This window comes from Xenopus tropicalis, chromosome 4 (assembly GCF_000004195.4).
Source record: "Xenopus tropicalis strain Nigerian chromosome 4, UCB_Xtro_10.0, whole genome shotgun sequence".
NCBI lineage: Eukaryota > Metazoa > Chordata > Amphibia > Anura > Pipidae > Xenopus > Xenopus tropicalis.
Window position 1 is genome coordinate 18,813,511 of NC_030680.2, and position 72,089 is coordinate 18,885,599.

Sequence of the window (72,089 nt, forward strand, 5' to 3'; positions counted from 1 at the left end):
GAACTGTGACCATGAAAGCTGCTGCTTTGTCTCTGCACCTCTGAGACTTTATCTCTGACTCCCTGTATTTCTCTCTTTATCTGCAGCAACTTGGAGAATAAGCATCAAAGAAGCCCCTGAGCAAGGTCGATAGAGAGACACAGATAAACCAACCGGGGGGCATAGAAATCATCATTCATTCTTCTACAGATGCCATGGGATGGATGTGCCAGAGAGTAAACTGTTATACACGTCACATATAACTTCATACATGTATCTAACTTGTTATATGTGTGAGATATAACCTTATAATACACAAGGGCCATGAATATTCTCTACATTTTATCTGGTCACCCTGGAGGAATTTAATATATTATGGGGCCATTTACAACTAGGAAGAAATGGATGCAATCTGCCATTTTTGTACCCTTTTCGTGCTTCTTCTCTCTACTTGACTTGCTGTTTTGGAGCACTGGGACCTGCGGCTGCCCCATGAATACAGTGCTGCCTTAATTCAACTGTGCCTTATTCATTAGAGGCAGGAGAGGGGTGCAGTGTGGGACTGGCCCATAGAGATACCAGGGAAACTCCCGGTGGGCCCAGGTGTCAGTGGGCCCTCCTTCTTCTAACTCAGTGCTGTCCAACTTCTACGGTGCCGAGGGCCGGAATTTCTCTAGCATACATGGTGGAGGGCCGCTAATGGAAGCCAGTTTTGACCACTCCCCTTTTTGAAACCACACCCACTTCAAAACCACACCTATTTTATCACAATGGTGGTAGCACAGCAAAATCCCAAATGCTTGGTCCTTACTGTGGGGATATCAACCATCATTCATATGTGAAAGAATTATGTCATATTAAGATATACCCTTAAATTCCATATGCCTCCTCCTCCCCTGTGGATAGCAGAGCAACCCCCAGTATATAATTACACACCTTAGGGACCATTTAATGGCTATTTCCAACTGCTAACAAACTCCCACAACAAACCCATGCCAGGTTCACCTCCCACAAGCAGCATAGGGCAGGCAGAGTATGGCACACACAGGCAGCACTCTGCCTGTCCTATGCTGTCTGTGTGTGCCATACTCTGCCTGTCCTACCCTGCCTGTGTGTGCCATACTCTGCCTTCCCTAAGCTGCCTCTGTGTGCCATACTCTGCCTGCCTACCCTGCCTGTGTGTGCCATACTCTGCCTGTCCTATGCTGTCTGTGTGTGCCATACTCTGCCTGTCCTACCCTGCCTGTGTGTGCCATACTCTGCCTTCCCTAAGCTGCCTCTGTGTGCCATACTCTGCCTGCCTACCCTGCCTGTGTGTGCCATACTCTGCCTGCCCTACCCTTCCTGTGTGTGCCATTCCCTCCCTGACCTATGCTGCCTGTGTGTGCCATACTCTACCTGCCCTATGCTGGCTGTATGTGCCATACTCTGCCTGTCCTACCCTTCCTGTGTGTGCCATTCCCTCTCTGACCTATGCTGCCTGTGTGTGCCATACTCTACCTGCCCTATGCTGGCTGTATGTGCCATACTCTGCCTGTCCTACCCTTCCTGTGTGTGCCATTCCCTCCCTGACCTATGCTGCCTGTGTGTGCCATACTCTACCTGCCCTATGTTGGCTGTATGTGCCATATTCTGCCTACAGTACCTATGTCTGAGGTGTGAAGAAGTGAACAATGGGAGTGATTACAGTCTGAGCCTGAGGTGTGAACACTGCAGGGGGTGAAAAATGCAGGTATTAAAAGGTGTGAAAAACACAGGGGATTACATATTTAAACAATACAGGGGGATTACAGCCTGAATCTGAGGTGAGAACCATGCAGGGGGCCAGTTAATCTCAGTACTGATACCATTTAATGCTTACACAAAGGTAAGCCATCAAAGCAGCCAGACATGTGGGGGGCCACACAGAGGGGGGTCGCGGGCCGCCAGTTGGACAGCACTGTTCTAACTATTTGGCTTAATTCATGGTCATTCCCTATTTCTTTAAGGGAAGAAATTGACTAAATATAAAGTAGAATAGATTATAGTACGTAAAGAAAGAAACTTGGAAAATATAGAGGTTGAGTGAGAAGTGGTTGAAAAATAGTTTGAAGGGTGTGGGCCCATGGTCTAAGGTTTTCTGGTGGGCCCTGGCATCCCAGTCCGACACTGGAGGGGTGGGATATTAGTTAGGCAGGCAAGTTAGGGAACAGTGACAGACGCGGTGCCCTGTACTTACTATTTGCCCACTGACATTGCACGCTACACATTGTGCCTGGTTGGGCACAGCCAAACTATAGCCACCCTAGGGGCCCCTTGCCCCACCAGGGACCTCGCTGCCCTACCACCACCTGCCCCCCCACCGTAGCCTGCACAGCTCATACTTGCCTTGGCACAATCGGTGGAAGGAGGTCAGTGCTGATGGTTCCCAGCAGGGATCAGGTTGGTGAGACTCACTAAGGCCGGGGCCCTAGTCCCCTAGGATTCCCCGTGTCTAGGGGTCTGCTGTATGGCAATTATACCACTGGCAGAGCTCTCTACATATATGTATATATGACCCCTATTTACTTTAGTTTGTGCACAAATAAACATCTCTACCCTTCTATGGTTTATAGAGTAATGTTGGAATACAATTGGCTCATTGGGTTGGGTATATAAGGCTGGCTCATATCTAATATGTGGGATGCTTAGGGGGCACAAATGAGAAGCCTTCAGCAATGTTTATTTCCCCTTTAACAACTCAACTCAGATCTGCTACATGGTATAAATCAGGCTTACAAACTGACCAGGCCACAAAGAGCACGATATATGCCGCCCTGGCAATCAGATGCCCATCATACAAGAACTTGGCCATTTACTCGCCGTGTTTATTAAGTCAGTTCCATTTTTCACGCAGTTACAGGTTGGAATTTGCAGCACTGGGAAGTCCAATAACATTCACTGTAGGAAGGAGTGTGTGCTGAGCTTGGGACTGCTCGGGGCCACAGGGAGGTCAGTGCTGCAATTCATTACTCCGCTGAGCCCCTCTCAGGCCTGACACATAGCTGCTCCCCTGCCTGTTTGTACAGTTGCTGGTAGGGATAGAGAGAAAGCAGCACTTACACTGGCAGCCAATCAAATCCCCCCAACATGGGCCAACTCTGCCCGTCTCGCCAGCTGATAACAAGATGCCAGGGCTTGCAGTTAAGTGGCATCAAGAGCCGCACTCATATAGGTTGTCTCCTTTGGTACCAGAGATAATATATGAACCCTAACGCCATGCACCCCCTTGTAATGGTACCTTCCTTATCATCACAAAATTGTATATAATCACATTTCATTCTTTCTTTTCAGAGTTAATGCACTGTAATTTTATACTGCACTAAAGGTTCCGACTCCAGACATATTATATAGATTCATGGTTTTGGTTTGCTCAGTCTCAGCTGAGCTTTCTTATCTCTTTCATTCACATATGAGGCTGCTATTGGTAATCATGTTAGCAGGGCTTTCACCCTATTGGCCCATTGGTCAACTGGACACCCTGGGTGCTGCCCACTGCCAAAGAGTAGAATGGGCCCCCAATGAAAATAAATACTCATGGTCCCTGATGCCCCAAGTATATCCCAATATGTCAAAACCCTGCCCATGATCCACCAAACCGTGCCCACTCTCCCATAAACCTTGCCCCCTCCTGACCTGCAAATCACACTTTTACTTCTCTTAGATCCACCTTCTGCCAATGGGATCCTGACTAAAATGGCCCCTGTACCCCCCTAATGGCTGCCCTGCTCCAAATTGGTACAGGAATTTCCAGCCCAAAAGTCGAATAAAATCTAAATAATCCTGCTTTGTGATTTATGAGACCCCTATTTTAGTGCTGTGTATACATGTTAGAATCCTGGCCAAAAAGCAAGAGAGGACTGCTGTTATATTGCCAGAAGGGAAGCAGACAGTCATATAAGTACCAGCAGTTGTAGGGTTCCTAACAAAACAAGCGATCATGTGGAATGTTGGCCTTAGGTTTTCTGGATAAGGGGTCTCTCTTGCGTTTAGATCTGTACCTATAATAATTAGAAATCTCAGTACATTTCTAAAGAGAAAGAGAGAGAGAAACTGAAGCAGAAATGAGACCAATAAATCAGCATAGTGGATTGTGAGTGGGTGGGGGAGGCACCATAATAACCACGGCCTATAAAGGAATAAGAAGTATCTCCCACACTGACAGAATAAAACTGCAGCAACCTAGAAACCCACTCTGGCACAAACAGAGGCTCTGCTCCCAAGAGCTTGCAGTCTAGAAGGCAAGAAACAAATAATATTTACTATAGATACACTTAAAAGGGGAAGTTAACCTGTAAATTGAATTTTAGTATGCTATAGATACACCTAACTGCCAAGGGCCCCTTCTGTGTCAGACTTACATAACATTCAGCCTAACCAAATACTCTAAAAATGGGGTATAAAAGCCCCAAGATACAATTTCTAAGCAACTTTCAAATATACATCAATGATACATTCCCATTGTAGTTATTGTTATCTCTAAATACTTGCAAGCAGTGTGTAACAGGAGTCAGTTCTCCTCCAGGTCTGTTACCCAGTCGGCTTCTGACGTTACAGGCAGGTATCGATTGGGCAGGTTTGATTTTACCACTGGATTAGGGACCGCATTGGGTCGTTCATACAGTCATCTGTCCAATGGCCCCTGTCACTGTAATTAGATTGTTTGGCCCTAGGGGGCATATTGTAGATCAAGGTCATACAGCTTCCTAACTGATACAGGGCTTTGTATAGTGGTTGTTGGGCCTGTGGGGCTCAAATGATTATGTAATAAAAGTATATAATCAATTGATAGGTGTGGTATTGGCTAATATCCCACCGCTACTATAGGCACAATCTCTCCCTACTATACCTGCTATCCCACAGCCCCAGTCCCTTCCCAGAGGCTATTATCCCCCCACTGCTACTATAGGCACCATCTCTCCCTACTATACCTGCTATCCCACAGCCCCTGTCCCTTCCCAGAGGCTATTATCCCCCCACTGTTACCATAGGCACCATCTCTCCCTACTATACCTGCTATCCCACAGCCCCAGTCCCTTCCCAGAAGCTATTATCCCCCCACTGTTACCATAGGCACCATCTCTCCCTACTATACCTGCTATCCCAGCAGCCCCCAGTCCCTTCCCAGAAGCTATTATCCCCCACTGCTACTATAGGCTCCATCTCTCCCTACTATACCTGCTATCCCACAGCCCCAGTCCCTTCCAGAGGCTATTATCCCCCCACTGTTACCATAGGCACCATCTCTCCCTACTATACCTGCTATCCCACAGCCCCAGTCCCTTCCCAGAGGCTATTATCCTCCCACTGCTACTATAGGCACCATCTCTCCCTACTATACCTGCTATCCCACAGCCCCAGTCCCTTCCAGAGGCTATTATCCCACTGCTATTATAGGCACCATCTCTCCCTACTATACCTGCTATCCACAGCCCCAGTCCCTTCCCAGAGGCTATTATCCCACTGCTACTATAGACACCATCTCTCACTACTATACCTGCTATCCCACAGCCCCAGTCCCTTCCCAGAGGCTATTATCCCCCCACTGTTACCATAGGCACCATCTCTCCCTACTATACCTGCTATCCCACAGCCCCAGTCCCTTCCCAGAGGCTATTATCCCCCACTGCTACTATAGGCACCATCTCTCCCTACTATACCCTGCTATCCCACAGCCCCAGCCCCTTCCCAGAGGCTATTATCCTCCCACTGCTACTATAGACACCATCTCTCACTACTATACCTGCTATCCACAGCCCCAGTCCCTTCCCAGAGGCTATTATCCCCCACTGCTACTATAGGCACATCTTCCCTACTATACCTGCTATCCCACAGCCCCAGTCCCTTCCCAGAGCTATTATCCCCCACTGCTACTATAGGCACATCTCTCCCTACTATACCTGCTATCCCACAGCCACAGTCCCTTCCCAGAGGCCTATTATCCCACTGCTACTATAGGCACCATCTCTCCCTACTATACCTGCTATCCCACAGCCCCAGTCCCTTCCCAGAGGCTATTATCCTACCTGCTATCCCACAGCCACAGTCCTTCCCAGAGGCTATTTCTACCTGCTATCCCACAGCCCCAGTCCTTCCCAGAGGCTATTATCCCCCCACTGCTACTATAGGCACCATCTCTCCCTACTATAACCTGCTATCCCCAACAGCCCCAGTCCCTTCCAGAGGCTATTATCCCCCCACTGCTACTATAGGCACCATCTCTCCCTACTATACCTGCTATCCCACAGCCCCAGTCCCTTCCCAGAGGCTATTATCCCCCCACTGCTACTATAGGCACCATCTCTCCCTACTATACCTGCTATCCCACAGCCACAGTCCCTTCCCAGAGGCTATTATCCCCCCACTGCTACTATAGGCACCATCTCTCCCTACTATACCTGCTATCCCACAGTCACAGTCCCTTCCCAGAGGCTATTATCATTGCTGCCACATGCAGGGGCATTTTGGCCCCTAGTGCCCCAAGGGGATGCCGCCCCCTCACTTCCCATCACTAGAAGAGCCAAAATACTGATTTTAAAATTGGAATTTTGGCTCTTGTTAGTAGGAGTGACTTTTTGCAGCCTCTGGTAAGTATAGCGGTGCTGTGGCCTAAAGCCTTATGGCAGCAGCGCCCATGGCCCCCGTCCCCATACTCCCCATTCCCCTATGTATAGTACCTAGGCAGCCTCACTGATTGAAACCCCCTTAACACAGCACAGAAGACGCAATGCTCTGTTCCCTATGCAGCCAGTAATCCTATAAATCTTACCTTTCCAACAAACATACAGATACTTTCTATTTGTTCTGATTATAAAAGAAGTCATGGGAAGTGTCGGTCCCAATATACCCTTCCTTATAGCAGCCTTTCCTACACAATAGGCTCTCTGGCGCACAACCCCATTGCACACACATCTATAAAAGTTTAACCCCTGAAGTAACAATCCGCTGTGATGTCAGTTAACATGACAATATAATAGGAAATATGTGCATTTAGCCTGACAAGGCTTCACCCCCTACCTACTGATCTCCCCAATGCTTTGGGCTCCTGGAATAATCTCTTCCTCCATAACAACCATTCTGACCTTGAATTGTGAGATGCAGTTCCAGAACCAAGTGCACAATGGAACCAGATCATTCTAATTCCCCTGAGATCCCCTCCTGGGGCTGAATGGAAGGAAATGGATGGGAAGGTGTTGGCGGCTGCACAAAGGCTCCCTGTGATCTCCCTGCTGCCACTAAATCAGAGCTTGGCCCTCAGACTGCCCCTGCAGGGTTAATTGCCCGGCAAATAGACTCGCCACAAGCTTTATTAGTAGCATTCATTTGCCTCTCAGCACAAGTCGCCATTTCACATGTATGGGTATGGGAAGCCATTGGGGGGTACTGGTGGCCCCACAATACCAGGGCCCTTAGGGTGGGCACTTTCCCAGCCCCTTAGCACAAGAATAGTCTCTAAAATGACATTTAGTGTCTCCATCTCCAACTCCCCCAACACAACTCATAGGATCCCCGTATTGGAACAATAGCTGGAATCTGCTTTATGTATTCAACCCCCCATTTTCTTGTTTACTGGGGTCCTGAAATTGAGATTTGCTCTATACAGCATACAGGGCCCCACATGTGCACTGTCCAGCCTGGGAAATATGCGGTTCTATACAAGTTGTAGATATTGTCAGTACACAAACACACACAAATTGGTTTTCGTTCTTTTTACACAGCAATTTGTCATATAAATGATGTCGATTCTGAAAACATCGGCGGAATACTTTATTCTATTTCTTTCCCCCTTCTATAAATGGCGATGTATATAACTAAATAAGTGTCGCAATTTTCGCTCGATTTTAGCGGCTCCTAAAGTCCCAGAGAACATTAATTTAACAATGTGGATATAAAACAATTCGGCTTAATTTATTTGAACTGCAAGTGGTGCAAATTCGCTTTTCTCCAGACCTTAATTATGAGCACGAATTATTATTCCTTAAATACCGCTAACATTATATTCTTTTACGGCAAGCAGAATGTTCTTCCAGTTTGTTTCTGAAATATCGATAATTACACAAATATCCAACGAATTCTGATATCACCTCGGCAATCAAGGTAATATGTTGCTTAAATATGAAGCTACATTCTAGTTTCGCTTTTAGTCCTACAATTACACTAATATCAGTGAAAAACAGTGGCTAGTTAATTAAAAGAATTATGACTTGATTACTTTATTTCCTATAAGCCGCCTCAAACTCTTTAGAAGATATATAAATAAAGATATCGACTGTATATTTCATTTATGCAGCAAACTGTAAAATAAAAAAAAACGAATTAAAAAACGATCGATGTTTCAAATACGCATAATATTTTTTTTATTATTTCATCTGAAACTATTCGTCCAAGGAATCAGCTGTGAGCCCACAAACATTTACCTGTAATTTATAATACAATAAACAAAGGAATTTAAGTAACGTTCGAAAAAATCGAATATGTTTATGATAATATATATGTATGTATATAATTAATTTTTGCGCACACACATATATATGTATATATATATATATACATACATGTATATTTTATCAGTGAGATAATGCCAAGGCAGCAATTTTAGCCGAGAGACAAGCTGACCAGCTATGTTACTGATACAAATGACAACGGTATGGCCCAAATTAAATGAAGAATTTGCTATTCCAGGTTTAGGGCTAATTATGGGCAGACAAATCGCAGTTAAACAAATAATCCCAAATCCTAGGGAAAGCCAACATACCAACATCTTCATGAGCGTGTGAAAATATTTAAGAAGGACAACAAGTCAGAGTGAAGTGATAGGAGAAAGGTGAGAGTTCATTATCGTTAATTGGACGTCTCCCTGGCTGCCAATCGCTGCTTATCTCTGGCCCATCGCTATCTGCTCTGCCGATCTTCATTTGACTTGTTTGTATATTTGTAAATGAGGCAAATGACCGAGGTTCGATGTGTGTCCCAGTAATGTCATTTATTCATTTTAATAATTCCCCATTGGCATCAACGGCTAGTGGTACCAGTTTACTATCTATCTATATATCTATCTATCTATCTATCATCTATCTATCTATCTATCTATCTATCATCATCTCTCTCTCTCTCTCTCTCTCTCTATCTATCTATCTATCTATCTATCATCTATCTATCTATCTATCTATCTATCTATCTATCATCTATCTATCATCTATCTATCTATCTATCTATCATCTATCTCTCTCTCTCTCTTTCTCTCTATCTATCTCTATCTCTCTATCTATCTATATATCTATCTATCTATCTATCTATCTATCTATATTTATCTATCATCTATCATCATCTTTCTACAAATGAAAAAATCGCAGCGTTTTTGTAACACATACATTTATGATAAGTATATTATAATAATCCATGTACCCCCCACTGTAAATGTAAGGATTTTCATAGAGCTCAATAGTGACTTCTGATATCCTTATGTTTTACAATTGGGGGCACATCATTCTCTATAAATACACACACATCTATCATCTCCTTGTCTGTCAGTCTTTCTCTGCACTTGCCTAATACCTATCCAATTATTTGTTATCCATCTAGTAAAATCCCCCATTTCTTACAGCAAATATACTTACTTCTCCAGACTCCCCTGAATTGTTGGTGCATCCCATAGCCAACCAATTCTCATTTTGTGCCCCCCTTCCCCCTAGAGACTTTGAGACTTGCCGGGTCCCAGGCAGAGCTGTCAGGCTCAGGGTAGGGACTGGGGTATGAATGGAGCATCCGAGCAGCACAGGCCCCGCCCCCTGGGAAGCCCAATGGGAATGCAGGGATTGGAGACACAAGAGGAGGCAGCTCCCACTCTCAGCAGTTATTTCCCCAGGACCTGACTGAGCTGAGGTTGGACAGAACCAAACCAGGGGGTGCTGCTGGGTGCTGCTGGGTGCTGCTGGGTGCTGAGTTAGGGCCACACTCGCCTGGGGAGTTCTGGAAGTTCGGGACATACTAACAAAGAGTAATTCGTGCCCAGCCTAGAGAGCCTGTAGGTGGGACCCCAGGAGCAGCCCGCTGAGCTTTCCGATGGGGTCTGATGTCCGGGATATGAACGCTCTCCTGCCTCCGGTCTCTACCCTGTCCGGGAACAGCAGCTGCAGCATGCCGGTCAGTAGCAGCGGGCAGTGGGCTCCGGTACTGGACTTCCCCCCCGGGGCCCCTTACAGCTCCCTGCCCCCACACTCCTTCATCAAACAGGAGCCCACCTGGAACCCAGACCCCCATGAAGATCAGTGTCTCAGCGCCTTTACTGTCCATTTCTCCGGCCAGTTCACTGGCACAGCTGGGGCCTGTAGGTATGGGGCCTTTGGGGCCCCCACGCCAAGCCAGGCAACAACGGGTCAAGCAAGGATGTTCCCCAACTCCCCCTACCTGTCCAACTGCCTGGATAACCAGCAGGGCATGAGGAATCAAGGTAAGTCGCACAATTAGCGCTTAGCGTTAACCTGGCAATGATAGAGAATACCGAACCCATCAGCGCTAGAGCCTGCAATATACTCAGTAATATAACCAGGGAATTAGTGCAAGTGTAGCCAGGATATCTATGCATAGGCATATTTGTATATCTATCTATCATATATCTATCTATCTATCTATCTATCATCTATCTATCTATCTATCTATCTATCTATCATCTATCTATCTATCTATCTATCTATCATCTATCTAACATCTATCTATCTATCTATCATCTATCTATCTATCTATCTATCTATCTATCTATCTATCTATCTATCTATCTATCATCTATCTATCTATCATCTATCTATCATCTATCTATCATCTATCTATCTATCTATCATCTATCTATCTATCTATCTATCTATCTATCATCTATCTATCTATCTATCTATCATCTATCTATCTATCATCTATCTATCTATCATCTATCTATCATCTATCTATCTATCTATCTATCTATCTATCTATCATCTATCTAACACAGCCACCCACCTGTTCCTGCTGTTAGTAAGTCTTTGGGGGAATGATCTTTTTTTGGCAATTCACACTGTCAGTTGGAGATCATGTGTCTGTCTATCTGTCTGTCTGCCTGTCTATCCATCTTTCCCCCCCCCCTCTCTCTCTCTTCATATCTATCTATCTATCTATCTATCTATCTATCTATCTATCATCTATCTATCTATCTATCATCTATCAGATCTATCTATCTATCTATATATCTATCTATCTATCTATCTTCTATGTATTTATCTATGTATCTATCTATCATCTATCTATCTATCTATCTATCTATCATCATCTATCTAATTTATCTATCTGTCTGTCTGTCTATCTTTCTATGTCTCACTATATATATATACTCATCAATAAATCAGTCAATCTCTGTTATGTTGATATATACTACCCATAATGTTTGTGTGTGTATGAGGGTGAATCAGTTAGTGTGAGTGAGTGAGTGAGTGAGTGAGTGTAAGTGTAAGTGAATGTATATAAAGTTGTGTACATAACTCAGTACAGTCTCTAATTAAATATATCACAAAAGGCAGAGAGTCTATAGACAGAGGATCGGTCCCCGGGGGGGAATAGACAGAGACAGGTGATGGTACTGGGGACAGGTAGGTAGGTAGGTAGGTAGGAAGGTGCATTGGCTTACAGATGGGTATATATACAATGACACACATCATTATGAACATCATTACAAAGTCCTTAATATATATAAAAAAAAAAACAATCAGCCAGATTCTCCTTCAGTGAGACCGATCTGATCTGAACTGAAATAAAGTGATAAATAGAGTTTGCCCCATAGGGAGGCAGAGGGAATAGAATGGGCTGGGGAAGGTGATTCTGCCTGGGGGGCTCTAATGTTTAACAGGGTGAGTGTAATGAGGGATAATTAGCAAGTAATTAGCAAACTACTGACTCCCTGTGGGACCCGGGGTGCAGGCAGCCGCCTATTCTCTTATACTGGGGATTCTACATCTCTTACATTTACCCACAGACTCCTCTATCCAGCGTGTCTGCCACTGATACTTTTATATACAAACATAAAACTCCCATAAATAAAAACTGCATAATAATAAAAAATAAAAATATACAAAAAAAATCAAAAGCCGCGTACTTTATATTCCCGCGTCATTTTATATACAGAATGTGAGTATTATTGGAATAGCTGTTACCAAACATACAATTATCTTTCCTTCCAATGGAACCTGCATTGGGTGCATTTACTTTTAGTGTGACCAAACGGTATATATATATATATATTTATTTATTAAACATTACAATTACGTTACACATTCCTAGTTATTTGGTTGGGAAGGAGTTTTCTTTCTATTTCCCCTGTCTGTGGCCCGATCCCTAGTGAATTACACACACATATATATATATTTATTCAAGGGGATATTAAATGTTTTCAAGTCTCTGTACTAAAAACAATATTAGAAATATTTTCATAAATAGCAGATAGATAGATGATTGTTTGATAGATAAATAGATAGATAGATGATAGATAGATATAAATAGATAGATAGATAGATAGATATATATATATAGATAGATAGATGATATATATATATATATATATATATATAGATAGATAGATAGATAGATAGATAGATAGATATATGTAGAAATAGATATCTATAAATATATGAATGACAATGTAGGAACCAGTACTGTAATATTCTTCTATGTAACTGCTTTAAAATAATCTTTAGGAAACAAAGTGGTATTTCTTATTAAATTCTAACTGAGAGACCCGTATGCAATATGTATGGATATACTGTAATATATTGAATTTAAACTCATTCGAAAAATCCTTTCGATCTGGAAATGAAAAATATTCGGAAAAAAAATCAGGCATGTTAGGTTCTTATTAGTTTTAGGTTAATCAATAATGTGCACCCTGGTTGGATTCCACACATACCTCCCATGACAGAGAGAATTAGGAATCTGCTATTTGGGGGGGGGGGGGGGGGGGTTGATCACAAAGAAATCTGAATTGTGCGACTTTGGCAGAGCCACCAAGGCTGAACCCCTAGGAAGGGCTATTGTGGGAAAGATGTCACCTTGATCCAACTCTGCCTGTTGTGCCAGATCTGCAGTAGGAGGACTAGGAAAAGTGTGTCCAGATCTAGTGAGTCACAGATAAACAACCCCCTGCTCCTCTCGCATTCTCTCTCTCTCCGACACATGTGCAACATTCACGTTTTTCAGCACTTTTTAATCAGCCCTTTTGGGTGATAAGGTTCTAATTAAAGAGAAGTTGGTATCACAGAGATTGCTTTGGAGCAAAAGGCTCTTATCAAATTCCTGAAGCTCTGGGTCATGCAGGGGAATTCTTTTTTTTTCTTCTTTTTGGACAAAACATTATATCTTGCATTTGTCAAGGTCGCAGAAAAGAGAGAAAAAAAAATTACAGTCAGTATCCGGGACAGAATGTATCCAGCAAACTGCTGCTCTTTGTACTGAGAGAAGGGGGGGGGGGGGGGGGGGCTGGTAGGAAAGGCTTGCTCCCCAAATAGGGAAATAGAAATGTACATTTAATGCACTGACTTATTGTATTGACCTATAATAAATATTTAAAATGATTACATATTATATGCATGTATACACACCAATTAGTACTCTTCAGTTTTTGGGTTTTTGAGCGCTTTCTTTGGTTTTAGATGTAGGGACTTATAGATGTAGGAAATACAGATGAATAGATAGATAGATGATAGATAGATAGATAGATAGATAGATAGATAGATAGATAGATAGATAGATAGACAGGTGGCTAGAAGCATACATAATTGTTAATTATTAATTAGGATTTAATGGTTGCGACATTTTGTATTCCTAAATAACATTTACTGTTTTATTGAAATCGTAATTAAAATGGCACAGGCAATACATGACAAAAAAAAAAAAAATCACCAAAAGATCCTCTACTCTGTTTATCAGTTTATCATTGAGACGCAGAACGAACAATAATGAACTTATTCCAAAATATTTCTTTGTTTGAAAGTATATTAATGTTAAATATATATATATATATATATATACACACACATATATACATATATATATATATATATATATATATATATATATATATATATATATATATATATATATATATATATATATATCTTTGCACAGGCACCCAGGTATTATTACCTTTAGTGGTGTGCAGCTTCTATGCATTTATATATATATATATACATATATATATATATACATATATATATATACATATAAATGTGTGTGTGTATAGTAGTTTGTGTTGTCATTTAGTTTATTATTCCATAATACCATCTAAACGTAGGGAAAACAAGTCCATACATCTTTCGTTTAAAACGAATAATGTGTGATAGAAAAATACACAAAAAACGAAACTATCTTTAAATATAGAGTAAGTATTATTATATTACATATATATCTGTCGCTTTAGAAAACGAATGCAACAATAGATACATTTTTTTCTTATATAGTAGTAACATTTTCTTCCTTCTGTCCTGTTTGCCGCTTTCGTTATTATAACGGAACTATATGGTCACAATGCATGTAGATATATTTCAGGAATACTGTGTAATAATAATATATATATGTATAATATTGGTATAAGACATTTCATGGTATCACTGTTGAACCAGTGTCTAGTCACTTTTTTTTGGTCTGGATCCTGTGATATTTTTCCTGCTTCAGAAATGGTCTGTGAAAAGGTTATCACAAAACGAAAATACTGGTGGAATTCTAGGAACAAAATCGTAACTAAAGACACAATACAGCAATAACAAATAAAAGAACATAATATAATCATCTGATGATGGGAATCGTATCATTTGCTTTATGCCAATTTGTGGGGCCGGAGAGGAGTCACAAAGAAAATATCAGCTTATAATTACTTTTTGCCTCTCGGAGCTGCTTTGTTTGGTTGGCTCCCAGTAATTAATGAAAGTGCTTCTCCCAGGGTTTGATTAATGGGTACAGTGTCAGTGCTGGGTCAGGGCAAGGGCTGACTCAGTTTGTTTGCTAAAAATATTGCCAGTTTATTTTGTTGGCAAGTCATTTTCCATTCAGTAAAGTGCAGCTGATTTAACCCCAACGATGCCGGGGGTGAGAGACTGAGAGTACGAAATAAGTAACAGTCAGTAAATATATTAATATAATTGTCGCTATATCAGTATTAACGGGTTGGAATAGGTTTGTGGAAATATTCCATCATCATCATCATCATTTATTTAGATAGCGCCAACAATTTATGTAGCGCTTTACATTAATTATAAAGAACAAGAATCTTATAATAATGTAACCAACAAGGGATACAGAGTAAAATTAGGGCTCCTAAGAGCTTACAATCTAACGGTATTTCCCGAAATGTCATAAATTAAGGTTACTGGGTGACTTCCAAATTCGGGGATTTATTTAGTCTCTCTGTTTATATAATTCGGTCATTTTGATTTAAACTGGGAATTCATATGGATTTTATTTTCTGGGATATTTAAGAAACGAATTAACGCTTCATTGTTTTACATTTTATTTTTTAAGTTTTAATTAGAGAGCGATAGGGACTGGTTTTAGGGTACAAAGGCGAATAGACTTCTATTATTATGTGGGGTTAGGGGGGCATGAAAAAAGAAAATAAATATTATATTCTCATATTAGGATGAAATAAAGGGATTTAAATGTGAGAGCGCATCTTGACTATATACAGGTATGGGGTCTGTTATGCAGAATGCTCCGGATTAGGGGTTTTCTGGATCAAAAGAAAAAATTATGGAGGCTGATGCTTTTGTAATCAGTACCTTTAGTATTATTATTATTATTATTATTATTGTTATTATTGTTTGATTGGCTCATTGGCTTACTATTCATTTTATTTGTGTTTATTGTAATACTTTGTATTTATCTATTATTATCTTAATAACCCCCTGTTTGTATTAATGTATTCTACTGTACAGCGCTGAGCGCTTTATAAATAAAGATATACCTACATACTTTCCTTCAAAAGGGGCCTCATTAAAAAGGGGCGGTTCTCCTTTAAATGAACTTCTAGTATGTTATAAAATGGTTGTTTCTTAGCAACATATTCATTTGTCTTCATGTTCTATATATTATAGTTTTTGAATTATTTGCCTTCCTCTTCTACATCTTTCCAGCTTTCAGTTGGGGGGTCACTGACCCCGGCAGCCAAAAACTACTGATCTGTGAGGCTCCAATTTTATTGTTATTGTTACTTTTTACTACTTATCTTTCTATTTAGGCCCTCCTCCTATTCATATTCCCATCTCTTTTTCAAACCAGTGCCTGGTTTCCAAGTTAAATTGGACCCTAGCAACCAAATAGCTGCTGAACTTGCAAACTGGAGAGTAGGCTAAAGAGAAAGCAAAATAATTCAAAAACTGCAAATAATAAAAAATGAAGACCAATTGCAAACTGCCTCAGAATAGCACTTTCAACATCATACTAAAAGTTAATTTAACCCTTTAATAACCAGGGTCCCCTCTACTTCTCTATTCAACATTCAGTTACTACAGAAGTGGTTAAGTATTGGTTTAATAGCTGGAACTGGCAGACTGGAAGAAAGAAATTTTCTCAAGGATAGGTGAACTTACCCTTTAATTGTCCTTACCCCCCTGATGGCTGTCACTCTGCCGGGAGAGTAAATCCGGTCAGTGTATTGGTCCCTTTGTCCCCATGTGTAGGAGGCAGTTGGCTGATCCGGAAGGCACAGGGGCCGCACTTCCCTCCAGTTTCCCTTGCCATAACGGCTTCTTTCCATGAGTGGATTCCAAGGTTATTTGGGCCTTTTAGGGACCAGGAACCTGCTTTACTGTATATTGTGCAATGAGGTACAATACCGGGGAAGACTATACCCTTCCCATAGATCTGACAGTGGGGATAGATGATTGTACAACACTATAATAGGATTATTTTGGCTCACTGTGTATTGATGCTGGGGCAGAATAGGGCACTTTTAAAGATGATCCTCCATATACAGACTGTGTGTAAATATACACAACAATGTTTTTATATAATTGAATACACACATATAATTGTTTATTACGTATGGAAGTGCCCAAGACATTTTACAATATGGCTGGATGAGCAGCACCATTTAAGCTCCCCAGTTGCACAGAAGGGAAGGCTGTATGTGTGGTAGGTTTCTTATAAATACATGTTGCAGGGCAGCACTGATTGCTTGCAAAATAAACTGCAGTCAGTTCAGTTGGATTTTATAGACGTGTCCCTGAATTTTCAAGTCCTCTGGTCAGCGTAGCCTACAATTTACCTGTAAATGCTTTGCCTTTGGAAGCTGTAGGAACCACTGCCGGTAAGGCTTATGAATTGTAATTGCATGAAATGGCAGTCACTTGTTTTACCGATTCTCACTGCGGTTCCCAGGGGCTGGGTATTTGTCACCCATGGGAGAGGGGATTTCCTGCTGGGACAAAGCACCCAGTGACCCACATTGCAGGAGGGACCTGCTGTCAGTGACCCACACAGCTTTGGGCCTCCAGGCGTCAGAGAGGCACCCATATTGTAGCACCCATATATTATTATTATTATTAACATTTATTTATAAAGCGCCAACATATTCCGCAGCGCTGTACAATCATATATATAATAAACATGCATAAAATAAATGCAGATACCAACTGGAACACATGATCTTTAATAAAAACCCCTCCTAAAATGGGATACTGTAGGCAGGAATAAATAACTAAAGGGATACTGTTCTTGCGTAATTAGCCCTATGTAGTATAACACTATCTAGTTTTACTCATTACATTTTATCAGAGTAGTGCTTCAGTTTTCTATAATAGATCAGTGCTTCTGTTTACTCTCAGCCATACAACGGCAGATTTCTGGTGCCGATTTGGGCCCTGCGACAGGCCTCCCCGACCAATATCTGCCCAAAAAGTAGGTAGATATTGATTGGACAGGCTTGATTTTTCCTCAGATCGGGGACCGTATGGGCTCATTGATGCAGTCCTTACTCGACTTATTCTATCCCCTTCATTGCAATGCCCTAGGGCCAAACCATTGCTTTACCACAATATCACCCACCCAAAGTGGGCATATCGGGGGAAAATTACAGTGTGTGGCTGCCCTAAGCCTTCTTTTCACTTTAACTAGCACTAAAGGGAGTTTTCACCTTTGCTTTAGTATGATTTGTTCGCCATTTTTTATTTGCATTCCAGGTGCGGATTCCAGTTTGGAATTTCAGCAGCTTTCTGGTTGCTAGGGTCCAAATTATTATAGCAACCAGGGAGTGGTTTAAATAAGAGACAGGAATACTAATAGGAGAGAGCCTGAATTAGAAAGATAATAAAAAGTAGCAATAACAATAAAATTGTAGCCTCGCAAAACAATAGTTTTTTTTTGGCTGCGGAGGTCAGTGACCCCCATTTAAAAGTTGGAAACGGCCAGAAAAGGAAGGCAAATAATTCAAAAACTATAAAAAAATTAAAAAAGAAGACCAATTGAAAAGATGGAATTGGCTATTCTATAACATACTAAAAGTTAACATAAAGGTGAACCCTCAAATGAGCCACAGGCATCTCCAAGCGGCAGTGCAGGGAATGGTAAAGAGCCTTTCAGATAAAGGGTAACTAATCCTGCCTGATTGTGATGGACAGTGGTTGAGGGTTTTTGATCCCTTTTTGTTTATGTTGTTCGGGCCAGTTAATTCAACGAGCAAAACTCAGTGGAAGTCTATGGGAAAATTTGGTACAGAATTAGAAAGTTTTTCTCATTGCATGAAGGGTGAATCTCCTTCGTTAATAGAAATAACTCTACGGAGGAAACAGGATATTTAAAAGGGATAATGATAAGCCCCCGGTATTGGGGGGTCATTTATTAACACCAATCAACTTGGCAGTAACCCATGGCAACCAATCGAATTGTTGCATTTGCTGTTCTACCTACAGCTGGCTGAAGGAAGCCAATCATCGACTGGTTGCTCTGGGTTACTGCCCAGATGCAAAATAGCACAATGTTGATAAATGAGCCCCATAATAGCGTGTATAATCAGGTGAATGACATTAAGGGGCAGATTTATCAAAATGCGAGCTTAATACATAAAAACTTAATCAAGTTCTATTCATTCCTATGGGAGTTTTAGAAGCCTACCGGTATTTATCAAATGGTGAGTTATAACTTTCACTGACTGATAAATACCTAAAGAGATCTGGTAAATGAAAGGGGCAACACCTTGATATGCACCCTGGATCATCTTGGGGTATAGTTTGGCATCAATCACAAGGCATCGGTGGAGGAGTAGGGGCTCCTGGCACTTCTATGTAGGATGAATTTCCAAGGGTTACATTTTGCCCCCCTGAATGTGCAGATTGCAGCAGAGGAACCCCATTCTAATGGCAAATAATACCATGCACAATAACACAATCCCCACTATTTTCTTAGGAATATTTTTTTTTCAGTGAAGGGGATAATAAGGACCATGTGCTGTTAATAATCTCTGCATAATGCTGAGCAGGTATGCCTATTGGCTGCCACCTGTCTGGTATATTGTATATTTAATGATACCCAAAGGCAATGTTATTACTAAGGGTGAAGGCTGCCAGATATAGGAAGGCTGAGATAAATTTCCAGAAGAGCAGGCAACTCGAGCTGCTCTAGTAACCCATAGCAACCAGCAGACAGGCATATTAGTTAAAACTAAAACTTTTATATGGTTGCTATGAGTTACTAGACCTAATGCAAATGTTATGGCTTTTGCTACTTTACCCCCATAGCAACATCTATTCCTGTCATTTATAAACATTGGTCTCCGACATCATGTTTTATTCTTTTTGGATATCTACAAGTGGATAATATTAATATATATTTCTTGTTTGTTTGTAAGGTTACAGTGCGGTGGCCTTTGATGGTACTCCAAGCTACGGCCATACGTCCTCTCATCATACGGCACAGTTTACAAACCACTCCTTCAAGCATGAAGACCCCATGGGCCAACAGACCTCTCTAGGTAATTGCTGTTTTGTTATTCAGTTCCTCTACCCCAGCAGTGATATCTACAGATAATAGCTTGTATGAGTTTTGCAACACACTATGGTGGTCTCCTCCCCATTCTCCTGTCTCTTCCCTCCTACATTCCTCCTATTTTCTTCCTTTCTTCCCTAACTATTGCCTCTTGTCTTTCCCTCCCTCCTCTCTCTATTCCTACCTCTTATTCTTTGTTGTTCCCTCCTTTGTACCTTCTTTCCGATTCAATTACATCCATCTTTTCCCCCTCATCTCCCTTACTGCCTTCCCTTGCAACTTCCCAGCTCCCTTCACTTTTCCTATTATCCTTACTTTATTTCTTTTGTGCCTCCATTACTCCAACCTTACTTCTTTTCTGCTTTCTCTCTGTCAGTGTGTCTCCCCCATCTTCCTTTTTTCTTCTCCCTCCATTGAACCTCCAACCCCTGCCTTTACAGCCTTCCATCACCCCCTTCCTTTTTCTTTCTTTCCTATGATTCTTATATTTTGAAGTGTCCTCCTTAGATGTCCATTCTTTTCTGTTTCCTACCTATCTACCTGCATGTCTCCATCCCTTCCATCTTCCCTCCTTTCTTTATCTCCCTTTATTCAACTTCCACCCTCTTTGCCACACATCCATTGTCCTTTTTCAGTTCCTACCTTCCCTTTCTTCCTTTCCTATATTTCTCATTTAATCCTTTGAGGTCCTCCCTTTAGATGTCCCAAATCCCACTTATTTGTATGCCTTACAACATAACAAGGGTGAAAGTAAATGTTGTCCCCCCTTCCCCCTCCCTCTGTATAATGAATGGCTCTGGCTCTGCACTTCTTTCCTATGTCTTAGAGAGATTCCCTTCCTAGAACATCAACTCATCAGCCAAAGATGTTTATTAAATTTAGATAGTTCTTATTATTAAATGAAGATTTTCTGATAAGTCTCCTATAGAGTAAGACTGATGTTGATTAAATATGAGCATTTCTAAAATCCCATTTGCAATTTCAGGCCCACAAATACACAGTCCATAAATCACTTGCTAAGGGCCTGGTCCCAGTCTGTAAGGGTCTGTGAAATCTCTGCCTTAGACAGAAGGGGAAATTGACGATGACGATGAGTGAGCAAAGGGGGGTGAGACAGTTTGTTAATGTGATGTTCTATTCCTACAGGGGAGCAGCAGTATTCCGTTCCCCCCCCAGTGTATGGCTGTCACACCCCTACTGACAGTTGTACTGGGAGCCAAGCACTTCTCCTCAGAACTCCGTATAACAGGTAAGAAGTCAAACACGCACATTTGCCTCTTTGTATATTGCAAAGGATTAAAGCTGGATATAGGGAACATTATTGTATTTATTAAATGCAGGGTAAGTTCTCACTTATAAACACACTCAGCCTAACTGGCCAATATAGGCCCTCATCCAACACCCATATAATTACCTATAAATATCATAGTAATTAGGCACCTATTTACAAATGGCAATAATAGGAAAATTATGTTATTTGGAAAGTTTTAAATACTTAAAAAAAAGTTTGAACAGATAACTTTAAACAAAATGTTCGTTTTATATTCTCTGGACCTAACAAAGCCTATGAGTCCAAGAAAAAAAAAATTAAATTAAAAAAACAAACCCTAGTAACTATAATATGCTAAGTAAATTCTACATTTCATTTTGTGTATTTTTCTTAAATAAAATTCCTTTTCTATTCTGGACCTTTTGTGTTTCTCCTTACGTTTGTATTATTATTATTAACATTTATTTATAAAGCACCAACATATCCCGCAGCGCTGTACAATAAGTGGGTTTCATACATTGGACATACAGAGTAACATATAAAGCAATCAGTAACCGATACAAGAGGTGAAGAGAGCCCTGCCCAAAAGAGCTTACAATCTACGTTTGTAGTTCTTAGATAGCAGCTGTAATTCCTTAATGGAGAGAGGAAATATTAAAAATGACAAAAAAAAAATACAAAAATACAAAAAGTATTAGATTTAATTTTTAGTTTATAAACATGTTTAAGGTAAGAACCCTTATTCTTTGTCCTTCCACCTCCAGGGCTTAAAGTGGTGTCTGGTTGCTAGGGTCAATGACACTGGCAACTAGAAATCAAATTGACTATGAAGTTAGATTTATTTTTAAAGTTGAAATGATCCGAATTGCATTAATTAGTAGAGGAAATAGTATTGATATATCTTTTATTTCAGCGACCCCCTTCCCCACTCACCTTCCTTTATAAAATGGATATCAATTGAAAATTAAAGTCACTGATAAATCACTAGAAAAAGTCACAAGAGGGTGAAACTTTGCAGAAATTTTGGCATAATCATTGGAGTCAGTGCAGGGAGAAGAGCAAGATTCAAGAGCAAAATTATGTTTTATTAATCCGTGTAGAGTACAGTGCACTATTGTGCTCTCTGGCACAGATTTCTGATTATTTTGCTCATTTCTATTTGTCAGTTGTTCTTTTGAAGCCAAGGTGCAATAAATAGGATCCAGCCAGGGTCGGACTGGGGGTTGCAGGGCCCACCGGGTGCCCCCACCAGGCGCATCCCCAACAGGGGCTCCCACTGCTCCCCCCTAACCCCCCACCACCCGCCCAACATCCTCCACTCCGGGGGAGCAGTAACAGGGATTGGGTCGGTATCCTGGTGGCCCAGTCCGACCCTTGTTCCAGCCCAATACTTGCCTTCAGAACTTGCAGGAAACACACTTATAGATGTTTATGTAATAACAGTCACTAAATTTGCCCAGGGGCAGTAACCCATAGCAACCAATCAGCAGGTAGCATTTACTGGTCACCTGTTTAAAAACAAACATCTTATTGGTTGCTGTGGGTTACTGCTTCTGGGATAGGGTGCAATGTCACAGCGATAGCCATAATAAACATGCACAATACAAACACACTGATACTAAATTTAGAATTTATTTTAGAACTATATATATATATATATAAAGACTGATAAAAAATGTTTACACACAATCAGCACATAATAGATCAATGGCTCTTCTTATTTTGAAATAATAATTTCAGACCCTGATCTCCAGGGCTCAGAAAATATTATTATATTTCTTTCATTAGATTTTGTGCAGTGAGCGGTTCCAGCTATCAGTGAACTTGGCCGAGCTCCTCTATCAGCCTGATAAGGCCTGTCTGGTAACTGGTACACAGCGCTCCACTTATAGCATGGGGAAGCCATAACTCATATACAAGCCCCCCTTTCTTAAAGAATTACATTTTTTTAACAATTATTAATGTATTCTCCACCGAAATGAGGTAATTTCCTTAACCTCGCTGTGTAAAACATGGCTGACGTCAAAGGAAAGAGTTAAAGTAGGGGGAGGTCAGCCTTCCTGTTGGATGGTAATCCATATGATAGCTCCAGCGGCACAAATGGAGCTAAAAGGATTAATGGCCGGGCACTCAGTGTAAATTCCTTGCACAACTTTCAATTACACAGGAATTTTGAAATGTAAGCGAAATATATAGGGAATTCTGCACGGGGTGAAAAATGCATTGTGAATACTTGTGCCCCTCCCCCATGATCTGCAGTAGGAACATATACACTGAACTGGGTTATTGTGGGAAAATTTGATTCTATTTTAATGCAGGGTCATTGGATATTTTTTTTCATGTTATTATTGGTACATGCCTGGTCTGATTCTATGGGGTTCTATAGGCAGAAATGAAAAAAGGTTGCTTCAAGGAAAACTATACCTTCAGTTTATATTATATTCAGTGGCCTATTAAATAATCTTACTGGAATACTGGAACATATACCAGTAAATATTGCCCTTTTACATTTTTTCCCTTGAGCCGCCATTTTGTGATGGGCTGTGTGCTCCCTCAGAGATCAGCTGACAGGAAATAATGCAGCTCTAACTGTAACAGGAAGTAGTGTGGGAGCAAAAGGCAGAACTCTGCCCATTCATTGGCTGATGGGGCCTAGCATGTATGTGTGCCCTTGGTTTGTTTGTGTGCACTGTGTATTCTATGATCCCTGGGGGCGACCGTTAGTACCTAAAATGGCAGTTTTCTATTTAGGATTACCCAGTGGCACATACCACTAATAAAGTATATTTTTATGAAAATGCTTTATTTAGATTTACATATGACCTACATTGTTCTGGGGTATAGTTTTCCCTTAAGCCGGTCATACATGGACACATCTGCATGCAGTGGGACAAGTCAGGCTGATATACATTGTATGACCCATAGGCCAACTACCAGGCCTTGTGGAGACCTAACAGGAGAGGACTGCATCTATTTCTCAGTGCAGTCCTTGCCCAATATGATTAATTTCAACTTAACAGATGAGTATTTTGGGCCCCGTACAATTTTGGGCCCCGTACATGGGCCAATAAACAGAAGTGACCAAGTCATAAGACCAATGTCGGGTCATCCATGGGCAGCTTTATTTGCTAAAGCATATATGTCAAACACAAGACCAAATCCGGCCCCCCTGGCTGTTTTATGTGGCCCTTGGTGACTCTGTCTGACCATCCAGCCTGATCAATTTCCATTTTCCTCACATAGTAACTAAGACTAAGGGGTATTTTTATCATGCTGTGTAAAAAGTGGAGTGAAGCATTACCAGTAATGTTGCCCAAGGCATCCAATCAGTAATCAGATTTCAATAGTAGCAAAGCATCTATTGGCTGCTATGAGCAACATCACCAGTAATGTCTTACTCCACTTTTTACACATTGTGATAAATATACCCCTTAGTATCTTACTAAGTATATTTATAAAAAATTCGGCCCGCGACTTAGCCTGTGTTTTAGATTTCGGCCCCCTTATGTGATTGAGTTTGACACCCCTGTGCTAAAGGGAATAACTCCATAGACATTAGTATTTAAATGAATGTGTTGGTTTTACAGAGTCTCAATGAGACTTCCATGAAAGAATCCTGTGTATCACTGATTTCGCTCATTTTTTATATTGTTGTATCATATTGTGTGGTTGAGGTTTAGATAAGATATACTAAATCTCTTAATAGATTTTTTTCCTGTAAATTCTGGTACTAAATGGGGTGTGGTACAGTGAATAAGATACTCCGACACCATTTTGGGTTTGATGGTAAATGCAGGGCATCAAGAGAGGACTTCATCAATCATCCAATGTGGTCCTCATCCAATGGGAAGTGCAAACCTGCCTGATTGATATCTGCCCAATTTTCCAGCCAGATATTGGTTGTACAGGTCTGTCGGCGGGGCCCTATACATGGGCCAATAAGCTGCTGACTCTGTCTGGAAGAACCAAGATGCAAGCTTGTATCAGCCCAAGTATAGTCACCTAAGATTGTACTCTCTTTAGAGCAGGGGGGTGGGGTCACCATTGTGTAGATTGTAAGCTCTGTTGATCAGCGATAAGCATTTGTGTGTAACTTGTAATGTTGGAGTATATATATATATAAGGAGTATATATATAAGGAAGCCCCTGCCTCCCTGCAATTAAAGTGTACTTGTGTTATCATTTCCCCTTCAGCTGACAGTCAGTAAATCTGTTCTAGTGTCCCCTTTGGCAGTGAAAAGGTTATCCAGCATGTAATGTGAGTCACGCTGCTGAATGGGGGAGTCTCAGTGTAGATTAAAGCTGCAACCACTGCAGGGTCAAGCACCATCATCTTTTCTCTTTAGGCCAAAACAAACTCTGGATGATCTACGACTCTGTTCCTTTAAAGTTCCTCTTTGCTAAAAGTCCTTTTTTTCCTTTCATACGACTCCAAAACACATCAATCCCGATCTGTATAGCAGAAAGAGAGGTAAAAACAGAAATATACTCGCACAGCTTTGATATCTCTGATTGTACTCAACTTGGCGCTGAATGGTCAACGAAGCGGCTAAAATAAAAATGGCTGAAAATATAATACGATAGAATTAGAGAACTTGGCAAAAGACAATTCCTTTGTAAAATGTTAATAAAAGCGTTGGCTGGGGGTTGGACTGGCCAGTCGGAATTCCGGGGAATATCCAGATCGACCCCAGTAACAATGGACCTTCTACTCTTGGACCTATCGCCCTGATAGCCACATGGTTGGGCAAAACTACATTTAAGGTCCCCGGTAGCTCATACACATTAGAATCTGTATTAGTATTAGTATTGGTGCCACTGAAAGCTAAGGGTGTCACTGTACCACTGAGTGCAGGGAGTCACTGTGCAATTTAAAGCTGCATTGTGGTGCCATGAAATGCCATTCAATGTTTTGGGTCTCTTTGCCGTTTCTTGCTGTATAACTGTATAACTTTGGTGCTGGTAATTTCTTTGCTATATAATACTGAGCAGGGTCTGCCTGGGGTGTGCAAGGCTCACTGGGATCGCTACCCCACGGGTCCCCACACCCCCTCAGTGGACCTTATACTTACTTTTGCCTAGATTGGCAAAAGAAAGGCAACCAGGAGGAGGGCAGGCAGGAATCAGGTCTGGGCTGGCAGGGCCCACCAGGTTTTTTCCAGTGTCCCAATGGCCCAGTCCGATCCTGATACTGAGAGTCATTGTGCCATTTAATTCTGTGATTAACTATGTCATTAAATGCTGAGAGTCACTGTACTTGTTCTACAAGACCCAATTGTAGGTTGTACCTTTGTGCTGCTCCTATGGGCTCTCCACTTGTACTGCTACTGCTACTGCACATTGATCTATCACAATTACACTTGGTATAAACCTATAAATGTGTTATTTGGTATCCCTGATATATTTGCTACCAAGAATTTGTATCATTTAATGCATTTGTTGTGTCATTCAGATGTGGCAATAGCATATATAATTGTGACTAGTGGCACTGTTTCTCTTGTTGTTCCCTGTGTGACACAGTGTTGGCTGCATGAGTTTATTGTATGACATTTTTAGGACAGGACCAGGCCCCAAGTGTTTGTTTTCATCCCAAGGGTAAAAACCTCCCTCCAACCCCAGGTCCCTTCTTCCTTAACTCTGGCCCCATATTGCTTGTTTACACTTCAATAAGGATGAAATATCCCATATACAAATAATAATATCCCCCCTCTCTTTCTCTCTCTCTTCCATCTCTAAGCATTTCCAGACTTAATCTTAATACTACTAGTTTCCTAGGGAGGTCAACAGTACAGTGTCAGACAGACTGAAGAAACTGTTGATTCTTTAAAAAAAAGTTTATAGTTTGTACAAAATATTTGATTTTCAGTCATTTTTAGCGGGATATTGAGCATAAGGGTGACCACATAGTGCACCACAAAATTAGCCATAAGAGAAGTCTATTCACTTGTATAAAGATTTGGGGGTTCCCTTTGGAGAATTTTGTGCTGCATTGTTTGTCACCATTTGTTGAATAGGCCCCCATATTGAAGTATATAGGGAATAAAGTACCCTAATTGTAAATTATAAGGATATTATAAGTCACCAAAGAGATCCATGGCCATATAAAAGCAGAAGGCTGAAGGCCAAGTTATACAGGTCATGGAACTGCAAGGTTACTTCTAATGTCCTCATAATTAACAAGAGGGAGTACTTTATTCATTATAATACAAGTTTCAGTGAGTCATGTGACAGAAATCACTAAGCACCAATTATAACCAATGACATCACTAAGCACTGATTATAACCGAAGACATCACTAAGAACCACTATCCTTGTGGCTCACACAAGCATGAAAAAGTTATTTGGGGCTGCCAAATAAGAACTGTGATTGGCTATTTGGTAGCCCCAAAGTCAGAAATGTAAAAATGGGCACCTACGTTGTGGCCACTGGGAGCAACATCAAAGGGGGTGATTGAGCAACATGTTGCCCCACTGGTTGGGAATCACTGTCCTAGAGTGTTGGTCATGCTTCTCCTTCTTACTGACCTATTTCAACAGTACAACATCAGCCCAATAATTGAGTTGAAAGGGGAAGAGAACACAAGTTTGACAGAAAAAGAGAAAATAAAAGGGACTAAATGAAAAAGAAGAACAGAAAGCAGCAATATAGAGAGCCCTGAGAAGATGGAACCCCTCTAAATAAATGAGAGTTTTAGAGAACAAGGTATTTAAAATAAACAAGTAATATTTCCCCGTAAAACAAACCAGTCATATTAGTCACTTTCTAATATCTAAAAGCTCACATTGTCCTGTCATGAACCATCCCTCACTTACTGTGTTAGCAAAAGGTCAAAGCATTGGAATCCAGAAGGCTCTTAATTCACAGGCTATACGAGCCATCGGGGACCTCTCAGACATTGCGCTGATTTACTGTGTGATTTTTGACAAAGTTCAGTCCCCCAGACATTTAGTAAAAGCCCCTCAAGTTTCTTACTGTCTGGGAACCCCCTAGTTAGGCTCTGTCTATTTAGTATGGTGAAGATATATGCCTGACGTCTCTTACTTCTATGTTCTAGGCTTTATTTTCTTCTCTGAACATTGATACCTAGCAGGCCAGACATTAAGCACAGGAGCCATTGTAGATTTATTGTCCATCTGTATCAGTGAGGGTTGTACTGACTGCAGCTCTGCCTTTGTACTTCCATCTTCTGTATATTTGGCTAGTTCTAACCTTGATGATGGTAGGCCTTGGCCCTGGTTGCTATACCATAACCTCTATTCCCTGATTGTAGAGGCAAAAAATGAAAGTATTATGGATTGCACATCTATATATGGGTATCATAACCCTAAGGGAATTATGTATGGCACTGCAGGAAAGCCTATGGAAGGGGGTAAAGAAGACTGAGGGGGGAAGAAATGAGCCCCATGTTATCATACAAACACATATTAATGCCTTCATTATAACCAAGGAGAACAAAGCAGACAAACAAAGAAGGAAGGAAGGAAGGAAGGAAGGAAGGGGGAAAGCAGTGCAGCTTTTGTTATGAGGCAGGTAGCATAAAGTGGTGTTTTCTCATGGTGGATAGAAGCCATCCCTGATAATGTTATAAGCCAAATTTCACATTTTTAAGTAAAAAATGGGTGAGGTGGAGTGCCATTGGTTCTGCTGCCTCAGATGGCACAAAGGCCAGGGGTGCCCCTGGATAATTATTTATTTATCACTTACTATGCCATTAGACAAATGCATGGACTTCTCATCTACATTTGAAGAATAGGAGTTTGTAGTAAAAATGAGGGATGATGAAAAAATTGTCAGTAAGGTTAATGTTCAAGCTGCACTTCTAGGAACATCTAGCAAAGGAAATAATGTAGAGCTCACCCTTATTGGTGTTCAGGCTGTCCCTCCCATCCACCGCTTTAGGCTGCCTTGGTGACCAGCCCCACAGTTTGGAAAGTAATGCTGTAATATTTGGGAAATGAGTGGATCAACACATCAGGGGTCATTTACAAACTCAAGTGCTAAGCGAGATTTTGGATGAAAATCACAATTTTTTTAGCCATAATGTAGCATTTTTGCAATTCCAGAGTAGTTAAGGCCAAGCTCTGAGATGAGTGAGTCACGTACGGGCTCAAGTCTGCTCCACCTATTGCAACAGCCTACTGTGGGAACCCCAGATCTACTGCCAGGTAAATGGGGGCAGTGGTTTCAGGGTTCCTCCAATAAGCACCATTCTTCAGAAGACACAGGTTGGCTTATTGGGAGTTATGCTAAAGTGCAGAGGCCCTTACCAAATTCAATCAATACGTGCTGTCCACTGTGTCCATTTTAGACCAGCCGCACTTGCTGGTAAATAAATCTCTGTTGGCACAATGATTTGGGTGTCTACTCATTTTAATTAACTGAATCCATGGAAACCAATATTCATGCCCAGAGGTACCTCTCAAGCTTCTAGGCCCCGTGCCTTGGCATTAAGTGCTCTGGATATAGTGTTCCCCTTTATGAAAAATGAAAATCTGATTGTAGGAGAAGGAAAAAGTCTAATAAAAACATCCCGTACCCAAGTGAATATACGCAGGATAGAGTTCAGAATACTAAGTCAAACAAACATGGATACGTCTGCTGCTCTCCAGTCAAAACATGTTTATGAAGTCACGGCTATGCGCTGCTGCTGCTGCTCCACATCAGTGTTTATGTTTAGAGATAACTTTTGTCAGGTTGCGACTTCATCAGGCGATGGGGTTCCTGCCTCTGGCAGCTCTGACTGTCACGTTGGGTGTGCCAAATCCATAGCTAAACTAAAGGACAAGCAAAACCTTCACTTGCAGAGATTCATTTCATAGGCGTAGAGTTATATTGTTCTATAGGATGTAGTATTACTGTATGTAGGGTGCAGTATGTTATTTAAGATATATAGTGAATAATGTACCCCCTATTATAAAATATAAGGATATAAGGAGCTCCATGATCATATAAAGGTCATACAGGTCGTGAAATTCTGACGTGCCTTTTAATATCCTCATATTTTACAACAGGGGGTACAATTTTTATTATAATACACAAGTTTCAGTGAGTCATGTTACTAGTTATGGCCCTTGTGTATTGTATTGTTTAATAGGATGTAGTAATATGTTGGGTGTAGTATGGTATATAGGATATATAGTGAATAATGTACCCCCTATTGTAAAATACAAGGATATTATAAGATATGAAAAGTCACCAAGGAATTCTGTGATCATATAAAGACACAAGGCTGGAACTCTGATGTGACTTTTAATATTCTTATATTTTATAGCAGGGGGTACATTATTTATTATAATACGCAAGTCTCAGTGAGTCATGTGACAGACTTAATTATATCACTAAGCACTGTTTATAACTGATGATCACTAGCACTGCTTATAAGGAAATAATTTACAGGATATTTGCAGCTCTTGTGTAATATATAGTTATAGCACAGACTAACTATTATCCACATGTAACCAGAGTTATCCCAAAGGGGTATCTAACCCTGATGGGAGGGGGAGCGCTGGCACCCCCAGTTATTGGTGTATGAGAACTGGGAGCAATTTGTAAGTGGAGCTTTGGGAGAATCAATATATGAACTATGAGGTCTCAGCTCTAATGTGCAGAAATATAAATTGCCGCACGTCGGCTTCCCCTTTGCCAGGAGCATAAATGTTTCCAGCTGACTCTAAAGGATAAATAAAGCCCCATAAAGAATGCAGGTAAAGTAAACTGGATTGAGTTAAGTTTATTCTGAATAAATATGGAGCGGCTCTGGTTTATCCCTGGCACCCCGATGCCCCCCTGAGCTTAATGAAACGGGTAACTTGGCGGTGCCTGATTTATAACACAAAGGTAACGGTTTCTAGCAAAGAAAACAATGGGCCTGTGATACAGTGAGATTAATGGAGGATCTCTGAAAGGAGCTCGGAATTAAGGAAAAACAGGGCAAGTTAAAAATGACGTGTCAACAAAGAGATTTACAGAGAAACTCCTGCTGGAAGTGTCCTGGAATGGTATTTCTAATAAAAAAAAAAAGAATTTTGGTCCTGAAGGAATTAATTACACAAGCGTTACAGCAAGAATGTGTGGAATTGCTGGGAGCAGTGGCACGGCCCAGCACGGGGCGCAGAGACAGCCCTACATAGGTGCATCTGGGGAACAGCGGGGCAATAGCGGCCATACTGTATGTACAATACTAACTGCTCACACATACAGAGATCATTCTATAGCAGCTCTGGGCTACAAGCAGTAAAGCATGCTGGGAGCAGTGGCACGGCCCAGCACGGGGTGCAGAGACAGCCCTACATAGGTGCATCTGGGGAACAGCGGGGCAATAGCGGCCATACTGTACATACAATACTAACTGCTCACTCATACAGAGATGGTTCTATAGCAGCTCTGGGCTACAAGCAGTAAAGCATGCTGGGAGCTGTAGTCCAACAACATCAGCATTGTATTCTTAAAACTAGGGATGCACCGATGGTTAGGGATTCGGGCTGAATCCAAGCTTTTTTTAAAAGATTTGGTTTTGGCCGAACTGAATCTGAATCCTAATTAGCATGTGGAAATGGTTAAATGGTTGGGGGGATTTTTAACCCCTTCCGATCCGGTTCGGGATTCAGATTCGGGTAAAAAAAAAGTGGGTGTGGGTTCGGTGCATCCCTACTTAAAACTGCCCAATGAAATTCGACTCCAGCTCTCATGGGCCAGCGGTATAACAATAAAATCCTAAAAAATCCTCCAATGAGAATCTCTCCTGATTGTTATCAGGTGCCCCCGCGGGCGCATCCCCTAACCCCTCCCCCATAGGGTCCCCCACCCGAAGTCCTCCCCTGAGCGTGCATAAGTTTAACACGTCACGGTAGGAACAGTCGGACGGGGGGCACCAGCAAGGGTCGAGTCTGGGCCGCCAGGGCCCCCGGGATTTTTCCCGGCGGCCCAGTCCGAGCCTGAATCCCAGCATACTTTCACAAATTATGAAAGTAAAGGCATGCTGGGAGCTGTAGTGCGTAATAAATCTTTTCCCCCGCTCGCCGAGGCCCACGGCTGCATTAATATGCAAAATAATGCTCCAATTACAATCCCACCTGAACTATGTAAATCTGAACGCCCTTTGTGGAGCAACTGGAGTTGGAAGTTTTGAGGTGATCGTAGTTGGAGAGAAAAGGAGGGATCAGAAAGCAAAAGGGGGTGGAGCTTCCCACTAGACAAGGAAGTCAGTAAAAGAGCTTTAGTCAAACTGGCTGTAATAGAGAAACTAAATACATTTGGATGCAGGGAGAAAGGTATGTTATTCTGGGGGCTGTACAGAGTATGTTTATTTATTCTTTAAAAAGGCCCTATACTAGAGAGACGATTTATTGATGTTGGAATTCAAAATGTACACGTTTTTTTAAATCGAGTTTTTCTCATTTTGCCCCTGATGAAATTACTGCTTAGTGAGTGAGATTGGACCTTTAGATTGTAAGCTCCGCTGGGGCAGGGACTGAGGGAAATGATGTATAATCTCTGCGGAATTGGTCACCTTTAGATTAACTGTTTGACAATTTGCAATTGGTCTTTATTTTATATGTTGTTAGCTTTTTGTTTAGCTGCTCTCCATTTCTGCATCTTTCTGGTTGCTAGGATCTTGGTTTCCCTAGCAACCAGGCAGTGGTTTGAATAAGAGACTGGACTACGTCCCTCTATATAGGTATAGTCAGTGACTCCCATTAGAGAGCTAGAAAGAGGTAGAAGAGGAAGGCAAATAACTCAAAAACTATAATGAAGACCAATTGCAAAACTGCTAGTAATAGGACATTGTATAACAAACTAAAAGTTAACTTAAAGGTGAAGCACCCCATTAAAACAGGATTCAGTTTTCTCTTGACTTTTTTATTCCTAATAAGCCCCCAAATGCTAAATGTGGTGCTTTTTCCCTTGTGTCCCCCTCAGTTTTTGCCCAATAACAATGTGTGTTTGTGTTCTGCATAAGGGAAAATAGAGTGAAGGTTTCTTAAGGGACAATGTGGCGGAGTCATTGGCAAACAGGTGGATGGGGCTGGTACGTCCCCCTCTTTCCAAAAGCAACAGATCTGTTGTGCTTTATGGCTGAGATTCCAGTGATCTTTATAAGAGAACCTAGTGTCACACAGGTCACAGACCTTCTGCAGGATGTAAAGCTCTTAAAGGAACAGCAACACCAAGAAATAAAAGTGTTTTAAAGTAATTAAACTATAATTTACTGCTGCCCTGGTAAAACTGATGTGTTTGCTTCAGAAAGACTGCTATAATTTATATAAATACCCTGCTGTGTAGCCACAGGGGCAGCCATTCAAGCTGGAAAAAAGGAAAAAGGGCACAGGTTAGATAAGCTCTGTAAAGTACAATGATAATCTAAAGAGCTAACCTGTGCATTTTCTCCCTTTTTTAAAAACTTGAATAGCTGCCCCCATGGCTACACAACAGTTTTTTATATAAACTATTGGAGGGTTTCTGTAGCAAACACACAGCTTTTACCAGTGCAGGGCAACAGTACATTCAACATTAATTTTTACATAACATTTTTTGGTGTTACTGTTCCTTTAAGATAATGGCTAATGTCTGCCATATCCATATTATATGGGAATAACGCAAGTCTGCTACCTAGCTAGCCTAAGGATCAGTGGAAATATCTCAATAATCTCTTTCTGGGCCCTTTTGAGATGATATTTTTTTACCTAGTTTCAAGTTATTAGCTGGTATTCAAGCTACTGCTATTAGGGATTTAAAACAACAGTGCCACCTGCTGGTCATTTCTGCTGAAAGGTTACAGTCAGTGGAAATCAAAGTTAGTGAGAGAAGGAATGTCTGTCTTGTGATGTAGCTCAGATGTTTCTCTGGTCTGTTCTAAGCAGAGCAACATCAGAACAGCTGGGCCCCCTCCCCCCATGCCCGCTACCAAAACATTCCTCCTCCAACCACCTTCCCTCCCCACCCCTAGTTCCTGCCCTGCTTTCCTCGGCTCACTAACATCATTTTCTGCTGAGTGTGGCAGCTGAACTGAACAGCAGGCGGTGCTATGGTTTCAAACTTATATCAGCAGTGTAAAAACTGCTATTATCTATTATTATATTAAAACTAGAAAGCAAGATAATCTCAATTATCTGCTCACTAACTTAATTTTCTGCCGACTGTGGCCAGTCAGTGGGTCTGAACAGCAGGCGGTGTATTAAATTCATTATATTAGTAGTGTAAAAACTCTACACTATAAATAAATGTGATTAATGACCATTTACAGTACATGGGGGTATGTGCTTATACAGTGATAACGAAATCATTCTGTACTGCTAATGTTAAATACTGGCCTGCCCTCGTATCCCTGTAACTGTGCATCGCAATAACCAATTGTAAACGTTCCCCGCAGTGATAATCTCTACCAAATGACCTCCCAACTGGAATGTATGACTTGGAATCAGATGAATTTGGGGTCTTCTCTTAAAAGGTCAGTTACTAATTGCTGTGTTTCATATCTCTGGCACTTACATGTTGTTTTTATATGAATCCCTCTAAAGGCAAAATCTACTGGGGATTATGGACAAATGCACCAAAATATTGGAGGTAATAACATAAAGCAGCATTGGGGCTCACTGGCAAATTTGCCCCAGTGCAGAAACCAATCAGAGTTATGCTGACATGCTGATTGGTTGCTAGGGGTTACTGCACTGGGGAAAATCTACCCAGCATTAGCAAATGAGCCCCAGTAGTGCCATAACTAGAGGAGAGGGGACTCTGGCAACACAGGGCAAATTTGCCAGTGGGCAACCAGCAAAATTGTTACATTAATTGTTCTCCCTGCAGCTGGCTGAAAGAAAAGCCAATCACTGATGTTGCCTGGGTCAGACCGATATGTGCTGGGGCCACTGGGGCCACTGGGGCCACCTGCCTAACCCCTTCACCCCCAATTGCTCGTACATTATACTTATCTTTGCTGTGATTGGAGTGGGGGAACGCTGGCAGGGATTGGGTCTGGGTCGGCAGGGCCACCGGGTTTTTTCCCAGTGCTTTGGGTTACTGCCCATGGGCCCAATTTGCCCAATGCTGATAAATGTGCCCCACTGATATCCTACTGAATCTTCAGACAACTAGGGGGAGCAGTGGGACAAGTTTATGGGGGGGTTTAGTTTTCCTTTAATATTTTTTCAGTGCATGAAAATATAACAATCTTTTTTTGGCATTTGGAAATAGCTTTTTTTATGTAAGTTCCATGTGATCCCTTACAAATTTATGGTCAGGGTTTATTTATTTTCTTACACATTGTGACAATGGGGATTAACTATGACGGGAACAAATATACCTGGAGTGCGGTCCAATGTCTGAATGTAAGGATATGGGGGTTATCTGTGAGCTGCTGCTGAATTACAGCAATGCTAGAATGGGGGAAAGGCATGTTCTGGCTCCGTGGGTTCACAGGCGGTCAGTAAGGGAAGGGGCTTGACCCCCGAATGCTTTAGCAGTAATGAATGGGAATGTACATGGATGATCTATGGAGCTGGGCTTTTTTTTTCTTTTAATTTTTCCTGTTCTTTTTAGGCCAAAGAGACAGAATCTGTGGAAAATCAGCAGACATAGTCTCATCTTTAATACCCTGAGCCAAAATATTTATGTCTTCCTAAGCTGAGAGTAACAATGCACAGCCCAGTATATGTCTGATACCGGGGGCCAGGGACATAGGCTTCCCTCTCTATAGAGCGGCCAAAGGATTTAGCTTTGTATAATATATGGGCTGCTGCAGGATCACTCCTCATTGGGTAAATGCCTGTGTTGCTTCTGCTATACCGATCATTGATTGGAGGGGGGTGGGAGATAAGTGATTGGAGGAGGGGTGGGGGAACCAGATCCACCATATGGAATCAATAACACATTTGTGATCCTGGGGTCCTGGGAGGGGGTTGGGTTGGGTTGTGGGTGGGGCATGGGTCTCCCTATCAAATGTTGCTGGACCACAACTCCTAGTACAGTCTTATCCATCTGTTTCCATATAGGGCTACTTCAGGTATGGGACCTGTTATCCAGAATGCTCGGGACCTGGGGTTTTCCGGATAAGGGGTATTTCCGTAATCTGAATTTTGAATAGGCTTGTTCTGCCCCCATTAAGGATATTATATCTTAGTTGGGATCAAGTACAGGTACTGTTTTATTATTACAGAGAAAAGGGAATCATTTAACCATTAAATAAACCCAATAGGGCTGTTCTGCCCCAATAAGGGATAATTATATCTTAGTTGGGATCAAGTACAGGTACTGTTTTATTATTACAGAGAAAAGGGAATCATTTAACCATGAAATAAACCCAATAGGGCTGTTCTGCCCCCAATAAGGGGTAATTATATCTTAGTTGGGATCAAGTACAGGTACTGTTTTATTATTACAGAGAAAAAAGAAATCATTTTTAAACATTAGAATTATTTGCTTATAATGGAGTCTATGGGAGATGGTCTTTCCGTAATTCAGAACTTTCTGGATAACGGGTTTCCGGATAAGGGATCCCATACCTGTACTGCATTTGTTTCTGCTGGCAGCTGCCCTGGGGCAATTTTAGGACCTTTGTTAGATTTCATTAGGCAGGCATGAGGTTGGTGAAAGCTGTAGCTCAAAAACAGCTGGAGGGCTGCAGGTTGGACAAGCATTATATATGAAATTCTCCTCCCCTCCAATGTGGGGGACTTACATCATGTGTAACTATGACCTTAGCCTGTATTTATTGGCAGCGACCCTTTATTACTTATTTCCAGGCCTGACTTGGGAAGCAGCTTCTTGTGCACTGATGTACCTGACTCATGAGCAAAAACTATATCAGTATTATGAGACTTTAGGGTTAAAGTCGGATAAAATGGCTTTTTGATGGGTGTCACTTCTGTCTTACTTGCAGTCACGGGACGAGTTACGAGAATGACAGTCACAGCACGCCGATGCTTTACAGCTGCGGGGGTCAGTACAGGATACACACGCACGGGGTCTTTAGAGGAATCCAAGTAAGTACAGTCTTATCAGTCGGAAGATGGCAGCAATACACTGTTTAGCTGTAAATATTTCACTGTTTATCTATAAATGTTTCATTTTGTATGAAGGCCAGTGTTGGACTGGCCCACAGGATAGCAGGAAAACTCCCGGTGGGCCCAGGTGTCAGTGGGCCCTCCTGCTCCTGATCATTTGGCCTGTTTCATGCTCATTCCCTATTTCTGTATGGGAACAAAGAGGAGAAATAGATGGAAGAAAAGATGCTAGCATGTAAATAAAAGACTAAAGGTCCCCATACACAGGCCGATTGTAGCTCCCGATATCGGTCCCTTGGACCGATTCGGCAGCTTATCGGTCCGTGTAGGGGCAGAAACGACGGCCATACCCAACCAATATCTGGCATGAAATTGGCCAGATATCGATCGGCAGGTTAAAACATTCAGTCGGATCGGGGACTGCCCCATTATAATTTGATCGTTTGGCCCCAGGGTGTGGATATCAGGTGAAGATCCGCTCGCTTGGCGACCTCACCAAGCGAGTGAATCTTCACGTGTATGGGCACCTTAAGAGAATAAAGAGGTTGAGTGAGGAAAGGAGGAAAAATAGTTTGGAGAGTGGGCCTAGGGTCTAAGGTTTTCTGGAGGGCCCATGGGGTCCCAGTCCGACACTGATGAATGAAAATCATACTGCACCCACGGAACTGTGCATATTTGCAGTTTTACATATTGAAGAGAGCTGCCATACTACTAGCCTCTTCATTGACATGTTTATGATGCCCCTGGGCAGAAGTGCCAGAGCACTAAGGGGCACAAGAGACTACTTAGTCATTTATGGTTGCACCTTTACACAGGTTACACCTGATTTGCGCAACAAGACACAAAGCACAGACTGTAGTATTAAAACCCTGTGCCTTGAGCAACGGGGATGGGGGTGGAGGGGGAGTCATTTTTAAATGTTGCACCCATAGGTGCTTCAACTTGTGCCTAATCATGCAGGCAAGCCCAATTGCACAACCGCAATGGCACGCAAGCCTTGCCACAAATCCAGGCCTGAAGCTGGGTGCTTCAAAAGTACAGTACAGCAGCCCAAACACTTCTGTAGTGCCAGTGTTGGGCTGGGGTATGTGAGGCCTGTGAGCTGCTACCCCAGGGGCCCCCCTCCAGCTCACCCACAGCCCTTCCCCCCCACATGTGTACCTTATACTTTGTTGCCAGTGGGGGAGCGGCGGCTGTGGGGAGTGACAATTCTTGCAGGTGGGGATTGGGTTTGGGTTGGCAGGGCCCACAAGTACTGGGACCACTGGCCCAGTCCGACACTGTATACTACACATGCACCAAACCTAGGGTGCTGCCACATAGAACAGGAATGATGGCACCCCATGCCAGCACATGAAGTAAGAAAAAAGAGATGAACCAGTTGAACTTTTATTGGGTATCTATATGCCGCCCTGGTGATTAGAGATGTAGCGAACTGTTCGCCGGAGAACTAATTTGCACGAAAATCAGGTGTTCGCAAGTTCGCGAACTTTTAGCGAAGTTCGCAATTTTGGGTTCGCCTTAGCTGGAGCCAAATTTTGACCTCTCACCCCAGAGCCAGCAGATACATGGCAGCCAATCAGGCAGCTCTCCCTCCTGGACCACCCCCGGACCACTCCCTTCCATATATAAACCGAAGCCCAGCAGCCATTTTACATTCTGCCTGTGTGTGCTTGATGAGTTAGCATAGGGAGAGAGCTGTGCAGGGATTTGAGGAACAGTTTAGGTAGCTTTGCTGACTAGTAATCTACTTTCTACTGCTCTGTATTAGCCCATAGGGAGAGAGCTGTGCAGGGATTTGAAGGACAGTTTAGGCAGCTTTGCTGACTAGTAATCTACTTTCTACTGCTCTGTATTAGCCCATAGGGAGAGAGCTGTGCAGGGGTTTGAGGGACAGTTTAGGTAGCTTTGCTGACTAGTAATCTACTTTCTACTGCTCTGTATTAGCCCATAGGGAGAGAGCTGTGCAGGGGTTTGAGGGACAGTTTAGGTAGCTTTGCTGACTAGTAATCTACTTTCTACTGCTCTGTATTAGCCCATAGGGAGAGAGCTGTGCAGGGGTTTGAGGGACAGTTTAGGTAGCTTTGCTGACTAGTAATCTACTTTCTACTGCTCTGTATTAGCCCATAGGGAGAGAGCTGTGCAGGGGTTTGAGGGACAGTTTAGGTAGCTTTGCTGACTAGTAATCTACTTTCTACTGCTCTGTATGTAGCTGCTGGGGGCAGCTGTCCTTCTGATCTCATCTGCTGTAACCCAATAGTCCTTGTGAGGACTGCTTTTATTTTCTGATTACTGTTACTCTTCTTTTCATTGTGTACTGCACAATTGCGTGTGAACCGGCTGTAACCTTTACACGACTTGATTGGCATGTAGACGCCGGATGTTTTAAAGCAGTTTATTACACAAGTTTAGAAATGTAGTGTAATTTCTGCCCTTTACAGCACAAAACGCAACGCTGTGTCAACAATGTATTTTTCAGAGAAATTTTTGCCCTTGATCCCCCTCCTGCATGCCACTGTCCAGGTCGTGACACCCTTTAAAAAACTTTAAAATCAGTTTTCTGCCCAGAAATGGCTTTTCTAGTTTTTAAAGTTCGCCTTCTCATTGAAGTCTATGGGGTTCGCAAAGTTCGCAAAAGTTCGCACTTTTTGGCAGAAGTTCGCGAACGGGTTCGCGAACTTTTTTTGTGAGGTTCGCTACATCTCTACTGGTGATTTTGGCCTTGTTCGGCTATTGAATAGGAAACAATCTCCTTACATACAGGGTGATTTTTTGATGTTTCCCCTTTAACACGTTGGTTTTATATAGCCACAAACATTATGATTCACACATCATTCCTGGCACAGAATGACAGTGTCGGTGTGGGTGCTGATTAGCCCATACCCCCCGCTGAGCTATAACAGGATAGAATAATTGTGCATTTGCGGAGTGCGGAGGAGTTTACAAATGAAAATAATCCCTGGTGATTCATAATGCCGAGTTTACCCGCTTTACTCAGCAGCAAAGGTCACTTCTTGTACAAAAGACTCATCGCTGCAGTCATTTTGCTTTCTGCACAGTATCATTAGCTCAAGTAATTATCAGCTTTTCCCATTGGCATAAAGTGATTTATTATTTGCGGCTGAAAGGTGCCGCTGAGTAATGGATAAAAAATAAAAAAAGAAATAAAAAACAAGTTATTTTTAATATTTAAGTTCCCCTTTAACATTCACTTGACTTTCCATAGATGTGGTATTTGACTATATTTTAAATAAACTGAAGCTGCCATGTTGGTTGCTCTGACATGGATGATATTTCATGATCTTTTGTTTCCCCCTAGGATGTGAGGCGCGTGCCGGGAGTGACCCCAGCCATAGTCAGATCATCGACAGAGGCCAATGAAAAGAGGCCATTCATGTGTGCCTACCCAGGGTGCAACAAGAGATACTTTAAACTGTCCCATTTGCAGATGCACAGCAGAAAACACACAGGTACCCCAATATTAGCAGAATATCGGGGTGTTGGCCATACAAAGGCCTGTGTATGAGGAGGCAACATCATAGGGTTACTGCTGGTTCCCATAGCCAGGTCAGGGCCATTTCCCAGAATCTCATTAACTCATAAGAACTGTATCTGTGCCCATGCTACTTTCTTATTTGGGGGTAAATCCGCACCGGTTCTGATGGACCATTTATAAATTGGATTCAATATGTTGGAAGCTGAATGGACATGTGGCAGCAACATCATAGTATTGGGGGGGGGGGGGGGTTACACAATAATAGGACAAAGTTTGCTCCATCCCAAAGCTTATATTAAATTATCATCATTTAAGTTGCCCAATAAGCACAAGTTAACCGCTAATTTGCTGCCCTGCCCTGGTCAGTAATAAACATAACAATAAACCAAAATGCCCCTCTCTATTTCCCTCATCTTTATTTAGCTGGAAGGTTTATATACAGTCTCTGAAAAATGGCACAGTTGTGTTTGTTTGTTTGTTAAAATGTTTTTGTTTATCTTTTGCTCCCTTAGGGGAAAAACCGTACCAGTGTGATTTCAAAGACTGCGAGAGGCGATTTTCTCGTTCAGATCAACTTAAAAGGCACCAAAGGAGGCACACAGGTAGGAAAATTTAGCTTATGGTGGAAAGATGTGCAGATCAATAGCTGGAAATGTGTTTATTTATTGTTATAATAACTAAAGGAAACACTGCATAGGGCAATCACATGACACTGGTGGCCATACTAAGAAGTGGGAGTCTTCGAATACAACTCACCAAAGCCTAACAATAAAATATGCACTATGAACTATGGCCACTTCTTGGGCAAAGTTTAAGATGCTGTTTTTGGCACCTGGGGTGACTTTTGTATCTTGAAGTGGACCCAAATGTTGCATTCTACACTATATTATCAAGGGTATTGAGTTCTCCAAGGCCGGTGGCCCACAGGATATAAGGAGAGAATCCTGCTTGCTCTGTTTACACATAAAAGGTAATTTGCCAAGTGCAGGGCAGGGTGCAAAGTGCAGCCATGTGTTTGTACTCTGTACCCTGCCCTTCATGTAGGAGACCTGCCACAGGCCTGTCTTCACCCCATGAATACAGCTTTGCCTGTGTTCAGCAACAATGTATTCATGAGGGGCAGGAGGAGGCACATACCCCCTATCAATCCCCTAACGTCCATGTCTTTCAGCGGGTGCAGCACATATTATTAAGGGCAAATATTATAATGCCAATATGATAAGCAGCCATGTAATTAGGTTGGGGATGCATACTTTAGAGAGCTAGGGGGCACAAAATAGTCAATTTTTGAAAAGTTTATATATTTATTATATCCCAATTACCTAAAGAGCAAAACATAAGGAAGACTTTGGGCAGTGGGACAGTCTTCACTTCTCTCATATATGAAGATATTTATATATAAATGGCTTCACCCTGCATATATGAAATTGTTTTGACTGTAAATGTGACATATTAATATCATCCTTATATTGTAGGCATTAAACCTTTCCAATGCAAAACCTGCCAACGAAAGTTCTCCAGGTCCGACCACCTGAAGACTCACACCAGGACTCATACAGGTAAAACAAGTGCGTATACTTTTCTTCATATTTTTTTTTACTATATTGTTGATATCTTCAGAATGGGCAATGCCCCGACATGCACTGGAAATGCAAATGTTAAGGCTGTTATCTCCTAACTTGCTCAAATAACACAAAAGAAAGGGGTCTAATTGGTCCATAAATTAGAATTATGAGAAACCCTGTGGTCAAATATAGGCATGAAGGTTGGCTTTGGGGCTTAAAGCAGGTTGTGCCATAATACAGTCTTGACCAGCCCTTTAGCCAATGATTAGACTTATTAGTCTTATATGTCCTATGATCCCAGGATTCCCAGGATTTTAAAATGAACTTTTAGTAAGGAGTGATATCCTGTGACAATTTGCAATTGGTCTTCATTTTTTATTTGTGTTTTTTAATTCTTTTTTTGAATGAGTGACTGCAATATGAAAAGTATAGGTCCTGAGTAGAAAGATAAGTAATGAAAAGTAATAATAACAATTTGAACATATAAAATGAAGGCCAATTGAAAAGTTGCTAAGAAATAGCCATTCTATAACATACTAAAGGTTAATGTAAAGGTGAAACAATCCTTTAATGCGGTTTACGTATCACTCAGAGCATCATAGGCCTATTTTGTCATATACAGGAATGCTTGGGACCTGGGGTTTTCTGGATAAGGGGTCTTTCCATAATTCGGATCTCATACCTTAAGTCCACTGAAAAAATTATTTAAACAGTAATTAAACCCAATAGGATTGTTCTGCCCCCAATAAGGGGTAATTATATCTTAGTTGGGATCAAGTACAGGTACTGTTTTATTATTACAGAGAAAAGGGAATCATTTAACCATTAAATAAACCCAATAGTGCTGTTCTGCCCCCAATAAGGGGTAATTATATCTTAGTTGGGATCAAGTACAGGTACTGTTTTATTATTACAGAGAAAAGGGAATCATTTAACCATTAAATAAACCCAATAGGACTGTTCTGCCCCCAATAAGGGGTAATTATATCTTAGTTGGGATCAAGTACAGGTACTGTTTTATTATTACAGAGAAAAGGGAATCATTTAACCATTAAATAAACCCAATAAGGCTGTTCTGCCCCCAATAAGGGGTAATTATATCTTAGTTGGGATCAAGTACAGGTACTGTTTTATTATTACAGAGAAAAGGGAATCATTTAACCATTAAATAAACCCAATAAGGCTGTTCTGCCCCCAATAAGGGGTAATTATATCTTAGTTGGGATCAAGTACAGGTACTGTTTTATTATTACAGAGAAAAGGGAATCATTTAACCATTAAATAAACCCAATAGGACTGTTCTGCCCCCAATAAGGGGTAATTATATCTTAGTTGGGATCAAGTACAGGTACTGTTTTATTATTACAGAGAAAAGGGAATCATTTAACCATTAAATAAACCCAATAGGGCTGTTCTGCCCCAATAAGGGCTATATAATATCTTAGTTGGGATCAAGTACAAGTTACTGTTTTATTATTAAGGAGAAAAGGGAAATCATTTTTAAAAATGTGAATTATTTGATTAAAATGGAGTCAATGAGAGATGACCTTTCCGTAATTCGGAACTTTCTGGATAATGGATTTCTGGATAAGGGGTCCGATACCTGTACCAATCGATGTATTTATGTCTTGAGAAACGCCTTCAGTATTTACCCAATACGACAAGTTTGGGCCTTCATTAAAAAGGAACAAGATAGTCATGGAGGCCTGTTACTTTTAGGATATTGAGTTACTACAATTTGTCTAAATTTCACCAAAACATAACATGGGCGGAACCATACGTTCCCCAGGTAGGACACGAATACTAGAGACAAATACAAAGTTCTAATAACTGGATATTTTCTCCTCAAACAGGTGAGAAGCCCTTCAGCTGTCGGTGGCCAAGTTGCCAAAAGAAGTTTGCCAGGTCGGATGAATTGGTTCGTCACCACAACATGCACCAGAGGAACATGACCAAACTCCAGCTGGCCCTTTAGACACAAGGGAGCGGCAATGGGACTGGAAAAAAAATGCTACTGTATTATATATAAATCATTAGTGCAACCATGTAAAGGCATTTTCTGCCATTATCCACTAAGTGGGATTCTGTTCATCTCTCATAGTTATAATATCCTGTAACATAATGGAAAGCGTGGATATGTTCCTGAATGCTGAGTGTCCGTTCGGCCTAGGCTGGTCTAGTTATTATCAGTCGGTTACTAATTGTTTGAGAATATGCTTGAACAGTTGAATGGCACATTGGGCTGTTCTGGAAAGGGGCGTGTTTACTAAGATTGGAGATAATTATCTCCGGTGATGTTGCCCATAGCAACCAATCAGCAATTGTCACCTTGTCACCTACAAGTTAGAAATCAAAGCAAAGACCCAATTGGTTGCTACAGGCAACATCACCGGTGATATTTATCTCCATTCTGAGTAAACATACCCCTCTGTGTTAAAGTAGCCCAAGAAACGATGCCCATTATCTGAAACCACTCCCTCCCCATAGACTTGCATTGAAATCATGTGACAAGCAGTTGTGTAGTTTTATAAATACATGTTGTGTAAATTCCATAGCTACTAATGGACGGACATACCCTCCCATACACTATAAATACTAAATACAGTGGAAGACCAGACTCTGATATTTATCCCACCTCTATACCTGTTTCCTTGTTATATTCATTACTGTCCAAACTGCCTGAGGCATGATCAGTAGTACATCTATATATCAATCTATATCTATCAATATAGACACAGGATATGGGTGTTTTTGTAACATGTTGGGCAACACTGCTGTGTGCTCTTTATCCTTGTTTATAGAACAGATTTAAATACAAAGGCACCCAGTTGACTTGCAATCATCATGATCAACCCACAAAAATAACACAATGTTAAAATATTTAGTATAAGTAAATGTATAGTAATGCTGAGTATGATTACCCAGCAAGTCCAGTTGCTATTGCTTTGCTTATACTAGAGATACCATGACTTCAATACAAGAAAACCTTCATAGTCACAATGTTAAAATATTAGTGCAGATCCATAGAATGTGGTTGTTGCTTACATTCAGTACGCCAGCTTGGTTGCACCCAATGCCACATTAATCCATCTCATTTTATAAATATATATAGATATATGTGTTGTTTTAAGTTGGGCTTTTCCATTTATTTATTTTCACTAGAGGTTGATGAGGAGTGTAGAAGTGACAGTTACTGCGGAACATTTAACCATTTGAATGGAACATTGGAAATTAACTATGCATCTGCAGAATTCCTAAAGGCCATAGATAAATAGGGCTAATTTAAGACACTACTACTGGTCATGGATAAATGCTGACGTTCTACAGTACTCCTAGTAGCCATGGATAAATACTGCTTATTTACAATGCCCCTAGTTGCCAAAAATAAATACTGCACTACAGCACCCCTAGTGGCCATGAAAAACAACTGCTGTTTTACAAACCTAATGGTCATGGATAATTTCTGCTAATCTGCAATACCTAGTGGTCACGAATAAATACTAATGTTCTACAACCCATAGTGACCATAAATACTTCTGCTCTGTAACCCCTGTTCTACAATACCCAGCAGCCATAAACCACCTCTCCCGTGCTACAACACCCCTAGTGGTCATGGATAAATTCTACTGTTCTAAAAACTTCCTAGTGGTCATGGATAACTTATGATGTTCTACAACAGCCTTGTAACCATGAATAAGTACAGCTGCTCTACAGCCCCTAGTGGCACGGGTAACTTCTATTGTACATACTAGTGCTATACAGGGCCCTGAGAGACCATAGGTGCAATCTTCTTGTTCTACAGTACATATAAATACTGATCATTCTGTCAGCTCTTGTGACCATGCAAAAATGGTGTAAAATATACAACTGTTTTTGTCTATGGAAAAGGAAAGACAGAAAAATATGGAGAGAAGAAATGTTCAGTAAAAACATGTTTTAGTGCATCTAAAATAAAAGGATGAATAACCCAAGGGGACAATTATGGTGCTAAGAATATAACTCCCTTTGTAGCCATTAATAAATTCTGCTACTCTACAACACCCCCAGTGGCCATAAATAAGTACTTCTGTTCTACAAACCTCCTTGTGGTCAAAAATAAATTCTGCTACTCTACAACACCCCTAGTGGCCATAATAAGTACTTCTGTTCTACAAACCTCCTTGTGGTCAAAAATAAATTCTGCTACTCTACAACACCCCCAGTGGCCATAAATAAGTACTTCTATTCTACAAACCTCCTTGTGGTCAAAAATAAATTCTGCTACTCTACAACACTCCCAGTGGCCATAAATAAGTACTTCTATTCTACAAACCTCCTTGTGGTCAAAAATAAATTCTGCTACTCTACAACACTCCCAGTGGCCATAAATAAGTACTTCTATTCTACAAACCTCCTTGTGGTCAAAAATAAATTCTGCTACTCTACAACACTCCCAGTGGCCATAAATAAGTACTTCTATTCTACAAACCTCCTTGTGGTCAAAAATAAATTCTGCTACTCTACAACACCCCCAGTGGCCATAAATAAGTACTTCTATTCTACAAACCTCCTTGTGGTCAAAAATAAATTCTGCTACTCTACAACACTCCCAGTGGCCATAAATAAGTACTTCTATTCTACAAACCTCCTTGTGGTCAAAAATAAATTCTGCTACTCTACAACACCCCTAGTGGCCATAAATAAGTACTTCTGTTCTACAAACCTCCTTGTGGTCAAAAATAAATTCTGCTACTCTACAACACCCCTAGTGGCCATAAATAAGTACTTCTTTTCTACAAACCTCCTTGTGGTCAAAAATAAATTCTGCTACTCTACAACACCCCTAGTGGCCATAAATAAGTACTTCTGTTCTACAAACCTCCTTGTGGTCAAAAATAAATTCTGCTACTCTACAACACCCCTAGTGGCCATAAATAAGTACTTCTGTTCTACAAACCTCCTTGTGGTCAAAAATAAATTCTGCTACTCTACAACACCCCTAGTGGCCATAATAAGTACTTCTGTTCTACAAACCTCCTTGTGGTTTAGAAATAAATTCTGCTACTCTACAACACCCCTAGTGGCCGTAAATAAGTACTTCTGCTCTACAAACTTCTAGTTGTCCTGAATAAATTCTGCTACTCTACAACACCCCTAGTGGCCATGAAGAATTACTGCTATTCTACATACCTTCTAGTCAGGTCATGGGTACATACTGCTGTTCTACAACAGCCTTTACATCATGGATATATACAGTTGTTCTATAGCATACCCAAAGACACTGTATAAATGCATTTATTATTCAACAATCCTAACAAGCCCTTGTACATACTCATCCTGTACAGCACCCCTAGAAACCACAGATACATTCTTCTGTGCAACACTATATAGATAAATACTGATCATTCTATTATCCACCTCTTGTGACAATGTAAAGATAGTGATGTTCTACAGCATGCCCAGATACCTTGTATATACAACTGTTTTTGTCTATGGAAAAAAGAATAAGTCAGGGCAAGAATATATGCAGAGATGGACAGTTCAAGGAAAACATACTTTAGTTTCCATTTGAGGGAAAATAAAGGGAGAAATAACAAACTCTCCCAGGGGTCTGCAAGATGGAGGATATCCCTAAGCAAAAGTGAGGCTGAAGTTAAATCTAAAATTATTTTGTTGTATCTCTTTGTATTTTTAGTGAATTTGTTTTTCTTTTGTAGTTTTTAATTTATTTTACAGCCCCATTAGAAGAGGGCAATACGGAATCCTTGGGGGGCATTTTTATTGTTTGTATTCTTTTGGTGCCAGAAAGGGCAGTGGTGTTTCATTGTGCGTGTCTCACTCGTCCTTGCGATGGGGAAAAAAGGGGTTAAATGTTATATTTCACCGGGCAATTTTTTCACCTGCTTTATAGAGATTTTCTTTTTTTGGGCAGAAATATTTGGGTAACAATTTATGGGAAAGTATTTATAGATCTCTACTAAGGCGCAATTCTCTTAATGGTGACCTTTTTCCAGAAAACAACATAATTGGGGGCAGAATTTTCAATTTATTCATTTAGTAATTCAGTTTGCTACATTTTTCAGTCTATTCATTAAACAGATTTTACATTTATAGTAAAAATTTATCGGAGAAAAAAAATCTCTAGAAAGCAGCTAAAAAATTCACCGGAATTTTTCAGCCTTTCCTAAAGACTAGACTTTATGGTTGCTTTGTGCTAAATTATCCAAAATTCTATTTCTAATTCATTTTATCAAATTTTTCAGTTTAGTAATCGAACAATAGTGATGAGTGAATTTGTCCCATTTCACGTAAAATTTTTTGAAATGGCAAAAATGTTGCGCGCCAAAAAAAATTGTTACATGTGTCAAAAAACGACGCGCACAACTTTTTTTTTATTCACTTCATTTATTTTACGCGCGCAACTTTTTTTTTTACGTCGTCGACAATATTTTGACGCGTGCAAATTTTTCCGCTGCAATTTTTTGCCGCCCATTTTGAGAAACAATCAGCCAATGGCGAAACATGGAAATTTGCTGCGAATCCATGCCTGCCAAATTATTTTGCCCATCACTATTGAACATGTTCATTTTCAATTTATTGAAAAAAATAAAAAATCTAAAAAAAACCAGCTGAAAATTCTAAATTTTTTCAGCCGTTGATAAATCATTCTGAACTATGGTTGCCTTGTGCTAAAATATCCAAAATTCTATTTTTTAATAGAATTTATTACATTTTTCAGTTTATTTAACCGATTTTCAAATTTTTGTAAAAATTTATTGAAGGAAAAAAAAATCTCTAGAAAGCAGCTAAAAAAATCCCCTTCTGAATTTTTTAAAGCCTTTAGTAAATCTAGACTTTATGGTTGGCTTTTCTACAATCTCCAAAATTCTATTTCTAGGTGACCACTCAAAAAAACCCAAGAAAAACCATGAAAATGAGTGGAAGTGTCTCATTTAAATCCCTAAAGCGGTTTTGAGATTTATTAACACTGTACGTGCTGCACTGGTTTTGCGGCTTAGATTTGTAAATATATTGCTTCAAAGAAATGTACTAAAGAAAATGCAAAGCGGCTGGTCCATAATCTTTTTGTTCTCAGATTGTTTCGTAATTCGTTTTTTGTTTCCGTGTTATTAAAGCCCTGAAGCAAGAAGAATATTATTGGCCGGGGCGTTAAAACAAGGGAAATTTATTTCACTATGTTTTTGTCTTTTTTTTTTTTCAGTTTGTATGTAAATAAATCTGTAATATAAATACGGGATGGTATTGCTGTTAGAAAACATTCCAACGTAGAAATGTATATTAGTAACTGTTTTGATGTTTTTACTGTAAATGTAACCTGCATATTTCACCCGGCTTTAATAAAAGCTAATTCCATTGAGTCGCTGGCGTCTTTCTTACTCCAAAAATAACAACAAAAAAATAGCAGAAATGGCAAAAAATGTAGCCGACATTTAGATACAATTTCCAGGGACGCTTTTTGTTGTTGGGTCATTGTGACAAGTGGGAGTGGTTAATAGGCGTGGTTGTAACAATTCTATCAACTAAATTACAGTAGAACCCCCATTTTAAGTTTTTCTTGGAACCAGAAAAAAATGGTGAAAAATCCAGGAAAATGTAAAATCAGGGAAGCTTTTTGAGTTGGGTTAGTAATTCCAGAGATGCTGAGAACCATTCTATCCAATGGACCAGCTTTTTTTTTTTTATGAATTCTACCAATTAAACTACTTGAGAATTTTGAGTTGAGTTAGCAATTCCAGAGATGCTGAGAACCATTCTATCCAATGGACCAGCTTGTTTTTTTATGAATTCTATCAAATAAACTACTTGAGAATTTTGAGTTGAGTTAGCAATTCCAGAGATGCTGAGAACCATTCTATCCAATGGACCAGCTATTTTTGCATAAGACCTGAGAATTTGTTGATCACAACCATTGGTGCAATTAGCCATATTGTAAGTATCTGCATTCATTTTTATCAGGGATGGGCCAAGCTGACCAGACACCCTAGGCAACCTGGCCGCCACCTTGCCCCTGTTACCTTCCACTCTCACCTCAGAAGCAGGCACATATGCAGTGACAATATGGGGGCGTGTGTCACGGAATAACAAGTGTTGGGGGTAAAAGAGTAGGGGTAGGTAGGAGTGGTACATGCCTGGTGCCCCCCATTGTTGCGCCATAGGTAGGTGCCTCTTTTTTCTACCCCTGGTTCTGACACTGATTTTTCAAATCCACTATATTGGGCAACATTCAGTTTTGGTTGCTTGTTTGGCCTCTAATACAAGGTTACAACTAGGGTTGCTGCCTTTTATGAAAAAAATACCGCCCTTCCTACCTATTTATCGTTTTTCTCTATTAATAATATTGGGATCAAATACAGGTATAGGATCTGTTATCCAGAATCCCATTATCCAGAAGCTCTGAATTACAGGAAGGCTATCTTACTTCTCTTATCTCTTATCCAGAAACCCATTATCCAGAAAGCTCCAAATTATGGAAAGCCTGTCTCCCATAGACTCCATTTTAATCAAATAATACAGAATTTTAAAACTGATTTTCTTTTTCTCTGTAATAATAAAACAGTACCTGTACTTGATCCCAACTAAGATATAATTACCCCTTATTGGGGCAGAACAGCCCTATTGGGTTTATTTAATGGTTAAATGATTCCCTTTTCTCTGTAATAATAAAACAGTACCTGTACTTGATCCCAACTAAGATATAATTACCCCTTATTGGGGCAGAACAGCCCTATTGGGTTTATTTAATGGTTAAATGATTCCCTTTTCTCTGTAATAATAAAACAGTCCCTGTACTTGATCCCAACTAAGATATAATTACCCCTTATTGGGGGCAGAACAGCCCTATTGGGTTTATTTAATGGTTAAATGATTCCCTTTTCTCTGTAATAATAAAACAGTCCCTGTACTTGATCCCAACTAAGATATAATTACCCCTTATTGGGGGCAGAACAGCCCTATTGGGTTTAATAAATGTTTTATTGATTTTATAGCAGACTTAAGGTATGGAGATCCAACTTACGGAAAGATCCCTAAAACTCCAATCTTTCTCACTGCAACTTTTTTTTTTTTTGCAAGCCAGTGTCAAGTATCCAAAAACCTCAAAGGTTTAGAAGCAAAGAAAGATCTTTCAGGGGTAAGGAACGGAAATCTGCCATTGACTTCTACATGATCTCAACAAGTTTTAGAGAGTTTTCGCATTTGGAATTGTTGCAGTTTCGTCACATAGTAAATCTTGATAAATTTGTGAGTTTTCTTTTGTCGACTTTTAGCTTAAATGGCCCTCTTAACGTATGGAGATCAAAATTATGGAAAGACCCATTATCAGGTCTGAACTTGGATTCAAAATAGGCCCTGGCATTCCAAGTACACAGAGGCCCAAACAGCCCCCAGCAGCCCAATAAATAGTGAGTGTCTATGGCACCTTACAGCAGCCCCTCTGGCATTGGCCAGAACCCACAGATTGCCAGTCCGGGCCTGGGCTTTATTTAGGAAAACCCCAGGTCCCAAACATTCTGTATAACAGGTCCCACACCTGTTTAATTTTTACTGCCCAGGTCAGTATTTGTTGTCTGAGCTATTCTGGCTGAATGTGCCCTCATATATCTAGAAGCTTATTATGAGTTAATGGGAGCCTTTGCCCAATAGTTGGACCCCAAAGGTTCTGAAAAGAATTGATATAAGGAGAATACCTCTATCTATAGATGCAAATATAAGGAAAAGCAAAGGGCAGTAGACTCGGGTAGTTAAGCAATATACATTCCCACATATTTATGGTAAAATAAACCATATGTATTTTTCTTAAAAAAATGTCTATTTTTTCTGGAAAATGTGAGCTGATAGAGTTGTAGGGAAAGTGTAGGCGCAGGGCGTACGGAGGCTAAACGCAAGGCCCAGTCGGGATGGTGCGGAGCAGATGCATCATGTCACAGTCTTGTACATTTTATTATTGGGAGCCAGAGGGTGAACTCATCGCATGGTACACAGTGGTGCAGAGCTGGAAACCCTTTGTCTTCATTAGATCTGCTCTGTATAATATGGGAAATGTCATATTCCTCATAGTTCTTTAACTGCTTCCCTGCCAGCTCGGCACAGAGATTCCAGGGGCTTGAGCTGAAGCAGAGTTGTTGTTGCACGGCCATAGTCCTGTTGCAAATGGCTGCACGGGACCCAGCGCAGGGATTCAGCACATTTACCATCAATGAGATATAACCCCCTCCCCCCAAAAAAAGAGGTACAGGTATGGGACCTGTTATCCAGAATGCTTGGGACCTGGGGTTTTTATAATGGAGTCTATGGGAGATGGCCTTTCCGGATAAGGGATCCCATACCTGTATAGGGTTGTTGGCAGTTAGTTATTTACTAGGTATCTTTATTTCCAGTACAAAGGGCATATGAAATATCTACAGCATATGGGCCAGACTGGTATTACTTGTCTTTCTTAAAATGGTCACTTCTTAGCAACACTTTAATTGATCTTCATTTGTTATTAGTTATAGTTTCTGATAGGGGGGTCACTGACTCCGGCAGCCAAAAAACTATTGCTCTGTGAGGCTTCAATTTTATTGTTATTGTTTCTTTTTAATTATTATCTTTCTATTCAGGTCCCTCCTATTCATCTTCCAGTCTCTCATTTATGCTACTGCCTTGTTGCTAGGGTAATTTGGATCCCAGCAACCAAATGGCCGCTGAAATTCCAAACTGGAGAGCTGCTGAACAAAAAGCTTAATAAATACAAATGATAAAAAAATAAAGACCAACTGCAAATTGTCTCAAAATATCAATCTCTGCATTATACTAAAGGTTTGTTTCAAGGTGAACACCTCTTTAGTATCAAATCCTGCCAGAAAACTTACTAAACTTTACTTATGTGCTCATATATTTTCCTATTACTGGGGTACTGTTGCCTTAAAATTTCTGCCCAGATATTCTGTCTCTGCATTTTATATGCATTATTTCTGCTTTCTTATCATTCACTCATTCCGGCCAGTAACCATGAATATTCCATGTGACTCACAGAACTGTCAGACGCAGGAATGTAACTACGTGATGCTGCGCTTCAATAAAAGGCACCAGATAGTTTCCAGACTTTTGGGGTCCATAGTTTGGTTATCACTGCAAAGAAGAGGGCCCTGCTTAGCCAATTAAAATGGTGCAGTCAAATATATATATATGCTTTTTGAAACAGAGGACCAGTGAATGTTCATTGCACAGATAAAGAGTCATATATAGATTGTAAGCTCTATGGGGCAGGGATCTCCATCCTCTTGTGTCTTTGACTCTTAACTTATTGCAACTGTATCTTGTATTTATTGTTATACTGTGTATTCATCTATTATTATCTTAATAACCCCCTGTTTGTATTAATGTATTCTACTGTACAGCACTGCGCACATAAGTAGCACTTTATAAATACTCATCCCCGGAGGCAAGCACTTGTGTACTGGGAATGGCAAATTGACTGTACTGGGAAATGAGCAAATTGCAGGTCTGTATTTACCTAGTAGGTGCCCCTTGTCCAGCGTCATTGTTCCTTGAGCTCCCACCCCTGCCCTTTATCCGTGGTTAAAAGGGAACACAATTGGTAGGGAGGTGGAAGAGCCGGGGCTGCATTGCATGCTGGACCTCTCCGAAGATTTTTTATGGGAGGGCCTGGCACACTGTTGTTACCAAATTTGTACATGGGGCAATAACCAATGACAAGCAATAATTTTATCCATTGTGGCTCCTACCTGTGCCAATAAGTGAAAGGCAAGGATATACATCCCTAGGGTTGCCATCTTTTTCCCTAGTGTCCCTGCCAGCTGCGTTCCCCACACCCCCCCCCCCGCAGGGGCCCCCACACAACATCCTCCCCTGAGTGCGCGTAACTTTAACGCGTCAGGGGAAGAACTGTCGGCCAGGGGAGCACTGGCAAGGGTCGAGTCTGGGCCCCTGGGGCCCACCGGGATTTTTCCCGTTGTCCCGGCAGCCCAGTCTGGCCCTGCTGGCCTGTGTTGAGGAAGAGGTGGTGGTGACATCATAAGGGCAGAGACTGGGCATTTTGGGGGGTGAGGAGTGAGCATGTTGGGCATAGGGAATAGGTATCGGGTCCTGGTCCTATAGTGCTGGTTGGAGAGGTAAAAAGTAAGTGCAGCAGGGGGAAAAACAATGAAAATAGGGGGGATTACACATTTATCCGCAATTATATTGATGGTAAATTTGGAATTCCTGATTCATTGATTTATTGGCAAGGGGGTGACTTACTGGCCAGGTGGCGACCATATCCCCCCCCCCCGACCTCTCCCAAAACAGCTCTATGGAGACTTAACAGAACATTTCTGGGTAAAAGACATCAAAACCTACATAAAACTAGAAAAAGAAAACACACAAAAAACCTAATCTATTTGTGACATCTATTAATGATATTTATGTATTTTTGGATATTCTCATCTACCTGGGCACTTATATATATTTATAGCAGTTCCATGGCCAGGGACCTTTTTGTTCGTGTAGGAACGCCATCAGGAATACCAATTATTCCTTTGTACAGAGTCTCCCCAGTAACCCTTTAACCTCGTGGAACCAGCGGAGTCTAGACAGAGTATAAATACGAGTACAATCCATATCTTTAAGGAAAAGAGCAGCAATATTTCATGCGCCAAATGCACCACACACACATAAATAGGTGATAAAATGAAAGTCTAACAAGGCAGCATTAGCCCAGTCAAAAAAAAGCCACACTGATTTGAAGATTTATAGGCCCCTGGCTTGGAAAGCAGTTAAATAATTGATAGCAAATCCTGATAACAATGGACCTGGGTACCGGTTTCATAAACATACAAAAGAACTTCAATGCTTCTGTATATTATTATGACATGGGTTTGTCTAAACCAGCCTTGACCTCTGGCTCCAGAAGACTATATAAGCCATGTTTGTTCTTCTCTCTGGCCTGCCCAGGAGCATCAAGAGAAAGTTGTGTTGGGTTGATCAAGATGGATGGCTCTCTAGAAAGTGTAGTTATCCTTGACTGGATACAGATGGCCCAGTAAAGAAAAAAAAAAAAAGAACCAGCCAGTGCTCAGTCTTTATCAGTTGTAAAGTTCAGCTGGGACCATGGTTGCTCATCGCTAGCCTGAGACAGCAAGCCTTCTGTTTCAGCACCGTATCACACACTGTCCTAATGAATTCTTCTAACACACTGGAGTCCAGATAAAGCTGCTGATATTAATGCCTTTTGGCAGCTCAGGGGCCCCGAATGACATTACAGAGATGTTCTGCCTTAATCTGGGGAGCTGCACAGTCTAAACTCATTGCCTTCATGGCGTGTGTTACTCGAGTTGTTTGGTCTCGGCTGTATTGCAGATACTGAGGTGTGTATGGGAGATCTCTAAAGGCTTCAGGACTGGAGGAAAGACACAGGATACGACACAGACAAGATAATAATGGAACATAACAAGAACTATTACAACTAGAATGCAGCGAAGTCAGGATTCAGTTTGAGATTTGGGCAACTCCAGTAATTTATGCAGAGTCAGATCTGAGTCAGGATCGCACCGGGATGGCGGGGCACCGGGAAAAAACTCAGTTCCTGGTCATCGTAGGCCCTGCCAACCCAGTCCGACCCTGCTCGTGGGCTCTGCCAACCCAGTCCGACCCTGCTCGTGGGCCCTGCCAACCCAGTCCGACCCTGCTCGTGGGCCCTGCCAATCCAGTCCGACCCTGCTCGTGGGCCCTACTAACCCAGTCTGACCATGCTTGTGGGCCCTGCCAACCCAAGCCCACTACCCTGCCTGGGCTGCCCCATTTTCCCCGAGCCTGCTCCCCTGCCTGTGCTACGACCGCCAGGACCATCCTCCCAACATCTTCCGCAACCCCCCCCATACTGCATCCCTTTTACCTCCTTAAGTTTGTGGCTTTAAGCCTGCTCCCCTGCCCAAGCTGCCCCCTCTTCCCCCTGAACCCGCTCCCCTGCCCGAGCCACCTTTTCTTCCCCGTAACTGCTTCCCTGCCTGGGCCGCCCCCTCTCCCCCCATCAAAGCCACAGCTTAAGGTGGTAAAATTGTTGAGGTGTGGAGGACGGGGAAGGTGGACATTGGGAGGAGGGCCCTGGAGGTTGCAGCCCTGTTGGGCCCCAGGCCTTAGGCTCTAATCAGATTCAAATCTAAGCAAATTCTTATTTAAACTCTAGATTGCATTTTTTCCACAAAAAAATTATAACTGCAAGTGCAGTGAGCAAAGTGAATTTTTTTCAAGCACTGTTGTGTATCCCGGGGGTGCTGCGTCTGATTTTGCTGTATATTTATAGGAATATTTGGTATCTGTCCAAGTCCAAAATAATGGCTTTGACGCAGCCCTTATGTTAAATGTAAATACCGTATATACTCGAGTATAAGCCGATCCGAGTATAAGCCGAGGTACCTCATTTTGCCTAAGAAAACTGGAAAAACGTATTGACTCGAGTATAAGCCTAGGGTGGGAAATGCAGCAGCTACTGCTAAGTTTCAATAGCCAAAATAAATACCAATAAAATTACATTAATTGAGGCATCAGTGGGGTATATGTTTTTCAATATTTATTTCAAAGAAAAACAGTAAACTAGCTCTGTAAGTGGAGAAGAGGGTCAACAAAAACAATATGAGTACTACCCCACGCTCATTGCACATTGGCAAACTGGCAGCAGACCCAGTCCCGGAGGACATGTAAGGGGGAATAAGTATTCCTAGTGGGAGCCTAGGCCAGGGCACTGGAGGGTCTGGTTGCGGGGGGCCTAATTTGCACACAAAGGACAGAGGGCGCTAGTCTAGAGGGACACATGGCACCCGACTCGAGTATAAGCCGAGGGTGACTTTTTCAGCACATTTTGGGTGCTGAAAAACTAGGCTTATACTCGAGTATATACAGTAACTGTAATAATGGGCAAAATGTCCTTAATTTGTCTGTAAATGACACGGATGTCACATGTCCACAAATATGTTGGTATGAAGTTTTGGTTGAACATGTAACGCAGGGAAACAGTAATTTTTTTAGTACTTTGATACAGTTTGTTGGTTTTTGATGAGATGTATCTTCTCTACTTATTAAGCTTCAAAAAGTTTCATAGGGAAGTTAAAGAAGTTCCACCAGTAAATGTTTCTGAAATCCCAATTTTAACAACTTCCACTGCATTATCAACGCATAGTGAAAATTCAACATCTTGTTTTGCCCAATGGAAGTTGGAGCTGTACATTATGACAGTTTCTAATGGTGTCCCATTCACACATTATGGTCAGTACTTGGCCAAACAACCTGTAGGGACCCTGTTCTTGTAATGGTTTCCTGCTGAATATGTTCCATTGCTGTAAAGGAAGATTAACTCCCTATATCCCCCATAGATGCTTGTGTCACCCCGACTTGATAAAAGGCACATGTTATTAGATGTTTCTCCAGTGGAAACACAAGTAAGTCATTTGCTGCTTTTCGTTTGATGCTTGTTAGACTACAGCTTCTTTTTATGTCCCACACTGATGTATTTGGAGTCAAATATTTTACCAACAGTGCATGCACTTTCCTGCTTATTTTCCTCTCTCTTTCTATTTATTCAGCGCACAGCCATAAATTGTATTCAGTTCCTAGGAATCTTGACCTCAGCCAGACTTTTGTATCCTATGAGAATAAGTCATATGCATTTTACAAATAGTTTTTAGGTTTAGAAAGCCAGAGGCTCTGCAGAGAAGCGGTGTTTTTTGTAAGGACCTTATATAAATCTGTGCAGGGACGCCTGGTGGTACATATCAAAGCTAATTTTTAGGGAAACCATGTTGGGCTGGTCATATGTTCCCTGCCTGTGAAATTAAATACATGGCTTTATTTGAGGTCTGCTAGCTCACATATAGTGATGAGCGAATCTGTCCCGTTTCGCTTTGCCGGAAAATTCGTGAAACAGTGAAAAATTTGCGAAACAGTGAAAAATTTGCGAAACAGTGAAAAATTTGCGAAACAGTGAAAAATTTGCGAAACAGTGAAAATGTCGCGCGTCAAAAAAATTGTCGCCCGTGACTATTCTTTTGTCGCCTGCGGCTTTGCTTTTGTCGCCCACAGCTTTTCTTTTGACGACCGCGGCTATTCTTTTGTCGCCCACGGCTATTCATTTGTTGCCCGTGGCTTTTCTTTTGTCGCCCGCGGCTATTCTCTTGTTGCCCGCTGCTATTCTTTTGTCGCACGGCTATTCTTTTGTCGCACGGCTATTCTTTTGTCACCCGCATCTATTCTCTTGTTGCCCGCTGCTATTTTTTTGTCGCCCGCGTCTATTCTTTTGTTGCCCGTGTCTATTCTTTTGTCATGAGCGACAATTATTGGACGCGCGGTGAATTTTTCCATGGCAAATTTTTTCAGAAAAATTGTCGCCCGCGGCTTTGCTTTTGTCGCCCGCGGCTTTTCTTTTGATGCCCGCAGCTATTCTTTTGACGACCGCGGCTATTCTTTTGTCGCCTGCGGCTATTCTTTTGTTGCCCGTGGCTTTTCTTTTGACGCCTGCAGCTATTCTTTTGACGCCCGCGGCTATTCTTTTGTTGCCCGTGGCTTTTCTTTTGTCGCCCGCGGCTATTCTCTTGTTGCCCGCTGCTATTCTTTTGTCGCACGGCTATTCTTTTGTCACCCGCATCTATTCTCTTGTTGCCCGCTGCTATTCTTTTGTTGCACGGCTATTCTTTTGTCGCCCGTGTCTATTCTTTTGTCGTGGGCGACAATTATTGGACGCGCGGTGAATTTTTCCATGGCAAATTTTTCCATGGCAAATTTTTTCAGAGATGATTTTTTGAGATGTTCTTGGTAGTTCTAAGTAAAGGTGGCCATACACGTTAAGATCTGCTCGCTTGGCGAGGTTGCCAAGTGAGCGGATCTTCTCACGATATCCCTACCTACGGGTGGGTGATATCGTACTAATTCAGTCATTTGGCTCTGGGGTGGGTATAGGCGCCCATTGGTTCGGGGACCACATCAATGAGCTGATGCAGTCCCCGATCCGACGAAAAATCAAACCTACCGATTGAGATCTGCCAAATTTCAGGCCAGATGTCGGTCTGGCAGGCCCGTCGGTAGTTCCCATACACAGGTTAATATCAGCCCGTGTATGGCCAACTTAAGGATAAAACCCTTGGATAGGGCTTTTGTTCTTTGACCACTAAAACATAATTACAATGATCTTCCATGCAGGGAGCCCCATCTAATTGCATCTTTGTGTTCATTTATATCAGTGGGGAATCTGAGGAGATGAGAAACCAGGCTCGTAGCTGAGAGCTGTTGGCTTCCCAGAAGGCTGGACCCTGTGCATCACACAAATAAAGGGATGGAAGAAATTCCCACCAACCTAGTTCTTGGAGTGTAGAATCACCAACTTAGAGCTGTAAAAGAATTGTTTAGAAAGTATCGATGCCTTAATTAATAGTGTAGGACACATTGATATATGGGCGATGGTCAGCTGAGTCCTGGGTAATGAACGACCGAGAGTTAATGGAGCGTAGGCTGGTGAGTGTTATCATTGGGAGAGTAAAGCGTTGGGTTGGGAGTCATCTTCCAGTTATAACAGTGTGTAGGTGCCTGTGGCTGCAGCGGCCATGTTTATCTTGGACATCGGACACCAAGAGAATATTACAAACTATAACAGGACAAGTGGCTTCCTGTATTTTAACCCTATGTTTCCATCAAACGTAGTTCAGTTCCTCATATTCACCCACAGAACAGAATGCAGAGCCTACAGTCTACTCAGCAGGGGCGGGCCAAGCCGGCCGGGCGCCCTAGGCAACCCGGTCGGCCACCTCGCCCCTGCACCTTCCTAATTCGAATCGCAATGTGAACCCCGCCCCCCCCGTGTTCAACTGCGCATGCGCGCCAAAGGGGGGGCGGGGTTCGCATTGCGCCCCCACCGCGTAAGGACAAGAGTTGGGGACAATGACTAAAGTGAGCGGACTGGGAGTAGGCAGGAGAGGCTGCCTGGCGCCCCCCAATCGTTGCGCCCTAGGCAGCTGCCTCTTCTGCCTACCCCTAGTTCCAGCCCTGCTACTCAGGGTTGTCACTTGTTGGACTACATCTCCCAGCATACCCTAGCGCTCTACAAACCAGATATCAATCTAAATTCCAAAATGCGGAGCTGCAGAACAATAACATTTATTGATCATGAAGAACACAAAGATTAAAATATAAAATTGGAGATAGATCACAGTTTAGTTATTATGAATTGTTATGAAGATACAATTTTTTTAAAGAAATGACAATCTACTAGTGATGAGCGAATCTGTCCCGTTCCGCTTCGCCCTAAAATTCACGAAACGGCAAGAAAATTCGCAAAATGGTGAAACATTTGCAAAACGCACGATTTTTTTGTTGCCCGCGTCTAGTTTTTTTGTCTCCCGCACTTTTTGTGCCGCGGCCACTCCTTTTTCTGACGTGACCATGCCCAATTTGATGTGCCCTTTTTTGTGATGCGATCGCTTCCGATTTAAAAAAAATTCTCTGCAACGAATTTTTCCGCATCAAATTTTCGCAAAACAATTCGCAAATGGCAAACTGCGGAAATTCACTGCGAATCCATGCCTGGCTTCGCTCATCACTACAATCTACAAAAAAAAATGTCTATAATAAATTCAAATCAAATCAAATCAAATATCAAACTGCTCGGACTTCATTTCCTTGGAAGGGTAACGTTAGACTAAATCATAATAAAGATTTGTGAGGACCCAAAATCTGATGAGGGACTGTCCCTTTAATGCCATTATCCCTCCCCCAAGGTTCCTTAGAGAACATTAATTGGTTTTTTTTCTTATAAGCAAAGTTCAGTAAACACAAAATTCCATCACGTGACCCTAAAGCTGAACAGAAGACCTCATTTAGATTGACCCTCCCATTGTTTTTTATTCCCGTCTCTGCCGCCTCCATACAGATGTTAGAGGTGACCAGACATTACTAGTGATGAGCGAATTCTTTCGCCAGGCATGGATTTGCAGTGAATTTCCACATATCAGCATTGGCGAATTGTTTCGCAAAATTTCCACAAAAATTCACTGTGGAAAAATTTGTTGTGCATCAAAAAAAGTTGAGGTTGCGTCAAATTGGATGCTGTCATGTAAAAATGGGTGCAGTCACGACAAAATGGGCACAGTCGCATCAAAAAAAGACGTGAGTGGCAAAAAAATTGATGCACGTGATTAAAAAAAATAACGCGCGCGACGCAATATTTTCTTTTTTCTACTTAAAAAACTAAAGTAAAAGCTAAAATATGGCTGAAATTCGTTTATTGCCTTACGGCCCCCATACACGGGCCGATAGTAGCTGCCGATATGGGTCCTTTGGACCGATTCAGCAGCTAATCGGCCCGTGTAGGGGCAGAAACGAGCGGACTGGCCGACCGATATTTGGCCTGAAATTGGCCAGATGTCGATCGGCCAGGTTAGAAAATCCAGTCGGATCGGGGACCGGATCGGGGACCGCATCGGCTCGTTGATGCGGTCCCTGAACCGACTGCCCCATGGCTGCAAATGTAATTCGATCGTTTGGCCCCAGGGGCAAACGATCGGATTATTTTTTTTTTTTAGCTACTTGCTACCCGATATCGCCCACCCGTAGGTGGGGATATCGGGTGAAGATCCGCTCGCTTGGCGACATCACCAAGAGAGCGAATCTTATAGTGTATGGGGACCTTAAGACCTAGTAAAATCCCACAGGATTTCCTACAGGAGAAGGAAGAACTGTGAAAGGAGAGATAATTGGCTGATACCTCCCTGTTAATAGTTTGTGAAGTTGTTGAAATACTATTGGACATATAGTTATTATTAGTGATGAGCGAATCTGTCCTGTTTCGCTTTGCCGGAAAATTTGCGGATCTTTGCATAGATTCGCAAAACGGTGAAAAATCTGGGAAACAGCGAAACCGAAGCTTAAATGAATTTCGGAACTTTTGTACTCGTTGTGACAAATACAAATTGTCGCAAGGTACGAAAAAGTCACGCAAATTAACAAAAAAAATGTAGAAAATACGCAAAAGTTCGAAACTTTAGAAAAATTATGAATTTTTAGTAATCCGACCTGTCGTACTTTAATGAAGGTGCCCCTATCTGTAATGTCATTTTGCCGTCCCATTTACTTTAGTTGAAATGTTGATGTTTCACAAAATTTTTGGCAAAGCAAAACAGTCCAGTTTTACTCATCGATAATGATCACATTGATCACATTAAAACTGAAAGAAAATACAAAACATACAAATGATATAAGCAGCAACCAACAGAATAATGGCAAGTCTATCGGAAATGTCTGCAGGAAACACTCTGGTCACCAGTTCTTCCCATACATCACAATCCACTCCAACTGATCCATAAGTGAGTCAGGATAAACCTATGTTATGAGTTTGGGATGGGCGAAAGGTTTTGCCAGTCATGGATTTGTGGCAAATTTCCGCGTTTCGTCATTGGTGGATTGTTTCGCGAAACGGATGAAAAAATTTGCTGCGGAAAAATGCACCGCGCATCCTAAAATTGTTGCAAGAATTGTCGCGGGCATCAAAAGAATAGTCGCGCGTAAAAAGAATAGTTGCAGGTGACAAAAGAATAGTCACCTGCTACAATTTTTTTGCCGTGCAACATTTTTGCCGGTTTGCAAATTTTTCGCTGGTTTGCGGATCTTTTGAAAGAATCGCAAATTTTTTGGCGAAGCGAAACCGGACAGATTCGCTCATCACTAGTTATGAGTTGTTCCTTCCCTATAGATAGAGGCTGGTTCCAAGTATCCACGTTGTTAACCATTGAGCCCAGGGCCTTCAGATTCTGCCCTAGGTTTCCTTTCCTTCTGCTGCATAGTAGAGTCTCACAAAGGGAGAATGTCGTTTTCCAGAGCCTTATATCCCTTTTTGATGTTCAAAAAGACATGATAAAAGATGCTTTTCACAGGAGTAGTAACTTACAGCTCCCAATCAACATCTGACACTTACTAGTCACTCATTTAATAGCAAACATCTCATTGGTTGCTATGAGTTACTGACCATGGTACCTACCAAATGTTGCATTTGAAGTCCTCGGAAGGATGAAGCCCAGAAGACAACTAGTATTTAATATAGTTCAACCTCGTTTTGGAAAATTCAAACTATATTGAAGTGTAGAAGCACAAACACGCTGACAGCCCAAAGTACAGAAAGATATCTGCTCCAAAGAGCTGACAGTCTAAGCCAAGGGAAGGACGATACACAGAAACCATGTGAAACTGACAGGCTGCCAGGCTGATGGATTTATCTCACCCCCTTGGGATTAATGATTTCCTTTGATGTTAGAAGCTGCTGGTTACAAACCACTTGTCTTTCTCAGTTATCATCTCCTGCCTGTCTAAAACCTGATGCCTTTAGGGGACTTTGGGATCTTCTTCATTGGTAAAGAATATGATGAATACACATTTATATGTTGTCTGTACTAAACATTTATACATCAGATATGGGCAGATATCAGATATGGGCAGTCCCGTGTGAAGGTGGGGCCCCCAGTCTACTGAAGTGCATCCTTTTAACATAATTCCATTGAATTTGAGGTTTTCAAAACCTTGAAATTGTAAAATCTTGAAAATATCAGTGAAAAATTTCTGTTATTTTGAAAAAAATTGGCCTCTAGGTCATCACCAACTCTTTTGGGGTTTTCATTGATACGTTTGGGATTAGTGTTCAGGGTTTTCTCATTGGGTTTGGGTTTTTTATATTATTATACCCTCAACTTTTTTTTTTCTTACTATAGAGAAAATACCCCAGGCTGGACAAAATAGACTTATGGTATCCCTCTGTAAAAGTCTGGGAGTTGTCCCTGCAATGGGAAGTGATATATATACAGCCTTAGGGAGGCCAAACACAGGCAGAGCTGCCCATTTGGGTCCTTCAAAACGATTTGACAGCTTTTCTGCCCGTGTAAGGGGTCCTCTCCGACAGGCTTCTCCGACCCATATCTGGCCAAAAATCCACTTTGTGCCTGTATGTTACCCAACCACTTACTCTGTAAGCTCTACGGGGCAGGGACCTCCTTCCTACTGTGTCTCATACCACGTGGCACTTATTCCCTGTGTATTTATACTTATTTATTGTATTTATTATAACACTTGTCCAACCTGTGTGTAATTTTGTATATTGTAAGATTGTACAGCGCTGCGTACCCTTAATAAATAAAGTTATACATACAGATGTCAATTGGGCTCGTTGATGTGCTCCTTGTTTCCACTTTTTGTATCCCCTTCATTGCAATGAAATTGCTTGGCCCAATGGCCAAATGACTGCATTAGCACGATAGCGCCCACCCAAAGTCGGCATTTTGGGGAAAAGGTTTGCATGTTTGGAAATCTTACCGTGTATGGCCACCTTTAGACAGCTGGTCACACCCACACTGGCATTATGTCACATTCCCTTGACTGCTCAGTCATGCCCCCTTCAGGCTTTTTTTCTGTTATAACACAATAGGAGACCTGTGGGAGGTAATAAAGAAACATTTGGCATGAAAGCCATAGAGTAAGAGGCTTATTAGGCAAGGCTAATTAATTGGTTCCTATGGGTTCCTGGGTTGGCTCCCTGTATATTCCCCTTGGATCACAGAATTTCCAGACTGCCTTGGTCGGCTGGTGTTTGGTCTGTATTCTGAGATGTGACCGGTGAAAGAACAAGCGTTAGGTTTCTTTCCAGAGATTCCCTTCTCTGCTTCAAACACTCCAAACGGCGGTGAATTATTGCACCAGGGTGACAGCCAATACTGCGCTTCCCAGGCTATAAACTAACCCGACATATGAAAACAAACACGGCAGATACATGTAACATCTAAGGGAGGAGGGCAGAAAACACTTTAAAAGGAAAAGAAGTCATGAAAGGAAACAAGCTTCCTGACGACCCTTGAACTGTATGCTGTGCCCAGAGACAAATACCCCAAGGGGCTGATTTACTAATATCCCAGAGACAAATACCCCAAGGGGCTGATTTACTCATTTCATTAACAATGAACCATCCCCATAAGCCCCTGCCCCTGTGGAGCTTACAATCTAGGGCCCCTATCACATACACACACTGGGATCAGTTGTATCATGGCCCAGTTTACTTGCCTGTGTGTTTTATGAGTGTCGGAGGAAACCAGAGGGCATGGAGAAACCCACGCAGCCACAGGGAAAATTATCCCGATTCAAGCAAAACAAACCTCTTGACCACAGAGCTTCCAATCTAAATTTGGCACCTGACATAAGGGGAGTGCTACCCAAGGTATTGGAGTAACGAAGTCACCATAAGGAATAAACCAATACCCAACGACCCAAAGTTCATTAACCTAATACTGATACATTTCTTGAGCTTTGTGCACGAGGCGCCTTAAACACAACTCCCCGCATGTCCTGACATCTAACAGCAGTTGTGTGAGGCTGGCAGTTGTGTGAGGCTGGCAGTTGTGTGAGGCTGGGAGTTGTGTGAGGCTGGCAGTTGTGTGAGGCTGGCAGTTGTGTGAGGCTGGCAATTGTGTGAGGCTGGCAGTTGTGGGTTAGTAAAACTGGCCCCTGGGTCAGAGCTACAGAAACCCCTACTGGAACAGACATACTAATATACATGAATATCAAACATTTACATGCTACTATGTGTTTTCCTCAGAGGGTTATGATGGAACTTTGCATTATCTGCCAGAACTGGCGCACAAAAATTAGTAGAAGTTCCTTATGTGTGCCCTGGATTCAAGGGTAAGAACACTAAGGGGCATATTTGCTAATGCACGAACAGACCGAAAGCGCCCAAACACGTTTTTTCGTAATGATCAGTATTTTTGCGGCTTTTTCGTCACCATCGCGACTTTTTCGTATGTCCCGCGATTTTTTCGTCGCCGTTACGACTTTATCGTATATTTTCACCGATTTTTCGTCACCGTTGCCGAAAAATCGGATTGGTTTTTCCGCCGTTTACAATTGCTCAATATGAAAAAATTGCGACGGCGATGAAAAAGTCGCTCAAAATACGATAAAGTCATGACGGCAGCGAAAAAATCGTGCAATATCTGAAAAAAAACGTGACGGCGACAAAAAAGTCGCAAAATTTTCGTTTCCAATCCGATTTTTTCCCATTCGGGATTCGGATTCGTGGATTAGTAAATGTGCCCCTAAGGGTGCAAAATTATAGGACAGTTGGGCACACAACAGCTCCGACTAAATGCCAGCCGTAGGAAGCTGGTAAGTACCACTATGTGCTGCCAGGGCTGCCTGAATGATGTGCAACTAAGGGGGTGGGATGGGGGGGTTACGTAATTGCAACCCCTAGCCAGCCCCTCATGAATATAATGAACACAGGTATTCATGGGAGAAGCAAAGATCTGCACCCAGGGTGCAAAAGTACTTAAAAAATGGCAGTTTGCATCCGGTTTTTGCTTCCTGCTCTGTACTTCATAAGTTCATAAAGGATAAATAAACCTTTACAACAAGTTGATGTAAAATTGACAAGGGGACTAATCTAAGCAATTTTACCATTTATATTCATTATTATTTTTTTAATTCCGAAATAGCAAAGGATAAGGTACTGTCAATATGAATGAATTTTGTCACAACAGCGCCACCTGCTGGTCAGTTTCCGACCACTATCCAATCAAGGAAGTTGTCAGGAGAAAGACAGAGGGCTGATCTGATGTTCTTCTGGTTAGGGAAACATTAGAAACCTCTTATAACTTAGATAACTTTTCTTACCCTTTATGAGGTTAGGGGACCAAGCTGGTAGAATTTACTGGTCACCAGGGCCGTAACTAGGGGTAGGCAGAAGAGGCAGCTGCCTAGGGCGCAAAGATTGGGGGTTGTCATTGCACGGTGGGGGCAATGATGTATCGACCCCCCCGCGACTGCGAATGCGCGCTAAAGCACACGCACTAAAGCCCGCCCCTGCTGGTCACCTGTTTAAAACCAAACATCCTGTTGGTTGCTATGGGTTATTGCTACTGGGCAAACTTAGTGCTTTTTATTACATATGGGGGCTAGTATGTTATAGAATGTCCTTTGCCTAGCATGTTTGCAATTGGTCTTCATTACGTATTCTTTATAGTTTTTGAGTTATTTTCCTTCTTCTTCTACCTCTTCACAGCTGCTGCAGCCAAATAGCTATTACTCTGTGAGGCTACAATTTTGTTGTTATGGTTACTTTTTATTACTTATTCCTATTCCGTGCCCCTCTTATACCTATTCCAGTCTCTCAATCAAACCTCTGCCTGGTTGCTAGGGAAAATAGGACCCTAGCAATCAGATAGCTAAGGAAATACCAAACTGGAGAGTTGCTGAACAAAGAGCTAAATAACTAAAAAACCAAAACAATAAGAAATGACGACCAATTGCATTTTTTTCCTAACATCGCTGTCTATATCATACTGGGGGGGGATTACATTTCCCAGTTAGCAAACAAAGTTTAACTAAGAGAATGCGCCACCTGAGATTTGTTGCTTTACAGACTCACTACAAACCGCTTGGTTGCACCTTATCTGTCACTGTCAGCCTGGGCCTGGGCTTACTGGCTTGGAAAGAATACAAGTTGGATCAGATTAACTACATTTACCCTTAAAAAAGAGCAGCTGCCCCTGGAGAGGGCATCCCCCTACCCCCCAGTACTGAACTGGTTCTTTTGTCTTCTTACAGTAGGTATAATGTATACTCTGCTGATGTTATTGTAGGGTTTCAGGTATTGCTGCTAAAAATGCTAACTGATACCAACATTGGGGGAATGCAATAAAAATTAAAAAAAAATATATATCCATAAATAAAATGAATTTAACTGGCTGCATTGGGACCAGTGATGTCTCTGCTGCCCCCTAGTGTTATACTATGAGCACAGCACATGATAAAGTACTAAATGCTGTTAGTTTAGTGGCCTATGCATCAGGCTGGGCTACAATAGTGGGTCAGATTGGGCTGGGGCTGCCCCCAAATAACTCATACTTACTCCCCATTGTCCGGGGGGGGTTCAGCAGGGAAGACCAATGCTTCCTATTGGGGATCATGTCCGGGTCGGCAGGGCCCATGAAGGCCAGAGCCCACCGAGTTTTTTCCCAGTGTCCCACCGGCCCGATACTGGCTGCTTTGTCATTACCTCTTCTTGCACAGGGTCCATTGTACAGTTATTCATGCCCAGACAGTAAATCATAAATATTTGATATATTTATCATTGACACTACGGTTGTAAATCATATTAAGATTACATTGAAAAATGTTTTTAAAGTGGCAGCTACCCTGTGCTTAGCTCCATAGGGACATTCCCAACAAACAGTTGTAGTCTGTGAGAATACGCAGAGAATGCTGGAGATTGGACCTAGGGTTAAAACTTGTGCCATGTATACACGTAGGATTCTAATACGTTCTCCATAGGGCGCATTCTGGGACATGCACTGGCGGAGTGATTGGGGGTGAGGGGATGGTTCTACAATATTCTTCAGGGGTACTGGGACCTTTATCATTAATGGGCCCTTTGTACTGTACATTCTCTCTCAGTGTAATATGTCAGGGCAGGCCCTGCCCACTATTGTTACATCATTGGTGGGGTCCAGTTGAGTTGAGTAAGTGTCCCCAACATGATAGGGATGCAGGTTCCCTAGGGGTAGGATAGGGACAGGGGGGCCGCACATCGCTAAGACCCTGCAGCTCACTCTATGTGACTGGGACCTTGTTGGGCCTGGGGTTTGCTATTCCTGTTGTGCAATAATTACAATTGGGTTATAGCTACCCCCTGTTATTAGCTACATTGGGACCTTTACGTCCCTCCATGCAATTGGTCAGTATTAATTACCCGGAACATTACCAAGAACACTATTCCATTTTTACAGCCCTGTGCAGAAATGATCCATCATTACCATCAGTCCCTGCCCCAGTGGAGCTTACAATCTAAGGTCCCTATTGTATTTGGACGTATAATATCCAAGGCTATTGTGATACTAATATTTACAGTCAGTATTAATGTTTGTATATATAGTTATGTATGTGTTGGATAGATAGGTACGTATAGGTTGTGTGTGCTGGGTTTACTTGGATGGGTTGAACTTGATGGACTCTTGATGGTCTTTTTCAACCCTATGTAACTATGTATTTTATGTACTTATATAGTGCCACAGGTCTACACGGTGCTTTACACAGCATAAACACAATTAAATAAACAAGGAGTGTATATAAAAAAGTGCCAGGAGATTATATAAACTGTGGGATCCCTGTCCCAAAGAGCTTACAGTCTATGCACTGCTGTATTCCCTGTAGTTCCCCAGAGGCTGGATGTATAAGCCCCTATTAATGCAGGGCTCTATGGGAATGTGCACAGGAGTGTGTGAGAGATCCCAGCACCTGCGAGAGTGCAGCTATCTTGTTATTTACATGTTGGATTGATTTAGTGTCTGCTCTCGCCCAGCATCTGTGTCCAATTACAGAGATATATGGGAGACAATCTGACACTGCCAGCCCTGAAAGAATGCACCTCATTTAAACAAGGCCGAGGGGGAAAGGGTTCCGCCACTCTCTCTTCTCAGGTTTAAGCCTGGAATTTGCAAGTTAATTGCTTTATACCTCTCATTGTGACACCCCTGTGGGGCAGAACCCCAGAGTCTCAGCCAAACAACAGCCACTGTTGCCTGGATAAAAAGTGTTTACTGATGCCTTATAATAACATTTAGTATAGTGGAAAGCTTAATAGTAGGAGGGGAAAATGGTTACATGAGGGAAGTAATTCCCTGCTACTCATGTGACTGTCTCTACTTCCTGTCTGGCCAATAGCAGCCTGCCCTATTTTGCTTTATGGTAAAGATTACAAGTATGCCCCGTAAGATTAGAGCAAGTCACTCACAGGGTTAATTTTCATGCGCCATCTAGAAATATTTAGGCCACACCCAGATCCACCATGGTTAGGGTTGCCACCCCATGGCCGGTATTGGACTGGCCTAGACTGAAAATCACTAGTCAGGGCTGGTGCCAGTAAATTAGTGTGGGTGGCAACTGTACAAATCCCTCCCTCCCTGACCCTCTCCACTGCAGATTACCCCTGTGCCACCCTTTGCCCTGCCTAGCCTTCCCATTTCTATGCCCCGCCCATTTCCCCATGCAGCCCACCCATTTCCCTGCCCTGTTAGATCATCCCCTGTCCCAAGTGGCGTCATTTACCCAAAGGCCAGTATTGTCATTGAAAAGAGGTGGCAACCAGGGTCAGACTGGGGGGTGCAGGGCCCACCAGGTGCCCCCCGCCGGCCACGTCCCTTAACTCCTCCCTGCAAGGGCCCCCCTAACCCCCCGCAGGGTCCCCCACCCAACGTCGTCCCTTGAGCACAAGTAAGTTTAACGCGTCAGGGGAGGAACGGTCGGGCAGGGGGCGCGCCAGCAAGGATCCTTGTCCCTATAAACTTTGTTTATCAGCTTTCACAGCTTTAAAAGGTTCCCCACTCAGGGCTTTGTTTAGGTGCAGTGCCACCCTAGTGCCACCCTAGCCACCTGACTAAATATACCCCTCTGTCTCTGTGACATCACATGACTCCCACATCGTGACCCGGCCCCTTGCCTCTTACCCCTCACCCCCAGCTCCGTCGCCAGATTTCCTAAGGAAATCTGAGCTGGAGGCTGGAGGTATTTTTTTTTATTATAAATCTAATATATTAGGCACCCGATGGTCCCCCCAAAAGCACTGTCCTAAGCACAGGCCCTCGGGTGCCCATATACAGTATATATAAATATAACCCTGTCCCCACCCCAACTAAAGCTAGCCATACACATAAAGATGAGGTAGTTTGACATGGTCAGACAGGCCGGCTCTTTGGGCCAATCAGCTTGGACTTGAGGGGCTGGAGGGGCAGTCCTTGATTGGCTGTGCAAGTCCCCACCCATGTGTAACAAGATTTATAAAGTATTATGTTATATTTACATTCCCTTTTATATACAGAGGGGCACAGCCTGAACATCAATGGCCTGGGAAGGGTGTGGCCAATCACTTCTTGTTGATAGTGTTCTGCCCACTCAGCAGTTTATTGTTATACTTGCAATTTTGCCCATGGGAAGGCATTTATGAGCCCTGCGCCCAACACAAATTGGGTTTTATTTGCATGGCCATAATTCAGTACTGGCACCAACACAGTCAGAGGGCAAGGGCCCCTATCCACTGGGGGATTAACATAGGTCATATCTAGTCAGTCAAGGACCCCTTAGCTTAAAGCTGGCCCCTTTGATTTAAGGGGTGGAGCTTGAGTAGGCTAGGGGTATGGCTGAAGGGTACAGGCTTGGACTGGCAATCTGTGGGTTCTGGAAAATGCCAGGGGGGCTACTGTAAGATGCCATAGACAGTCACTATTTATTGGGCCTGTGGGGGCTGTTCGGGCCTCTGTGTACTTGAAATGCCAGGGCCTATTTAGAATCCCAGTCCGGGCCTGTCTGACCAGTATGTAACTGGGCATGGATGTGGCCAGAAATCACTCAGATCACAAGGCCAAAGCCTCTGCATTAATATAATTAGCATTGAGCATCAATTTTACTGGCCAAGTGGGTAAAACACTGGCCAGGGGGCAGTTGATTTTAAGGTTATTTGTAAATATAATTACTACTGCCAGTAGTATCTCTCTGACTTTTTTATCCTCTGTATTGCTGGTTCTGGCTCCTGAAACCCTGCAGCAGAAGCCAGCTGAACAACAAACCCGGAGGAAAACTGATGTCAGGCTACATTTTTTCAAGAGTCAGAACCAGAAAACAGAAAGGGACAGGCAGACACTGCTTCCAGTTGGAATTGCAGTTACAAAGAACTGAAAGACCACTGAAAATATGAGATGAATGTAAGTTGGGAAGGTGCTTAGAATTAGATTTT

At 41.9% G+C, this 72,089-nt stretch overlaps 1 protein-coding gene across 4 annotated transcripts; it reads left to right on the top strand.

Moving 5' to 3' along the window:
• Positions 1-9,831: 9,831 nt before the first annotated feature.
• Positions 9,832-49,670, top strand: wt1 (WT1 transcription factor). Of its 4 annotated transcripts, NM_001142153.1 has the most exon segments (11): positions 9,832-10,447; positions 19,847-19,969; positions 21,130-21,232; positions 34,624-34,701; positions 37,129-37,231; positions 40,572-40,722; positions 41,261-41,350; positions 42,224-42,307; positions 44,167-46,101; positions 46,383-46,558; positions 46,948-49,670. In NM_001142153.1, coding segments are annotated over 9 exon segments (1,242 nt in total). In that variant the 5' UTR covers positions 9,832-10,059; the 3' UTR covers positions 44,289-46,101; positions 46,383-46,558; positions 46,948-49,670.
• Positions 49,671-72,089: the final 22,419 nt, after the last annotated feature.

Bases quoted from the DNA above. Each gene is read 5' to 3' on its own strand.
- wt1 (XM_031899917.1), top strand. From the start codon at position 10,060: ATGGGGTCTGATGTCCGGGATATGAACGCTCTCCTGCCTCCGGTCTCT. The intron at 19,970-21,129 runs GTAATTGCTGTT...CTATTCCTACAG, and splicing joins GGGCCAACAGACCTCTCTAG to GGGAGCAGCAGTATTCCGTT. The intron at 34,702-37,128 runs GTCAGTTACTAA...TCTTACTTGCAG, and splicing joins TTGGGGTCTTCTCTTAAAAG to TCACGGGACGAGTTACGAGA.